We start from the raw sequence: 72,089 nt of genomic DNA, 5'->3' as shown, positions 1-72,089 counted from the left end.
CAACATGATATAGAAAGAAATAATTTGACAATTTTTTATTAAGTATTTACTTACCATGTGATTCAGTAACATCAATCCTAGGTATTTATGCAAGGAAAATAAAAATATGCTGACCTAAAACCTCTATAAGAGTGTTTATTGTGGCTTGACTCACCATCACCAATAACTTAGAAAACCCAAATGTCCATATATTTGGTGTATATTAAAAAAGAAAACTTTGGTACATCTATATAATGATTATTACTCACAATAAAAAATAACAAACCATTGAAATATGCAACAACATGGATGGATTTTTAATGCATTATATTCATCAGAATTTGGCAAATTATGATCCATAGGCTAGATCTATCCTGCTGGGACCTGAATCTGGCCACCCCATTCATTTGCCTATTGTCTAAGTCTGCTTCAAGCTAAACTGATAGATTTTAGTAGTTGTAACAGAGACCGACAGAGACCGTATTTCTCTTTCAGCTGAAAATATTTACTATTTGGCCCTTTACAGAAAATGTTTGCTGACCTCTGTACTAAATGAAAGAAGCCAGACTCAATAGGTTACATACCAGATGATTCCACTTTTATGACATTCCAAAAAAGGCAAATATATAATCAGAAATCACCTCAGTGGTTTCTAAGAGCTAGAGGTCATGGGATGGTTGAATTACAGAAAGACATGAGGGAATATTTCAGAGGTAATAAAATTGTTCAACATCTTGATTGTGGTGGCAGTTGCATGGCAGTATGCATTTACTAAAATTAGTAGAACTCTACAATAATTAAGGTGAATTTTATGCTATTTAAATTTTACTTTAAAAAATGGAAATAATAAAGAGATGGGGAGAATAATATCAAGCCAGTGTAATCCCCTATCCATCACACAAGGAAGAATTAAGGCAAAAAAATATTATAAAGAAAAGATGAACATTTCATAATGCTAAAGACTAAAATCACAATGATAATATAAGAATTTTTTTATATCTTTGCACCAAAAGCACCCTCAAAGAGCAGAGAATACAGGAAGTAGAAGGAGAAATAGACCAAGAAACAGTGATAGGACTAGAATGTTTTACACCACTTTCAGTCCAAAATTGATCAATTGGATAAAGAATAAGTAAAGATATTTAAGCACTAAACAGCATAATCAGTAAGTAGATCTTCTAAGCATATGTTAAAATTTAGAGAATATACAGTCTTTTCAAACATACCTGGAATATTCCTAAAAATTTTCATGTTTTCCTTTTAAAAAATTCCCAATAACTTTTGCAAAGTAGAATTAATGTAAACAACATTTATTTATTTATTATAATCAAAATAAAACTCAAAATTACTATCATATTAGAGGAATAGGAAAACCTTTCATAAAAAAACTTATCTGCAAGGGAAAATATAAAACTAAAACTACAGAATTTATTTAAAATATGGATTATGAAAATACAGTATCTTGTGGATATTATTAAAACAGTGAAAAGCAGAAAACTTATAGCCTCAAATATGTACCTACATAAAAATAAAGTTTCAGAAAAAATAAATCAAATGATGAACTGAAAAACTACAGAAGAAAATAAATAAATGACAAACCAAAAGAAAGACAAAGGAAAGAAGAAAGGCAGTAAAGATTAAACCAGAATTAGTAATAAAAGCAAAATAATAATAATTGCAACCTAATTAACATAATCCTAAAGAAAAAAGGGAAATAAAGTTGTACAAAAGAAGAAATAACAAGAAAAATGTGACAAATAGAGAAAATAAAGGACATTTTGAGAAAATAATGTCTAAGGGACATTTTGAACATTCATATTTGAAAACTAGATGAAATAGATAATTTCCTAGAACAAAATATTTACTAAAATTGGTTCCAGTAAAGAAAGAAAGCTTTAAACAAAGCAATCTCTATTGGAATGCAGAAAGAAACATCAAAAACTACCCACTAGTGTTTCCTTTTCTCTATGTAAGGAACTTGAAAGACTGAATAGTCACCAACTCTTCTTGCATCTGCTATGAGAGAACGCGGGGCAAATTGTTTGTGTATGGGCTACTGGAGCTCAGATTTACAAGCAGAAACTGTTAAGGGAATCAATGCTAGGGTAGGAAAACCTGAATTGTAATGGAGGAATTCCTGGAGGCTCAATGTGGACAACTCTGACTTAAACATTCTGGGGGAACCCAACCATAAAGGGGAGCCAAACAGCATTGTCAGTTTTACGTTCAGGAGCTTAACCAGGTTCCCATAGTAAATATCAGAGAAAAATCCCCTCCTGCTTATGGTAGGCAGAGGGAAAAAGGAATAATTTTGAAACACTTTAAAGTACAGTTGACCCTTCAACAACACAGGTTTGAACTGCACAGGTCCACTTATCTTGCACTTCCTTCAATAAATGCATACTACAGTACTACACAATCCATAGTTGGTAGAATTTGTGGTTGCAGAACCACAGATATGGAGGGCTGACTGTAAAGTTATATATGGATTTTCAGGATTTTAGAGTTGACACCCCTAACCCCATCATTGTTCAAGGGTCAACTGTACTATGTTCTTCTTAACAGGGACTGCCCCCAGGGGAAACTAGTTAGCAAGAGCCTAATACTCCTGCTGGGGTATGATAAGATCCTGACTGACCTGGGGAAAGGGAAATACCCAACTCCAGCCCATTCTAGACATACTGTCCCAACTAAGGGGGGAGAAAAAAATTGAGAAACTTTTGTGAGATTCACAGTCCAGAAGTGTAGGTTCACTAAAAGACTGAGACTAGTCATAGAACTATAGAAAGCTTCTCCTCCCTCCACATCTCACCACCACGTTACTAAGGCTGATTTATAGCAGTTCCTTTTACCTGATATATCATGCCGAGCTATCAAGAAAAAAAAAATCACAAGCCATACCAAAAGGAAAAAAACACAGTTTGAAGAGTCAGAACTAGACACGGCAAGGATGCTGTAATTAACAGACTGGGAATTTAAAACATCTGTGATTAGAATGAAAACACAGCATTTGTGGGATGCAGCAAAAGCAGTGTTTAGAGAGAAATTTATAGCATTGAATGTATATATCAGAAAAGTAGGTCTAAAATCAATAATCCAAGTGTCCACATTAGGAAACTAGAAGAAGCAGAGAAAATTAAATCCAAAGTAAGCAAAAGAAAAGAAATAGTAAGACTTAGAACAGAAATCAATAAAATTGAAAACAGGAAATCAATACGAAAAAAAATCAATGTAAACAAAACCTGTTATTTGAAAGATCAGTTTTTGGTTATTTTGCAAGATTATTTGAAAAGATTGATAAAATTGAAGACTTTAGTCAAGCAAACTAAAAAAACATGAGAGAAGACACAGAAAAGAAAAAGGGGCCTCACCACAGATCACGTGGACATTTATTCAAACTTGCTGAAACTCAGAAGCAAAAAAGATGTCCTTCAGTAAGTGAATGGGTAAATAAACTGTGGTCCATCCAGACAATGGAATACTCTTCAGTGGTAAAAAGAATTGAGCTATCAAACCATGAAAAGACATGGAGGAAACATAAATGCATGTTACTAAGTAAAAGAAGCCAACCTGAAAACATTACATACCTCATGATACCAACTGTATGACATTATGTGAAAGGCAAAACTGTGGACACAGTAAAAAGATCAGCGGTTGCCAGGGGTTGGGGTGAGGCTGGGGAAATTAGAAGGTAGAGCACAGAGAATTTTTTAGGGCCGTGTATGTGTTCTGTATGATACCATGAAGGTGTCTTGCTTTCACATGGTTTGCTTCCTCATTTTGGTAGAGCAAAACATCAAGTAGCTTCCTGAAAAAAAGTAACTTTATTGATACATTCTGAAAAAATATTATACTCTAACTTCACATTTGATTGGTACAAAATTCTAAATTGGAAATCATTATCCTTCAGACTTTTGAAGGTATTACTCCATTGATCTCCAAGTTCTGTAGTAATGTTGAGAAATACAAAATCATCCTTAGTCCTAAGCCTATGTATGTCACCTGCATATTCTTTTATTTCAGGAAGCTTGTTTTTCTGTTTATCCCCTGTGTTTTAAAATTTTACAGTGATATACTTTGGGGTAAGGTTATTCCATACAATGTGCTAGGCAATCACTGGCACCTTTCAAAATAAAAATCCACATTCTTTAGTTCTGGAAAGTTCTTAGGTTATTTCTTGTATTGCTTTGTCCCTTGCATTTGCTCTGTTACCTCTTTTTTTTTTTTTTTAACAGATAGTTTTGTTTTTTATAAATTTATTTTTAGCTGTGTTGGGTCTTTGTTGCTGCGTGCAGGCTTTCCCCAGTTGCAGCAAGCAGGGGCTACTCTTCGTTGTGGTGCGCAGGCTTCTCACTGCGGTGGCTTCTCCTGTTGCGGAGCATGGGCTCTATGTATGCGGCTTTCAGTAGTTGTGGCTCATTGGCTCCAGAGCGCAGACTCAGTAGTTGTGGCACACGGGCTTAGCTGCTCCGCGGCATGTGGGATCCTCCCGGACCAGGGCTCAAACCCATGTCCCCTGCATTGGCAGGCGGATTCTTAACCACTGGGCCACCAGGGAAGCCCTCTGTTACCTCTTTTAAAATTCCTATTATTTAGACATTGGATCTCCGGGCCTTATCTACTTATTGCCTTATCTCATTATTTGTAATCTTTCCCCAAATATATTCTTCTTTCCCTACTTTCTTTGACTTTGTTTGTCTCTAATGAGTTGCTTAATTCTGCTGTAGTATTTTTAATACTCCTTTTTCTTAAAAAAAATCATTTTTTATTTAATATGTTGTTATTTTTCTTTCAGAGGCTATTAATAATACTTTTCATTTTAGAAATATGCTTGTCTGTTTAATCTCTGTTTCCATCAAGTTGCCTTATGTTTATTCATGTTTTCAACTCTGTGTTTCTTGCTTGTATGCCCAAGAGTAAATGGTAAAAAATCTGTTTAAATTTACGAAAAGATATATGAGGCTTACCAACCCTGAACTTTCCTATGGTATAATTTACGGAGGCTGTTTCTTGGGGGAACTCTTTTTTTTCCCCCCCCAACCCCCCAGCGGTTTTCCCTCCTTGGTGTCCATACGTTTGTTCTCTACATCTCTGTCTCATCTTCTGCCCTGCAAACCGGTTCATCTGCACCATTTTTCTAGGTTCCACATACATGCATTAATATACGATATTTGCTTTTCTCTTTCTGACTTACTTCACTCTGTATGACAGTCTCTAGATCCATCCACGTCTCAACAAATGACCCAATTTTGTTCCTTTTTATGGCTGGGTAATATTCCATTGTATATATGTACCACATCTTCTTTATCCATTCATCTGTCGATGGGCATTTAGGTTGCTTCCATGACCTGGCTATTGTAAATAGTGCTGCAGTGAACATTGGGGTGCATGTGTCTTTTTGAATTATGGTTTTCTCTGGGTATATGCCCAGTAGTGGGATTGCTGGATGATATGGTAATTCAATTTTTAGTTTTTTAAGGAACCTCCATACTGTTCTCCATAGTGGCTGCATCAATTTACATTCCCACCAACAGTGCAAGAGGGTCCCTTTTCTCCACACCCTCTCCAGCATTTGTTGTTTGTTGATTTTCTGATGATGCCCATTCTAACTGGTGTGAGGTGATATCTCATTGTAGTTTTGATGTTCATTTCTCTAATAATTAGTGATGTTGAGCTGGTTTTCATGTGCTTCTTGGCCATCTGTATGTCTTCTTTGGAGAAATGTCTGTTTAGGTCTTCTGCCCATTTTTGGATTGGGTTGTTTGTTTCTTTAATATTGAGCTGCATGAGCTGTTTATATATTTTGGAGATGAATCCTTTGTCCGTTGATTCGTTTGCAAATATTTTCTCCCATTCTGAGGGTTGTCTTTTCGTCTTGTTTATGGTTTCCTTTGCTGTACAAAAGCTTTGAAGTTTCACTAGTTCCCATTTGTTTATTTTTGTTTTTATTTCCATTATTCTAGGAGGTGAATCAAAACAGATCTTGTTATGATTTACATCAAAGAGTGTTCTTCGTATGTTTTCCTCTACGAGTTTTATAGTGTCCAGTCTTACATTTAGGTCTCTAATCCATTTTGAGTTTATTTTTGTGTATGGTGTTAGGGAGTGTTCTAATTTCATTCTTTTACATGTAGCTGTCCAGTTTTCTGAGCACCACTTATTGAAGAAACTGTCTTTTCTCCATTGTATATCTTTGCCTCCTTTGTCATAGATTAGTTGACCATAGGTGCATGGGTTTATCATAGGTGCATGGGTTTATCTCTGGGCTTTCTATCTTGTTCCATTGATCTATGTTTCTGTTTTTGTGCCAGTACCATATTGTCTTGATTACTGTAGCTTTATAGTATAATCTGAGGTCAGGGACTCTGATTCCTCCAGCTCCGTTTTTTTCCCTCAAGACTCCTTTGGCTATTCCGGGTCTTTTGTGTCTCCAACAAATTTTAAGATTTTTTGTTCTAGTTCTGTAAAAAAATGCCATTGGTAATTTGATAGGGATTGCATTGCATCTGTAGATTGCTTTGGGTAGTATAGTCATTATCACAATGTTGATTCTTCCAGTCCAAGAACATGGTATATCTCTCCATCTGTTGGTATCATATTTAATTTCTTTTATCAGTGTCTTATATTTTTCTGCATACAGGTCTTTTGTCTCCCTAGGTAGGTTTATTCCTAGGTATTTTATTCTTTTTGTTGCAGTGGTAAATGGGAGTGTTTCCTTAATTTCCCTTTCAGATTTTTCATCATTAGTGTATAGGAATGCAAGAGATTTCTGTGCATTAATTTTGTATCCTGCAACTTTACTAAATTCATTTATTAGCTCTAGTAGTTTTCTGGTGGCATTTTTAGGATTCTCTATGTATAGTATCATGTCATCTGCAAACAGTGACAGTTTTACTTCTTCTTTTCCAATTTGTATTCCTTTTATTTCTTTTTCTTCCCTGATTGCTGTGGCTAAGACTTCCAAAACTATGTTGAATAATACTGGTGAGAGTGGACATCCTTTTCTTGTTACTGATCTTAGAGGAAATGCTTTCTGTGTTTCACCATTGAGAATGATGTTTGCTGTGGGTTTGTCGTATATGGCCTTTATTATGTTGAGGTAGGTTCCGTCTATGCCCACTTTCTGGAGAGTTTTTATCATAAATGGGTGTTGAATTTTGTCAAAAGCTTTTTCTGCATATATGGAGATGATCATATGGTTTTTCTTCTTCAATTTGTTAATATGGTGTATCACATTGATTGATTTGCATATATTGAAGAATCCTTGCCTCCCTGGGATAAATCCCACTTGATCATGGTGTATGAACCTTTTAATGTGTTGTTGGATTCCGTTTGCTAGTATTTAGTTGAGGATTTTTGCATCTATGTTTATCAGTGATATTGGCCTGTAATTTTCTTTTGTTTGTGGTATCTTTTTCTGGTTTTGGTATCAGAGCAATGTTGGCCTCAGAATGAGCTTGGGAGTTTTCCTTCCTCTGCAATTTTTTGGAAGAGCTTGAGAAGGGTAGATACTAACTCTTCTCTAAATGTTTGATAGGATTTGCCTGGGAAGCCATCTGGTCCTGGACTTTTGTTTGTTGGAGAGTTTTTCTTTTTTTTAAATTTATTTTATTTTTTAAATTTTTGGCTGAGTTGGGTCTTCATTGCTGTGTGTGGGCTTTCTCCAGTTGCGGCAAGCAGGTGCTGCTCTTCATTACAGTGTATGGGCTTCTCATAGCTGTGGCTTCTCTTGTTGTGGGGCACAGGCTCTATGCACATGGTCTTCATTAGTTGCAGCATGCAGGCTCAGTAGTTGCAGCATGTGGGCTCTAGAGTGCGTGGGCTTGAGTAGTTGCGGCGCATGGGCTCAGTAGTTGCGGCATGCAGGCTCTAGGGTGTGTGGGCTTCATGTGGGGCATGGGCTCAGTAGTTGTGGCTCACGGGCTATAGAGCTCAGGCTCAGTAGTTGTGGCACACGGGTTTAGTTGCTCTGCGGCATGTGGGGTCTTCACGGACCAAGGATTGAACCCATGTCCCCTGCATTGGCAAGTGGATTCTTAACCATTGCGCCACCAGGGAAGTCCTGTTGGAAGAGTTTTAATCACAGTTGCAATTTCAGTACTTGTGATTGGTCTGTTCATATTTTTCATTTCTTCCTCATTCAGTCTTTAAGGTTGTACCTTTCTAAGAATTTGTCCATTTCTTCTAGGTTGTTAATTTTATTGGTGTACATTTGCTTTTAGTAGTCTCTTATGATCCTTTGTATTTCTGTGGTGTCAATTGTAACTTCTTTTTCTTTTCTAATTTTATTGATTTGAGTCCTCTCCTTTTTTTTCTTGATGAGTCTGTCTAAAGGTTTATCAATTTTGTTTATCTTCTCAAAGAACCAACTTTTAGTTTTATTGATTTTTTCTACTGTTTTCTTCATCTCTATTTCATTTATTTCTGCTCTGATCTTTATGAATTCTTTCCTTCTACTAATTTTATGTTTTGTTTGTTCTTCTTTCTCTAGTTGCTTTAGGTGTAAGTTTAGGTTGTTTTTGAGATTTTTATTGTTTCTTGAGGGAAGATTGTATTGCTAGAAACTTCCCTCTTAAAACTGCTTTTGCTGCATCCCATAGGTTTTGGATCATCGTGTTTTCATTGTCATTTGTCTCTAGGTATTTTTTGGCTTCCTCTTTGATTTCATCAGTGCTCCACAGACACAGTGTGTCTGTGTTTTTTACAGTTTATTTTTGCCTGTAATTGATTTCTAATCTCATAGTGTTATGGTCTGGAAAGGTGCTTGATATGACTTCAATTTTCTTATATTTACTGAGGCTTGATTTGTGGCCCAAGATGTGATCTATCCTGGAAAATGTTGCATGTGCACTTGAGAAGAAAGTGTATTCTGCTGCTTTGGGATGGAATGTCCTATAGATATTGATTAAGTCTCTCTGGTCTAATGTGTCATTTAAGGCCTGGGTTTCCTTATTAATTTTCTGTCTGGATGATCTGTCCATTGGTGTAGGTGGGGTGTTAAAGTCCTCCAGTATTATTGTGTTACTGTTGATTTGCCCTTTCATGGCTGTTAGCATTTGCCTTGTATATTGAGGTGCTCGTATGTTGGGTACATATATATTTACAATTGTAATATCTTCTTCTTGGATTGATTCCCTGATCATTATGTAGTGTCCTTCCTTGTTTCTTGTAACATTCTTTATTTTAAAGTCTATTTTATCTGATATGAGTATTGCTACTCCAGCTTTCTTTTGATTTCCATTTGCATGGAATATCTTTTTCCACCCCCTCACTTTCGGTCTGTATGTGTCCCTAGGTCTGAAGTGGGTCTCTTGTAGACTGTATATATATGGGGTCTTGTTTTTGTATCCATTCAGCAAGCCTGTGTCTTTTGGTTGGAGCATTTAATCCATTCACATTTAAGGTAATTATTGATATGTATGTTCATATTACCATTTTCTTAATTCTTTTGGGTTTGTTTTTGTAAGTCTTTTTTCTTCCCTTCCTGTTTTATTCTTTTGCAGTTTGGTGACCCTCTTTAGTGTTGTGTTTGGGTTACTTATTCTTTTTAGTGTTGTGTTTGGGTTACTTTTTCTTTTTTGTGTGTGTATCTATTGTAGTTTTGGGGATTGCTGTTCCCATGTGGTTTTGATATAGCAGTCTATATATGTACAAGATTGTTTTCAGTTGCTGGTCTCTTTCCTGCCTAGAGAAATTCCTTTAGCATTTGTTGTAAAGCTGGTTTGGTGGTGCTAAATTCTGTTAGTTTTTGCTTGTCTGTAAACTTTTGATTTCTCTGTTGAAGCTGAATCAGAGCCTTGCTAGGTAGAGTATTCTTGGCTGTAGGTTTTTCCCTTTTGTCCCTGGAAATATATCATGCCACTGTCTTCTGGTCTGCAGAGTGTCTTCTGAAAAATCAGCTGATAACCTTATGGGGATTCCCTTGTATGTTGTTTGTTGCTTTTCCCTTGTTGCTTTTAATATTTTTTCTTTGTCTTTAATTTTTGTCAGTTTCATTAATATGTGTCTCAACATGTTCCTTCTTGGGTTCATCCTGTATGGGACTCTCTGTACTTCCTGGACTTAAGCAAGTGTTTCTCTTTCTCATGTTAAGGACGTTTTCAGCTATAATATCTTCAAATATTTTCTGAGGCCATTTCTTTTTCTATTCTCCTTCTGGGACCCCTTCTGGGAATGTTGGTGCATTTAATGTTGTCCCAGATGTCTCTGAGACTGTCCTCATTTGTTTTTATTCTTTTTTCTTTATTCTATTCTGTGGCAGTGATTTCTACCACTCTGTGTTCTAGCTCACTTATTCGTTCTTCTGGCTTAGTTATTCTGCTATTGATTCCTTCTAGTGTATTTTTCATTTTAGTTATTGTATTGTTCATTGCTGGTTTTTTGTTCTTTAAATCTTCTAGCTCCTTGTTAAATATTTCTTGCATCTTCTCAATCTGTGCCTCCATTCTTTTTCTGAGATTTTTGGATCATCTTTACTATCATTAGTCTGAATTCTTTTTCCGGTGGATTGCCTCTCTCCTCTTCATATAGTTGTTCTTGTGGGTTTTTATCTTTTTCCTTTATTTGCAACATATTTCTCTGTCATCTAATTTTGTCTAACTTTATGTGTTTGTGGTCTCCTTTCCACAGGCTGCAGGATCATAATCCCTCTTGCTTCTAGTGTCTGCTTTCTGGTGGGTGAGATTGGTCCAGGGACTTGTGTAGGCTTCCTGGTAGGAGGGTTGATGCCTTCCCTCTAGTGGGTGAAGCTGGGTCTTGTCCCTCTGATGGGCAGGGTCATGTCAATGTGTGTGTTTTGAGGGACTGTTTGCTCAGTATGACTTTATGCAGCTTGTCTTCTGATGGAGAGGCTATGTACCTTTCTTGTTTGTTGTTTGGCCTGAGGCTTTCCAGCACTGGGGCCTGCAGTTTGTTGGGTGGGACTGGGTCTTAGTGCTGAAATGTGGACCTCTGTGAGAGCTCACTTTGATCAATATTACCTGGGGCTTCTGCTACCAGTGTCCTTGACCACACAGTGAGCTATAGTCAAACTTTGCCTCTCCAGGAGACCCTTCAAGACCCCTATGTAGGTATAGTCCAAGTTCCTAAGGAGGTACTACTTTGTGCTTGGTCTCAGTGCACGTGAGACCTTGTGTGTTCCCTCTGAGAGTGGAATCTTTGTTTCCCACAGTCCTGTGGAGCTCCTGCACTCAAGCCCCAATGGCCTTCAAGGCTAAATGCTTTGGGTGTTCTTCCTTCCAATGCCAGACCCTCAGACAGTCTTGGAGGGCTATTTTTATGTGGGAATGTCCCTGTGTAGCCTGCGTGGGTTTAATATTTTTTGGTGCAAGGGCTATTTTTCGTACAGATGTCTGCCACCCTTTCCTCAGTGTATGCTGGCTGTTATCCCCTTGAAAGAAGGTATGACTGATGTTGTGGTGACCAGAGCATGACCTGGATATTGAGCAGGGCCTCCCTTTTGCTCTGTGGTTGTCACTGCCCTGTCAGAGTTGGAGTCTGCTCACTAGTTGTTAGAGTAGAGGCCCCTATATCCCCCATATCTTTTTATTAGCTGTGTTTCTGATCTGTGGTTGAGGTAGACAGGACTGGAGCGCTCCCACTGGGAGGGAAACCACTGAGTATTCCTCCTCTGGAGCTGTTCGCCTGTGGGTGTGTTCTGTTGTGTCACCTTTCACCTGTTGTGCGAGCTCTCAGATTACACTTTTGTTGGCACCTTAACCGTGGGTATGCCAGCAGTTGGCCCTGGTGTCTCAGACATTGTTTTCGCCAGGCCACCAGTGTAGATCCACTGAAATCAGGTCCCAGGAGTGCAGTAATCATGGATCTGGACCTGCTGTGGGCACTATGGGGGCAGCTCAGATTCTGGCCAGGCCCAACCCCCATGTGTATGAGCCCGCAAAATCTACAGCTTCTAAAGCTAGACCCATCTTGGCTGCAGGAGCACTTGTTGTCCATCAGATGTTCTGTATGTGCTGAGTTTACAAAGCCAGTCGCAGAGGTGTCAATTTGCAGTAGGTGCAGCTGCGAGGTGAGATTTTCTTCCTTAGTTGCACAGCCCCTGGGGCTCAGCTGTGGTTTCAGCCCCACCTCTGTGTTTGGGCCACCCACAGGTGTCTGCTTCCGAGGCTGCCCCAGAGCACATGAATCTGCCCCGGTGAGGAGGGGGCATGGAGGCAGTAGCAGCCAGGGTTGCAAGAGTGCCCGCTGCAGCGGGGACAGGGCATGGAGGAGGAGGTGGTGGCTGCCAGGGTCCTGGGAGTCCTGGTGGGGATGGATGCACAGGGGAGCCGGCAGCTGCAGGTGTGAGAGAGTCAGCCCCAGCGGGAGCCCTTCCTAGTGCCTGGGGAGGCAGGGGCTGGCGTGTGGGAAGAGAGGCCGAAATGGCGGCCCTGCCCCTGTGCATCACTCAGCAATGGTGCTTCGCTTCTATGGTGGTCCAGGTTTCCTCCACAAGCATGCTCAGTTGTGGATTTTCTTATTCCCATCCCCTTAGGCTGTCTCCTTGCAGCCAACAGCAGTCTTCTCCCCAGGTTTGCTCTCCAGAGCCCATGTTTCAGCACCCAGCCCCTGTCCACACCAGCAGACACACATCTCAGGCTGGGGCATGCAGGGCTGTGGCACGGACCATCTGTGTAGGTCTCACTCTGTCCTGCCTGCCACAGACCGGTTGCTGCACTCTCCTCTGATAGCCCCTGAAGCTCCCCTTCCGTCCCAACTGATGTCTCTGCCGGTGATGGGGCTTCCCCAGCTGCGGGAACCTCTCCTTCAGCTCTGCCCCCAGGAGCACAGGTCCTGCCCCGCTTCCTATCCTCTTCCTTTTCCCATCTTCTTTCTTTTATTCTACCCAGTTACATGGGGATTTTTCATGTCCTTTTAGGTGTCCGAGGTCCTGTGCTAGTGTTCAGTCAGTGCTCTGTGAGAATTGTTCCATTTGCACAGGTATTCGTGATGCATCTGTGGGGAAAGATGAACTCCACCTCCTCCTACTCCTCTGCCATCTTGACTCCTCCCCAATAATGTTATTTAAATAAAAAGCATATTGTTATATATAAAATATTTAGCACCTCTTCTACAAAAACCTTGTAGTAAAACCAAGTCAACTTTTTTCTTTTATAAAAAATTAAACTAAGTATAATAACAAAGTGATTTTTCAATGCAAGCAAAATTTTCATAGGTAAGTTTTCTCTTATTTAATAGAAAGCAGGGTTGAAAGTTATGTATGAATCCCAGGAAATATATAACTGCCATGAAAACTGAGACAAACATGAGAAAATAGCTGCATAAAATAAAATGTGTTCTTCTAACTATTGCTAGTCAATCATAAGCCTTTTTCTTGAAGATTTCTAAGTCCTATCTATGTAGCATCAACCACAAAGAGAATATTCTTTCTGCAGATCAGACCAGTCTCAAATTGCATCTCAACAGTCTCGGGAATCCCTTCTGTCTTCTTTCTTCTCTTTCAGTGAATTCTCATTCATCCCATTGGACACTGATAGACCTGTCTGATAAAATAATATTTGAATCCAAAATGTTAGAAGATAAAACCAAACTCAGAATTGGGGAAAGACAATCAGAATTTGACAATCTTCAAGTGAATTAAAATACTGAGAGATAACTGAAACTAGGAAACCCAAATGGTTTTCAAGTATATCTATGTTTCTAAACTCCCAAAACACATATGGAAATATTCTATTAAAGCTTTTTTCTAAACCATAGCCATAAACTGAATCCAATAGCACAACTCTGAGGAAATGAATTTAGGGAGTATCATAAGATAATTAAAGGATATAAATGCAACTTGAGTTTTCTATAAATAGAGTTCATGTAAAATCATTATTTCACTTTACAAACTACTCTCTTTCTTACGTTTCTCTGAGGCACAGATATCATTATACAAATTTTGATATATATTATAAGGGAGGTAGGTTGACAGTACCCATTCATGAGTCCTGTGGTTTAATAGAATAATAATTAAGCTAGGAATACTGACATCAGGATGTTTTTTAGTGCACACACACTTCTCTCTCTCTCTCTTTCTTTCTCCCTCCAGTGTCTTGAGAAGACATTTTACATTTTTAGATCGTAATTTCCTATCTGTGAGAAACTTAGACTACCTTATTTCTGTTGTTATTAAAACATTCTGATTCAATAATTCAACCCTCCCTTTTTTACTGGAGTAGTTTGAAGTGTATGAAAAATGAAATGGACACAAAAACTAGAACATTAAATTATCCTAACCAGTTTATTACTCCTTGGGGAATCGTTTGGTGCACTACAACCTTAACTTACTAATATGTTTTCTTGTTTCAAGAGAGTCATTACAGCTCCCCCCAAATGGAGGAATTCCTCCAAAATGGGGAATTGCCTTTCTTCTAAATATGCTGTGGTTCCTGGTGGGTATAGAACCAAAAAGAGCTCAGTACAGAGATTAAAAAGGCATAATTATGTAACTGTGGGTAATTATTTAAAAATCTACCTAAAAGAAACAAAAATTGACCTGACTGTTGAAGTCATTACAAGTCATAATTATCCAAGATCATTTATTTTTTTCTGATTCTTGTCTATTTCTCATGTAATTCATGAATTATTACCTTTAGTTTTAATCCCTGTATGGCAGACTTCATGCTTAAGCATATAGTAGAGTTATTAGAGCTAAGTGAACTTCTTTGGGTTTCCATGAAGAAGTCAATCTCCCTAAAAGAAAAAGAGAATCATCTTTTTGACTTTTTAAATATTTTAATCTAATTGATCACTTCTGGTACAGTGGAAAGAATTGTCTTCAAATAACTCTAAACTCTGTGCACTAAATCTAATTCTGATGCTTATGATCTGTGTGGCATAGGACCCAGTATTGAATCTGTCAGGGTGCAGTTTCCTCAACTGTAAATAAGTGATCAATCTAAAGGATCACTGTAATTTCTCAGTGACCCAAATTTCTGATTCTATGAAAACAATTAGTTATACCTTTAAAATAATCTATACAATCTTGGTTCAGTTGTATATTTCAGTTAGTTTTTTCAGAATTCTATTGAAATACAAATTATTTTTTCTTGAATGCTGCTGTTTGGTTATACTTTTTAAATATATTTTATTTAAACAGTAAAAGTAAAATTCCAATAGATTTTAAGCTAGATATGATTTCAAGATTTGTGTCACATTATTTGAGAAGTAAGTTTAGCTAGGTGGACATGATTAGAATTTTAGCTTAAAGACAAATATTTGTGGCTTAAACTTGCATATGTGAGCATCATTTAGCCTTGTAACTGAAAACCAAAATAACAGTAACTTAAATAAGATTAAGGTTTATTCTCTAGGTGAAGTTAAATCCAAAAGTAGGTAGTCCAAAAATGATACTGATGTTCATGACTTATCAGAAACCCATGCTCTTTTTAGCTCTTATGCATATAGAATATACTAGAAAGCCAACTATTATATCCAGGTCCAGGCTGTGGAAAGGATATAGAACTGAGGTCAAGTAAATATGTGTGTCAAAGAAGTCTGTCTTCCTTAGTACTATCAGGGAGTAATTCATAAAATCTTCTTTTGTAGCTTACTGGTCTGAATTCTGCCACATAGACACACTAATTATAATCTATGCTGAGAAAACATAATATTTTTTGTTTTATTTTTATTAATAAGAACGAAGAGGAGAGGAGATTTCCATAGGCAAACATTTGCTGCTCCATCTCTTTCATTTGCTTTAAATTTCCTGAAATAAAAATCCACCTCTGATGGTTTATGCCTTAATTTGGCTAGGATACAGACTCCAGTTATTCAATCAAGTGCTATCTAGGTGTTGTTGTAAAGATATTATGTAGATATGATTAAAGTCCATAATCAGTTGTCTTTAAGTAAGGGAAGATTATCCTTGGTGATCAGAGAGGACATCATCAGAGTCAGTTGAAAGGCCTTAGGAGCAGAGTTGAAGCTTTCCTAAGAAAGAATTCTGCCTGTGGATTGCAGCTTCAGCTTATGCCATAGGGTTGCAATGTACTCTTCCTGGGTTACAACCACTCCTCTGTTAGAGTTGAGGAGAGGAATTGCCTATAAATGTGAACACGAGGGAACTTTTGAGATGATGGAAATTTTCTAAATCCCAACTGTGGTGGTGGACACAGGAGTCTGTGAATTCCCCCAAACCCACAGCACTGTATGCCACAAAGATTGAAATGTAAATTTAAAAAGGAAATAACAAGGGTGAGGGGAGAATCAAGAATGGAATAGAAACTGTAAGAAAGAGATCTATTTCTAATGATTAATACAACCACATTGAAAATGTGAGGAAGAGAATAACTAACCTATGTGAATTTGGAAAACAATGTTTTGCCTACATATCGTAAGGCAAACAACAAAAAAACTATATATAATTACTGTACTCTAGTTAGCATTATTTTTTACCCATAGCTATATGAATTAGCAATCCTGAAACTACTTTAAGTAAATATTATGGTTGAAGAAATAAGTAAACATATTGTAAATAATGACAGCAATGGCGCTCAGTGTCAGAGAAGGAAATTACATATAAGGAGAGTGGAGAAGCTAGGATGAACCTTGTGGTGTTTGATTGAAATTGAGGTATTAGTATGAACACACATTTTGAAATATACATATATAGTTAGATACAGAAATCAACATAAATGTATGTGTATGCATGGATCAGTATACATACATATATTTTCTAGCTCCATCTTCTGAGAGGTCTAGAAGCAGGAACATCCCTTCCATACCACTCCAGTCATACATTCCATTTTTTAGTCACTTAAAATAGCCTCTCTTTCTTCCACCCAGGAGTCTTTGAACATTTTATTCTTTCTACCTGGAATGTTATTTGTCCCATCTTAACACTTACTAATTGTTCATTCTTCAAATTTAGTTCACTTACAAAGTGAAATCTTTCTTAACCTCCTTGATAAGACAATATCCCTGTATAATATGCTTTCTAAGCAATATAAACCTCTCTGTCAGTATAGTTAAAACAACTTTAAGTTTATAATCCTGTGATAATTTGAATAATGTTCACTTTCCTTAATAATCTGTGGGATCGGGGGCTTCCCTGGTGGTGCAGTGGTTGAGAATCTGCCTGCCAATGCAGTGGATACGGGTTCGAGCCCTGGTCTGCCGCGGAGCAACTAGGCCCGTGAGCCACAACTACTGAGCCTGCCCGTCTGGAGCCTGTGCTCCGCAACAAGAGAGGCCGTGACAGTGAGAGGCCCGCGCACCGCGATGAAGAGTGGCCCCCGCTCGCCACAACTAGAGAAAGCCCTCGCACAGAAACGAAGCCCCAACACAGCCAAAAATAAAAATAAATAAATAAATAAATATTTTAAAAGGCAGATGCTTGCTTTAAAAAAAAAAAACAAAACTAGATCTATCTTCAATATAAAAAATAAAAAATAAAAATAAAAAACTAATCTGTGGGATCTATGAGTATTAGGACCATGCCAGTTTTTGCTCAGCCACTGGTACAGTGCTTGGCACATCATAAGTCATCAGTTCATATGAGCTGAATGAATGGTTTCATTGAGGAGCAAGTACCCATGCCTCTTTGCCTGTCATCCTCTCAATGTACATTTCCTGTTCACACTGCATAAGAGAAAGCAGGGTTAGGTGAATTTGTCACCTGTTAACATGATTTCCCACTCTTGAGAACAGTAGTGAAGCAATCCATTTCATAGGCATAAAGTTACTTAGCTTACCAAATCTTGCCTCTGGCTAATAGGGAACTCTCCAGGACATTCTGTTGTAAACAGGATAGTAGATTTCACGTGTTAGACCACTCTACTTTATGCAGATCTTCTTCTTATAATCACTTCCCTCAGAGAGAGGTGGAAGCATGTCAGACAATTGGAGATTCATGGCCCATCCTTTATATATTTTTTTTTTTTTTTTAAAGGATTTTCTTATTTATTTATTTATTTATTTATTTTTGGCTGTGTTGGGTCTTCGGTTCGTGCGAGGGCTTTCTCCAGTTGCGGCAAGCGGGGGCCACTCTTCATCGCGGTGCGGGGACCGCTCTTCATCGCGGTGCGCGGGCCTTTCTCTATCGCGGCCCCTCCCGTCGCGGGGCACAGGCTCCAGACGCGCAGGCTCAGCAATTGTGGCTCACGGGCCCAGCTGCTCCGCGGCATGTGGGATCCTCCCAGACCAGGGCTCGAACCCGTGTCCCCTGCATTAGCAGGCAGACTCTCAACCACTGCGCCACCAGGGAAGCCCTATATATTTTTTAAATTAATTAATTTATTTATTTTTGGCTGCGTTGGGTCTCCGTTGGTGCGCGCTGGCTATCTCTAGTTGTGGCGAGTGGGGGCTACTCTTCACTGCAGTGCGCAGACGTCTCATTGCCGTGGCTTCTCTTGTTGCAGCCCGGGCTCTAGGTGCGTGGGCTTCAGTAGTTGTGGCACACAGGCTCAGTAGTTGTGGCTTGTGGGCTCTAGAGCGCAGGCTCGGTAGCTGTGGCGCAGGGGCTTAATTGCTCTGTGGTATGTGGGATCTTCCCGGACCAGGGCTCAAACCTGTGTCCCCTGCATTTGCAGGTGGATTCTTAACCACTATGCCACCAGGGAACTCCCCATCCTTTATATTTGAAACATGAGTTTTGGCCTTGACACCATAATTAGCCTACTCTAACACCTTAGCAGGTCATGCCACTTCTCTAGGGTTTCATAGTCTCATCTGTTAGAAGAGGTGGTTGATTCACACAGTTTGCATATCTTCACTACAATATTCTGTGCCAGATGCTGAGCTGTAAGGAATTATTAGTAAGTTATTTGCCCCTCAAAACATTGTAATTAGAGTGCTATATCGCTGGCTGTAAAACACTTGGGTTTATAAAGTATTCCAGTAATGCAAAGTAGTTCTGTGGTTGTAAAACTTTTATTATTGTTATAAAAATGAAAGTACTGGTTTATAGAGTATTGGTATATATTCTAATGTTAAAACAAAGATGAATTTTGAAATAAAATTATTTCACTGATATAAAAATTTACTACTTGTTTACTTAACGTGCTATCAAAATATCTCTCATTTGCCCATGGTTACATTTTTCTGTAACCACAAAGGCAGACCCTACTATATGCCAGGTACTATGACAGATACTGGGAATTCAAAAATAAATGAGATTTCCCCCTGCACTCAGAGCTAACTATAAGCTAATAAACATAAAATATATGATATATGCTGATTCAGGTAAGCATACAGTTTTATGAATGCATGGAAGAGCAGGAAATAGTACAACCACAGGAGAAATTAAGTTCAAGAAATGCTCTTTGCAAGAAATGATATCAAGTTGAATCCTAAATAATGAGCCAGATTCTGATCCACAGTTTTTCTGTTTCCCAGATCAACTTGTTTACCCTGATCCACTTTGGGAGAAACTACATATATAGTAGAGCATTTCCCATTCATTTGACATTAATTATTATAAAAATAACTCCAGAGTGTAGTCTATATTCTCACTGAAGTCTAAACATTTGGGAGGGAGAGACAGAATGTAAAACAGAAGAAAGTAGAACATGTCAGTGATGAAAGATAACCGGTACAATAATTCCCTGTGCATATAGAAAGTTGTGGTTACTAGAAGATGTCTATGATTCTTGGGGATGTCTAAGCCATGTTGAGTAAAATGAGAAATGATTCTCAATGGAAGTAAATTAGTGGATAATAGAGAGAAAAGGGAATGTATGTGTAAATGCCCCTCCCATAGTGAGATGGAATCATATTACACAGTGTAAGTTCTCAAGAGTTAATGACCCAGATTTTTTATACACAAAAGTGTGAAATGTCTCAATAATTTATTAGCCTGTTGGGATAAAAGAAACTATGAAATAAGCACAGAAGATGGTATCATTCTCTGTGGCTTCTCAAAAGGCATGGTATTGTCATCCTCATGGATAGAAGGGAAGAACTGGTATCAGTATTTAAATCATACCTCCATGGCTTCTTATATTCTTGGCATTTGATTCTGGCTTTAATGAATGCATACTTTTAAAAAGTAATTACTCAGAAAAAAAAAGAATAGTATTTACTCAGATTTAACCATTGATGATTTGCTTGGAAATAACTTCCTTATATTTGTTTTTTTTAAATTATTTCATTCATTCAGTTAATAATTATAACTCCCCTGTATAAAAACTGGTGTGAAAAATATGAAAATAACTCAGAAGCTAAAAAAGAAATGGTCATAATAATAATGAAATTGTGTCTATGTGTTTCATACTTTACTTCACCCCCACCTCCTGGGTTTAAGGAAGGGATTGGTAACTAATCATGGCACTACTTACTGAACCCTGATAAAGTCTCTAAATACTCTTCAACATAACAGTTTACCAAGAGTTGATAAAATTGTTACAAAAGATCAAACTGATTTGCTATTCTTGATCAATTTGGAGCTAAATGGTATATACTAGAGAGGAAAATTTCCCCTTGCATAGAAATTTTCCCCAATGACTCCAATTAATTACCATAAAATCAATACTTCAAGGTGTCTTGTAATAATTCTGATACTAGGCTTAGCCCTAGGGTTTATAGAACACCCACAACATATACATCTAGTTAGAAAAGGAGATAATTCTCATGGAGTAATTAGAAAGAACCAAGTGGTACAATGTGAAATACAGATTACTAAATGTATATTTAGGAGCAGTGATCAGTTGAGATAAATTGATCCAGAAATGCATCAAGGAAACAGAGGTATGTTTGGGAAGGCATTTAAATCTGAAAAACTTGTGAACATGTTAAAACAAAGCTATATTTCCAAAATGAAGGGCAACCCTGAGAAATGCTTTCACTAAAGAGTTGCCAAAAACTGGTCTTCAGAAGCTTTCCAAGATTGCTACTCAAGATTAAAATTTTAGTCACATTTGCAGAACCATAATGGAATGACTCATAACTCAATCCAAAGATTGAGTTAGAATTGTAAATCAAATAGAAGATTCATATCTTTTAAAAAGTGCCTTCCATCATGGCTGTACTGAATGTTTTCAAAAAATGTAAATTTTCTGTTTTTGTGAAAAGAACACTAGCATTCCACATTTTCTAAAAAGTATTTTTGGAAGAATCTCAAGATCAAATTTATCAGATTACTTACTGTTAAGAGAATTTATACAATGACCTCATACTAGAGAATATGATAAATGTTAGATTTTGTCTTTGTTTAGAGGGAAAAAAAAAAGAAAAAAGAAACAGCTCAAATAACAAACAATACATAGAACTTATTATTCAGAACCCTTAAAAGGCAGGTGGAGAATAAAAAGAAAGGGAAAAGACCTACTATGTGCCTGGCATCTTGTCTGATATTTTAAATGTATAATCTTGTTTAATTCTAAGTTATAGATATATTTTATAGTAAGTGAGATTGAAATTCCACAATGTTCTTAATTATGTAAAATCCACTCAATTTTTTTAGACCCTAGATGAGGTATTTACAATTTTAAATTTATAGTCTCACTGAATTTTAAACAAGATGTGACTCATGGGCAAAGCACCACCTCAGCCACTAATAAAGAATAATTACTATCTTGGTGGCCAATGCCAGCATATAGATAATACTTGACAGAGAGAAGCTGCAAAGAGAAGTCAGAAGAGAGGTCATAAACAGCCAGCAGCTTAGGAAAGTGGTAAAGTTGGATGACCAGGGATCAGTTGGAAGGTTATATAATATCTCTGAAAAGTAGTAGTCTTTGGCACTAGCTTTGCCATATACTAGTTGTTTTCATTGGATGAGTTAATTAACCACTCCGAATCTTAGTGCCCTTATTCATAAAGTTCATAAAATAACAATAATTATCAACAACCTCAGAGAGTTAGGGTAAGAATTAAAGGATATAATTCTTATATAGCTACTGCTAGAGTGTTTGACATGTAAATAACTCTCACATTAGGTATCCCGCCTTGTCTTTACATAATTTAATGGAAGTTAAAGTAGTATAACAGAAATATCATTACTTTTTAAGGTTGGATACCTAAATTCTTGTCTATGATCAATCACTGATTTTCTGTGTATCCAGTTTCATGCATAAAGTAGGAAGACTAGCACTCCCCTTCTGTATCTCAAGGGGTCATTATTGGGATTAAAAAATTTAAACATCTAGTAATGGTAACCAAATGATAACCAAAATACCAAAGACATTTTTTACAGAACTAGAGCAAATAATTCTAAAATTTATAAGGAAACACAAATGACCCCAAATAGTCGAAACAATCATGAGAAAGAAGAACAAAGCTGGAGGTATCATGCTCCCAAATTTCAAACTATACAACAAAGCTACAGTCATCAAAACAGTATGGTACTGGTTCAAAAACAGACACATAGATCAATGGAACAAAATAGAGAGCCCAGAAATGGATCCACACTTATATGGGCAGTTAATCTATGACAAAGGAAGCAAGAATATACAATGGGAAAAGACAACCTCTTCAATAAATGGTGTTGGGGAAACTGGACAGCTGCATGCAAAAGAATCAAACTGGACTACTCTCTCACACCATGCACAAAAGTAAATTGAAAATGGATTAAAGACTTAAGTGTAAGATCTGAAACCATAAAACTTCTAGAAGAAAACATAGGTGGTATGATCTTTGTCACTGGTCATATTTTTTGGATCTGTCTTTTCAGGCAAGGGCAACAAAAGCAAAAGTAAACAAGTGGGACTACATCAAACTAAAAAACTTTTGCACAGCTAAGGAAATTATCAACAAAATGAAAAGGCAACCTACTGAATGGGAGAAGATATTTGCAAAAGATATATCTGATAAGGGGTTAATATCCAAAATATACAGAGAACTCCTACACCTCAATATCAAAAAAACAAACAACCCAATTAAAAACAGGCAGAGGATCTGAATAGACATTTCACACACAAAAGAACACTAATTAGAAAATATATATGTACCCATATGTTCATTGCAGCATTACTTACAATAGCCAAGATGTGGAAGCAACCCAAGTGCCCATAAATAGATGGATGGATAAAGAAGATTATACACACACACACACACACACACGCAATGGAATGTTACTCAACCATATAAAAAAGAATGAAATCTTGCCTTTTGCGACAACATGGATGGACCTAGGGTATTATGCTAAGTGAAGTAAGTCAGACAGAGAATGACAAATACTGCATGATTTCACTTATATGTGGAATCTAAAAAACAAAGCAAATGAAAAAACATAACAAAACAGAAACAGAGAACAAACAGGTGGTTGCAGTGGGTGGGGTGGGGGGGGGGAGGAAAGAAACAAGTGAGGGAAGATTAAGATGTACAAACTTCCAGTTGCAAAATAAATGAGACAGGGAAATGAAATGTAGAGTTTGGGGAATATGGTCAGTAACTATGTAATGTCTTTGTATGGTGACATATTATAACTAGACTTACAGTGGTGATCATTTTGAAATGTATAGAAATACCAAATCTCTATGTAGTATAACAGGAAGTAACATTGTGTTGTAGGTCAATTATATTTCAAAAACAAACAAACAAATAAACTCACTGAAAAATAGATCAGATTTGTGGTTACCAGAGATGGAGGATGGGGGGAGAGGGAATTGGATGAAGGAAGTCAAAAGGTAAAAACTTCCAGTTATAAGATAAATAAGCCCTAGGGATATGTAATGTATAACATGACAAATATAATTAACACTCAATAAAACTGGAAGAAAAAATTTAAACATATAATAGATAAGTGCTTTGAAAGTATATAGACCTACACTGATATACTGAGTTATAACAAAGTGATATTTGATTTTATATTTTTACTTTATGATTCTGCCAGATTTATTTAATTGAATACAAAGCAAGTTGACCTCCATGCACTCCTTTTATTTCTTAATTCCCATGAGCACTTCCACAATTATTTAGTTCATTAAATTCTGTGACCAGGGCAAAACTTTCAAATAAAAAATGCAAAAACAAAAAAAGGAAATAATTTGTTTCAAAACCATTGGAATTTCTCAATAATTTGTTAGCAATAAAGACCAAAGACCATGTCCCCCAAACAGATCACCAAGCTATAATTCTGTCTGGTATTCAAATATAATCCAGCAAAGCCAGTAGTAATTTGTCACATTAACTACCTCCTGCTTTCACCCATGGTGGACATAAGTTGTTGATCCTAGTACTCTTGCAGAGTGTGAATGCAGTCTCAGAAAACTTCTTATGATGCACTATAGTTACCAAAACAAACTTTGGTCCGCTCACCCAATAAGCAGCAAAGCCAATCTACTGACACCGGGTTGGGATGAAAGAAAGTACAGCGTTTATTGCAAGGCACCCAACATGGGGCCAAGCATGGAGAACAGGCCATTCATGCTCAAAAAACCTGGAATTTCCCATTTGCTTTCCAGAAATGTTTTTAAAGGCAGGGCAAGGGAGAGGTTTGCAGGGTGTGTGATCAGCTTGGGCACAATTCTCTGACTGGTTGATGGTGAGGTAACAGGGTGATGTTTTGGGAATTTCAATCATTAACCTTCTGGTTCCAGCCAGCCTGGGATCTAAGTGTTGGTGGTCAGCATGCAGTTAACTTCTTCCACCTGGTGGCTGTTTTAGTATCTGCAAAACAACTCAAGGATATGTCTCAGGATATTATCTGTAGACTCTGAGTAGGAACTAAAGGTACTTGACTTTGTTTTATGACTAAACTACTATTATTTTGTCTTGCTTGACTGTTTTCCTTTGTTTCTGCATTTTCTCACTTCTCTGATTGGATTTGCTCTTTGGAACTCGGGGAAGGCCTAGGACACTAAAGCTTTCTCACAAACAAGAGGTGGGGAACACCTGGGGTCTGTCCCCGGGATGGTCCCACAGGGTCCTGCTCGGTTTCACTATTGGCAGCAACTCTCCGACAATTGAAATTTGCACAGAAATTTAACTTTATTTTCTAGACCATTGCTGGAGTCATTGGAGGGCTTCATAGAATCTTAAGCAAGATGTTTTAGGAGAGAGGATATCAAAGGAAAAGTATAAAAGACTCAATCAACATTTTGCCCCACCTCCTTCCCAAATCAATATTACTGAGCCAACTACATATTCTCTATCACCACCCTTGAGAATAGTGTTCAGGAGAAATATCTGATTACCAGTGTGAGAGAAATTTTGCTTAAATGATGTTGCTCCTAGAGAGGGGACAAATAAATTATACTTGGTGTCATTACAAATGAAACTGACAGTGAAATATTGTAAAGGTCTTACATCATCAGTCTTCCCATCTTTCAAACAAGGTATCTCAGAAACATTCCTGTCATTGCAGTTCAGCTTGAAAATGCTTTTACAGGATGCTTTTTCTGCACTTTACCCTTCCAGCTGTTAGTGGTGACCAGGGAGTACAGAAAACTGAATGTACCTTGAATAGACTTTTGCACAGCCAACATTTTGTTGAAAAGGGATAACATTGGGCACACAAGCCATAGGTCTCTACTAAATGCAAATACCTCCAAGAAAAATGATATCAAATACAATCAGCCTTATCCAAATACGAATAAGAGACATAAGCAGGCTTTGCCAGGGTAAATGGGGAAGCAGGAGAGCTAGGTCCAGGCAGAGAGAAGCAGTGAAACTTAGGGATTAGAACATGGAAAGGACATAGAGTGTGACGTAAGTGATGAATTGGTAAAAGAAATGTATCACCCAGTTTGATATTCTGTCCATGGTTAGGATTGCCTGAACTTATAGTAGTATCTCTGAAGGACTTTCTGTCAAACATATATGATAATTAGAAAAAAATTAATAATCACATCACAAATTTTAATCAGGGCCAAAGAAATTATACAAGGATCATTTGCATTTGCTACAGATTAGTTTTTATATAACATTTAGGAAAAAATGATGTCATGTATCGTCTAGTTTTATTCTTCTTTCTATAATTAACCAATGCTAAGTTAAATAAACACATGCTGCTGGTATGAATCTGTTATTAAAATAAAAGTAGTCAGTAAGCAATAATAATATCATAGATTTCATTTGCTGCAAAGCTAATTAAGTTTGTAAATATTGAATTTAGAAACACTTCCCTGATAATCAAAGTGCCTGGGAAATAAGTCAGAGAGTCCATTTGTGTGTATGTGGGTAACATATATATTTTGCCATGTAAGCAGTTAAAGGATTACTACATTCTGATACATCTTTTATCTCCAGGAGTTACAGAGCAAGGGAAAGATCTGGTTTGTATTCATAAATGCAAGAACATAACCAGACACAGGAATAGTCAAAGGGAAAACAACTCAGTAAATGTTCTAAGAAATGATTAGACATAAGAAATGCCATATAGCTTATCAGAAGAAATAAAGAAACCTCAACAGCAAGACCATTTACAGTCTCAGGTTTGGAATGCAAAAAGTATGCAGCAAAATTATTAATAGGGCACAGTAAATTTAGGTCGTTTTATTTTTTCTAATACTTTATTAATAGGGAACAAGATGAGCTGAAGATATATAACTTTAAGGTGCTTTAATATACATCCCCCTTTAAGACAAACTATATCATTGACTTTCTCTGCATAGCTGATGTGTGTTACAGTTAGTTCTAGTGCACTGATTGATAGAATTGCAGTTTTAAACTTTACCCCATAAGTCCATCATTTCATGCACTGATTTGGAAACTAAATATTGAGAAGACAGTGAATACATTTTCATTTTTTTTACAGTAACATACTGCCCCATATTCTACCTGTCAGCATTGAAAAACTGAGGGAAAAAAGAGAAAATATCATTATACCTTAATATGATAGTATCAGCTTGAAGCCATATCATTCTTGGTAAAAAGAATGTATTTTGCTACAGAATTTGTATAGCCAAGCTATATCTGCCATACCTCCTAGCATCCGCTCCCCTATAGGAAAATTTAGAAGTGCAAGGGTGGTTTAACATTAGAAAACATAATAATATAATTCAGTATACTGGTAGATTAATGTAAAGATTTATGTGATTATCAAAATAAATGCAGGAAAGAAGTGTATAAAATTCAACATCCAGTTCAACATTTACTATATGCCAGTCACTCTTGCAAGCATTGGATATGTACCAATGAACAAAGCAGATAAATGAAAATTCCTACCATCTGGGAGCTTACATTCTTGACAAAAATAAAAATAAAAATAAAAAATAAACATAAATAAAACTTTTAGCAACCTATAAAAAGGAGAAAATTCTCTAAACTACCTAAGGGCTATTTATGAAAAAACTGCTAAAATTACAAGAACAAAGTGTGAATGCTGGAAGTATTTTCTTCAAACTCAAGAAAAAGGTGATGATGCCCACTAATACCATTCTACTCTATACCATACAGAATGTCCAAGACAGTCTAATAAAAAGAAAATAAGAAACAAAGCTATTAAAAAATAGCAAAGAATTTTAAAAACTGTCATTATCATAGATGTAGCATAAATTATATGTGTGTAGAAAATCCAGAAGAAACTATAGGTAAACAGTTAAAACTAGCAGTTTAATAGGTATGAAAGCAATATATAAAACTCAGTTACAATGCTATACATCAACAACAAACATTTAGAAGATGAAACTTCAAAGATATGATTTAAATTGCAGCAAAAATACAAAGTAACCAGAAATAAATCTAAATATGTTCAAGTTCTTACAGAGACTATTGCAATTTTTATTAAAATATGCAAGAGAAAAATCTTTGTTGATGAAGATACATATTATGTTCAAGTAATCAAAGGAGCATATTCTAAATGCTTCTGTTCTTCCTAAATTAACCTATAGATTCAATGCTCTTCGAATAGAAATCTTAATATGCTTTTCGGTGGATAGGTGAGGAGACTTGACAAGATGATTCTAAAATCTGTATGGAAAAGAAAGCCAAAACAGACAAAGCATCCTGAAGAAGCAGGACCAGATGGAAATATTTGCCTTACTTAATGCTAATTATTATTATAAGCTATGGTTATTAATTTTGTTAATGGAATAGGAAAGGACAAATAGATCAATGTAACCAAAGGGAGCCCACTAAAAGACTCACATGTATAGGGGCAGTTGTACTTGATAGACTTACTATTCTTTCCATGGGAAAATAATAGACACAAGCAGTAGGTTATATGCAGGAATATATATTATATATACATAAATATATATTTTTATGAAAACTAAAATTAATGTAAAATTTGGAAATTATATTTATTTTCATGCCATAATAGGACTTCTTAATAAGACATTGATTATTAAGCACACAGTAAAATATAGATACAATGGTCAAATTTGACTACTGTAAAATAAGAAACTTAAGATCTTGAAAGATACTGAATGAAGTGAAAGAAAAGAAAATGAGGATGAAAAGAAAATGAGGATGAAAAGGCAAGCCATGAACTGAGGACTATAATTGCAAATATATTATTGACCATTAATTAGTACCAAGAAAATGTGAAGAATTCTGATGAACCTATAAGAAAAAATCATAGAATATGGGCAAAAGAAATGAGCAAGAATACCATGTTTTGGCAAAAATTCTAGGCACCTGAAATCTCCACCCATTGTAGGTGTTCAAATAATGAACATTAATAAAAAGTAAAAATATTTTCAAAATTCAACCCTTTGGGAAAACAGTTACTGCAGTATCTAGTAATGTTCATTGCATGTCTAAATGGTTTTAACACACCCTCTCCTATTAAAATGCTGTAGAGAAACTCTTGAATACATGTACTAGGAGACTTGTAAAAGACTGTTTATGGTAATATTTTCATATAAACAAAAAACTGAAAATAAGCCAAATGGATAAATGCAAGGAATGGATAAGTTCTGACACACTCAAAGAATGGAATATTATACAGCAATGATAATGAATAGGGTATAGCTTCATATATTGACATGGGTAAGTCTCAAATTTAAAGTGGATTTAAAACAGCATAACAAAAAAAGTACTGAATGTTCCATTAATTTGAATTTCAAAAGAAAGAAACTATGTATTGTTTAGAGATCCATCAGTTAGGTTTAGAAAGTAGAAATAAAGCGGGACAACTGTTGAGAAAAATTTAACTTAGTGGTGTCAGAAGACAGTCTCTATAGGTCTCACTTGTTTTTGTATGTCTTCTGAGCAGAAGCATTGACGGTTTTTATTCTGGAATGTTTTCAAGGAGGTTTGCATAGTAGTCAGCCTTGAAAGATAGAGATAGTAGCTGCCTCTGGGGCAGAGGACAGATTTGTTTGCTACCAAGAGTAATAAAGATAATGTTTCCCACTAAAGCAAAAGTTGGGCAGGTTTCCCAGCAATCCCCTCAAAGTACTGTAGTTTCCTGAGCTCAGAATTATTCGGTTGAAAGGCAAACCCACTGCACATGCAACTTCTTTCCAGCATCCACGTCACTTCTATGGGACTCGGAAAGAAAGGTGAGATAATGGGAACATGAAGCTCATGTTGCCTACTCTGTCATAGTAAGACAGTACCTTTTTCTTTCCTAATAATCTTTTGTCTTCTTCAAGAATCCACAAAACTGTAGCAGGATAACTTGTTAGTTTGCAAGTAGGGGAACATCATTTTCCAAGATATCTTGAAAAGTGGTGATATCTGATAGGGAAAAGAAGAATGCAGTTGTGAACCTCACATATGGGGCTTCTGGTTTGGGGGAATATTCCATCTTTAAATATACTGTTTTGTATTATAGTTCTTAACAATTGTACATTGCTATATCACAAGGGTTTACCATAATTTATGTATTTAACTAATTTCCTATTTTGGACACATCCTATTTTTGCTTTCAGCTTACATCTAGAGCTTCCAATTCATCCACTGAAGTCTGGGCTAATCTAGCCTACTCCATGAGCAGCTATAGAAGCTCATGCCAGTTCCTGGGCTGTATTAACACATAACAAATATAGCTCAGTGGTGACTCATATTTCAGTAATAAAGGTCAGAGAAGGTTGGATACCAGAAAGGTTAAAATTAACTGCTACAACACCAGTCCTCATTGCAAACACAGTTTATTTGGAAAGAAATTACTGATATAATGAATATATATTGTTTTACTCCTGAGAAGATGATGATAAATGCTTATGACAAATATGATGTCTATACACATCATTCATAGTTTTATCTATCACTTCTTTGGCACATGGGGTATCCACGTGCCCAATAAAGCAAGAGCAAGACAAATCATCAGGGGGAGATGGAATGTAGTTTCAACTTTTTTTCAGTAAGCAGCACCCTTTGGACTTTATCTTGACACGTGAGAGAAAGAAGAGTGACATTTTTGTTTTATGGAAAGATTAACAAGCTTCTTGGAGAAGTGTTAGATGATATTGACTATGGAAAGGCAACTTTACACTATTTGTGATCAGGAAATTATATGAATATAGACAATTTTGGGCCATTTTAACAAAATTACACAAGTAGAATTGAGTCTTCTGTTGTTCAAAACAGATGAACTTTGAGGGCATGAAACATAGGACATACAAGTAAACAGAGAAGTTAGCCCTTGAAATTCTTCTCATTTTAATGACACTGGCTATTTATTTCACTTAATCTTCTAAAGTTTAGTTATCATAGTATGATCCTTGATAGAGGTCCCTAATGCTTTATCTAATATACTTAGGGCCAGGTATGTTACAGGGATTCAGAATTCTTCAGATTTTAGAAAGGTGATACAGTGCATATAACTATGTATTATGTAATATCCCCATAGCATCTATTACATAATCAAACCCCATAATGTCGCTGCAGTGAAATATATGAAGAGCTACACCAAGTAGGAAAAATAAGGACCAAGAACCTCACATCTTTCAAGTTTGCCATCAAATGAATCTGTTGAATAATTATGTAGAAATTTTTGGTTTCTGGACCTTTTTGAATTTTGGAATTGTAAGTAAAGCAGTGTAGATCAGTGTGCTATGACATACAACATAATGCAGCACAGCGTAGCAGAGTGTAAGATAAATTATATGTCCTGAACAATAAATGTTAAAACAATAGTTGTAAACATCTCATATATGACCAGTCTGTCAAAAATTTTTAGGTACCTTTTGGAACTTTTCATTATTCTACACATTATAGAGGACACATTACAAACTGTCAGATATATGTATCTCCCTGATATTAAATTGAAAGTGTCTGCCTTTAATTTAATGATAACGTATTTGAATACATCATTAACCATACAAAGAATATTTTTATTCCTGACTTTACAAAAGTAAAGAAAACATGGCAAGTTGTGATGTGTATTTTCCCTTGTTTTCCATGCTCAACTTCTGGTAAGTCAGAGAATATTCATGGATACAAAACAACACAGTAGGGAACAAATAGACTGAAAAGTATGTTCTGAATTATTGAGAGCAACATCCAGGTGGAGGTCTAGAGTGGTTAGTGTACTGCATCCTACCCGAGGTTCTGTCTCTCTCTACTGGACTAGACACTAAAACTGTTACACACAAGACCCAGATAATTGACAAAGCTGAGCTTTCCTAGGAGGCCCATTTGATATCAAAAAACACAGAAGCATTATTTTCAGCCTCAAAATCATTGTCTTATCATAGAGGATTTCTTGGAATAATGCAACTGCGACAATAATAACAATAATAATACTAGTTGCCAAAAAATATTCAGCATCTCCTATGCATTAAGCATTATTCTTAATTCTTAGGATATTTGATTTAATGTTTCCACCATCTATATGTAGAAAATTATTAATATCTGAATATTGCATACAAAGAGCCCTGCCTAGAAAAGTAAAGACCTTTACCCAGGTCGTACAGATAAAAAGGGACACGTTCAGTTTGGAAAGACATTCTGTATGATCACAGAACCTATCTGTGGTTTCAAACACTAGATTATTTTGTCTCTTTACTGTGGAGCTACTTAACCTTGGATGTTCTTTAGTCAACAACAGACTATCAACAAAACACACACATGATTGCTCTAATTGCTCATTTTACTTTAATTAGTAGCTTAGCCAGGCATTTCACATGTGTTCATAACAGGGCTAAGGAAAAAGTCAAATGTTTCCTGTAATTTCTTTTTGAGTCCTATTTTAACCAACAAAAGGAATAAAGTTAAAAAGAGGTAACTATCAGAGGTATTCCGAATTAATATTAAAGCATGTTAATAAATTTCCATTTCTAAAGTAATAAAACAGCAGGAGGATGAGGGTGTTGGCTATTCATCGAGTAAGTTGGACCTTCTAAAGTATTAAAGCAATAAATAAAAGACTCTGAAATAAGCAGTCTTGGCAGATAAGAAATAAAGCTTATTCAAGATAGAAATTATCTAAAACAAGAGATCAAGAAGAAAGAATAGAAACTGTGGGACTCCAAAATGTATGCTCTTCCTCTGTTAACTAATCCACATAATACTTTAGCAAGTAGGTAAACATTAATCTCCCCAATTTGTAGTTAAGGAAACTGTGAGATTCTGTGAAATCAAGTCATTTGTTCAACCTTCCAGCTTAAGTTTGTTGAAAGGCCAGAATCTCTAGGCAAATAACACAAGCTCATGCAATGACTAAATTGATCTTTTGTGTGACCAGATATTATGGAATAGATTTTCTCAGGGACTGAAATAAGTAACACAATTTTGCACACACTCCAAACCTAATTCCAGAGTATCTCAAAGAGCACTACTGATAGAACTGAATACATTTTTTTTTTTTTTAAACTGACTTTGCTTTATGCTCCATTTAAATCAGGTTCCCATTTTTCTGACCCTGTGCTAACTGTTCCTTCCTAAGCTTGGGGTTTTTTATTTTATTTTATTTTATTTTATTTATTTATTTATTTATTTATTTATTTATGGCTGTGTTGGGTCTTCATTTCTGTGCGAGGGCTTTCTCTAGTTGTGGCAAGTGGGGGCCACTCTTCATCGCGGTGCGCGGGCCTCTCATCATCACAGCCTCTGTTGTTGCGGAGCACAGGCTCCAGACGCGCAGGCTCAGTAATTTTGGCTCACGGGCCTAGTTGCTCCCAGGCATGTGGGATCTTCCCAGACCAGGGCTCGAACCCGTGTCCCCTGCATTGACAAGCAGATTCTCAACCACTGCACCACCAGGGAAGCCCCCCTGAATACATTTTTAAGAGAATTTGTGTCATTGACCTCTCACTGTTAAAAAAAAATGATATTCAGGTGGAAAAGAATAAAATGACTTAAATAGCAAACTACTAATTAGCGGTAGAACTGAGAACACAGGTCTTCTTGCTCCCTGTCCAGAGCTCCTTTCATTTCTTTGCATTTGGAGTGTGTCCCCTAATTCTTGTCAGTTCAGTCTCCATATCTTCATCTTGCACATACTTTTCACAGATACAAGTAAATCTATTATTAGGGAAAATGCGGAGTAGTGTAACATTTTGCTTTTGCACAAATATTCCAATTTAACAGTAAAGTATTTCTCCCAAATTTAAGTACAGCTCTCAATGGCTTAATATGTTTTGTTAACTTAGCAGAAAATTTTCATTTTTTTCTTGGTTGCCATTAGAATAAAAAATCAAATACAATAACCATTTTAATGTTTCTTAGTGGAAGGAAAACTTATCAGTATAGATTTTGCTGATGATTTGAATGTCTCTTAATAATGTGAGCACTCTAGGATGAGAATAAAATGATTTAGATTCATAATAAGTATAAAGTGTGTTGATAAATAAATAATGTATAATAACGTAGAAAACAAACTGTCAATAGTTTAAAAAATATTTCATTGATTAATATGATTTATGTTTACTGTGACTCCCCCATGTCTAAACATGGCACTAGATAGAGAGATGAAGCTATCATCTCCCACCCCTGCTCCAAAGGCACACCCAATCCTGTAGAAATCTTTGTCAAATACCTACTACGTGTTGGTGTCCGTGATACTTTATACTCAAAAAAAGGTAAAAGTAGAAATAGCCATCACCAAATTTGTCAAAATCTGCAATTAAAGGAGTAGAAATAAATGGTAGTTTTCAGAATAAATCAACAAACAATGGTTAACAAGCTAGTAGAGTTACTGGTTTAATTAAATAGTGACTTAGAATTATTCCCTTAGGGAACTGTCTACAACATAACTCATGACCCTGTTTATATGTTTATATGAGATAAATCCAAGATATCAGTTTATTTTAAAAGTTACATTGCATAATGAAAATGGCAGTGGCCTTGAAAGCTGATGTACTTGATTTGCATTCCTAATCTCTCACTACCTATTGCCTTTTAATTAATTTCTTAGATCTTCAGTTTCTTCATTTGTAAAATGACAATTAAAATAATCCCTACTTCATAGAATTGTTGTAAGGATTATGCTGAATTAAATATATTACTCTTTTAAAAAACACTTAGAATAGGGGCACATAGCAAGTGTTATGTATGTGATTGGCAAGTAAATTATTCCTAACACTATGCTTATAATTTTTACTCAATAGAAGATCAAAAATAGGGAGGAGAGTGAGAAAGAACCAGAGAGAACACACACACACACACAGAAAGAGAGAGAGAGAAAAGTGGAGAGACAACTAAGCCCAAAGCCAAGAGAATCACAATTCAGGAAATAGGGTGTTAAGTGTCCATCAGTGCAATCAATAACTTAGGAATCTCATTCTGGCTATTTAGGATAGTAAAGATGACAAATAGGGATTACACTATTAAAATTATCTAGCTTACAGGTAATGCTATTTCCTTCAATTTTGCTAGGTAGACAAAATTTGGCTATAACAATTCACTTTATTAGACTCAGCCAGGTAGTATGAACACAATACACAAGATCATCTTGTATAGGGCCACAGAAATCACCAGATCTTCTTCTGCAAGATCACTCAGAATTTAAACACTAGAAGAATAACAAAAATTGTAATTGGAAAAATAACTACTTCCCATATAATTATGTATCTGAATTGCATGGGTAAAAATATGATTTGGGGGCTGTGCCTACCTTTAATTTTAGAGAAGTTTGTGATTTTCTTCAAGTAATTTGAAAGTTCAGGTAATAAACATTGAAAAAGTTAACAATTTTTTCCTCCCCTCTTACCTTCATGACTTAATTTAAATTCAAAAGTTATTGAGGCATGCAAGAGGAGCCATTATTTTGCATATGGGACTAGAAAATGGAATAGCACTACCCGTGTTGTATGAGAAAATGAGATAAATCCAAGTTGCTTTGCATTTATAAAGTATCAATGAGCTAAAAATCTCACAGTCAGATTCACAAAGAGAACTTTCTGCAAAAAAATTTTAAACCTCACTCTTCAGTAAGGAGTCATTTTGGGGAATAATTTTATCTTTCCCAACTCTCTTTCTCAACAAAGTCTCTTTTTCTCTTTCTGTTTCTCTTTCTCTCTGTCTCAGTTTTGAAATTCATATGACAATTTCTAACATGACCTATTAACTTTAAATCTTCCCTGATAGCAGGAGTTCGCGTAAGTTCATCATCTTAGATGTAAACCTCATGATCTTTTGCACATTTAAAAAAAGAATATATCAGTGGTTATTTGAGAGAAAGAATGTAATTATTGCATTGGAATTTAGCAGGTATTTTCTATTCAAAAACCTTTCAACAATGAGCAAAATGTGGAATTTTAAATATTTATTTATTTATTTTATTTTTGGCTGTATTGGGTCTTCTGTGTGAGTTGGGTTTCTGTGCGAGGGCTTTCTCTAGTTGCGGCGAGTGGGGGCCACTCTTCATCACGGTGCATGGGCCTCTCACTGTCGCGGCCTCTCTTGTTGCGGAGCACAAGCTCCAGACGCGCAGGCTCAGCAGCTGTGGCTCACGGGCCTAGTTGCTCCGCAGCATGTGGGATCCTCCCAGGCCAGGGCTCGAACCCGTGTCCCCTACATTGGCAGGCAGATTCTCAACCACTGCGCCACCAGGGAAGCCCACAAAATGTGGAATTTTAAAGCCCAATAACTATATCCAAATCTACCCTAGGTTTATGAGAGAAAACGAAAATAGTTTACCAATCTGCTCTTTTAATCTGCATTTCCAGCAAACTGTAAAAAGAAAAGCAAAACAAGTTGACACAGCAACAACCTGTGTTTACTGGATGTGGAGCCATGAGGGTATGTGCACACTCACAGGATGTTGCATTCATCAGCTTTGCAACCCTACAGAAGGCTTGGGAGGCATCAGAGCATGCACTTGGCATATCTCTCTTCCCTGGGACCTTGCTACACCTCTGCTCACACTTATCACTACCCTTGAGTGATTTAAGCATTCCCCAGGAGTAGTGATATCCATAAATTAATGTGATCACTTTTCTATATAAATATGCCACTATTAAACCAACATAACATGTTGTGTCACTTTTCATAGTTGGATTTAGTTGTGCTGGACAAGTCTAATTCTCTTATCCAGATTTATTTATGATTAAAAGCATACATATTTGAGGTAATATATTACACCAAATGATCTCATGGTCCTTAGCTATGAAACAGATGGAACTCATGGAGAAATCACACCCTGATATTAATTTCATTTACATAATATTGAAAGTAGGAGAGGTAAGAAAATGCATCCAAAGTTACAGTACACTATGGTAATATATATTCTAATACTGCTTTTTACTCTATATGAAGAGTTCCCAAATTTTGCTGACATAGCTGTAGGAAAGGTAAATTTTTGCCTTTATCCTCTCAAGGTGTTTTGGTTGTACCTGAGAATTAAACTTACATAAGACTAATTAATAGGAGAAAAGCATACAAATTTATGTGTTTTACGTGATATGGGAACCCTCATATGGGGTGCAGCCCCAGAGAAATGGCAAAACCTACATGCTATTATACTGGGTTGAACAAAGAGACACAATTGTGGAAAATTAACTAAACTATATGCAGAGGCAAAAGAAAGATAAGAATTATTTCAACAAGCTCTGTTTGTACAGAGAACTCTTGGCTTTGACTCTCCATCGAAGAATGTTTCTTTTCTCCTGGTACAGGGAAGGCACCTTTCACATGGAAGTTTTAATCTCCCATTTTCAGGAAGAAAAAAGGAAGTTAAAATGCCCTTCTTGCATGTGCTGTTTTTTTAGTCTCTTTAGCTCAAAATAATCCTGAGGCCAAAGTGATGTATTTTGGGGTGGTGTATTCTGATACTCTTCATATCTTAGAGGATTCCATAAAGATATGGAAGACAAGGACATATTCATAACAAATCTCTCCCAAAATCCTAATGAAAAAATGTATTATTTTTCTGACAAGACACACTCAAAATTACATCATGTAAGTAGAGATTTTCTTACTGATTCATATGTATATTAAAATTTTTCATCAGTACCTTATATTAGGAGCACATCACCATTCACAAATTTTTAGTATTTATAGATAACCCTATGAGGTACCATGCATCTAATTACTCAATAAACCATATATATATGTATATATCCATCCATCCATCCACACAGAGGTACAATACACACACACACACACACACACACACACAAATGCTCTTTGCTTCCTCTGTATTCCCACTGCTAATTCATTGGTTTGGGCTTTCAGCATCTTTCTTTCTTCTGGCCAATAAGCTCGTAGATGATAGCTGACCTCAAGACATTCTCCGACTAGTCCATCCTCTATACCTCTACTAACGTTAGCTTTCTAGAAAACAGTATTTATAAGGGCATGTTTAATGATTCTTCTTTTGCTATAAGATAAATTCTCAGCGCCCTAACAAATAAGGCACACAAGATTCTCTGTAACTGTTCAAAATTCTGTAACAAAATTCTCTGTTCAGCATCTCCTGCTTCCCCTTCTCCATCCATATGCAGTTTTCTCCAACTGCAGCAAAGTACTTATTATTTCCCCATATATGCCCAGTTCTTTTGAACCTGTAAGTTTCAGCAGAGATTATGCATTCCCTCTAGAAGTATTTATCCATGAAAACTCTTATTAGATGTTACTTTCCCAGCTTACATATCACCTCCTGTAACTTACATATATGAATGTATATGAAATTTTAATATATAGATTATTTAATATATATAATATATTATAAATTTCAATATATATATGAAATATTCTGTGGTTTCCTTCTGAGACCCCACGTAGATTAAGTTACCTGTGTAAGAAGTCGTATATTTATTTTCAGTTTTTAGCACATTTCATAATATATTGTGACCAAGTGCATACTTGAGACTTCTGTCAGAAAGGTGGGTTTGTGTGAGAGAGAGTTAATTGTCCTAAACCATAGCTGCATTTACCTTTTGTTTCTGGTCTGGGTGCACAATATCTATTGTAAATGAAATAAAGCATACCTTTCTTTAAATTTGCATTTACTTATTCTAACACTTAGAAGAGCAATTTTATCTTCTCTTGCAAAATTTCAATCTTCAGTGACTTCACTAGCAGGCATTTGGTAAAAGATCAAATTGAAAATGAGGTTTCACAAAGAACTCAGAAAAATTTGAAAAACTTTCTTAATTCCTAATAAGACCTTAAGGATGTTCAAAATGACCTTCGGGTCATATAAAAATATTATCAGGTTTTACAACTGGATATCTTGGGTGAGGGCTGGTTGGCTAGATCTTGAAGGAGAAATAAGTGGTTCTGTTAAATTCTCTTTTACATAGTACCTGGTGCTGCAATAGAACCCTGTGGGTACCTCACAAGCATTATTTCAAGAGAATGAATATATAAGGAAGCACTATAGCAGGCAAGATTTATAATCTTAATATGTTTTCATCCTAAGTCACAGTTAGAGCTTTCTGCACAGCACACTGAAATTTCTGCTTGATAGCGATACTAGTGAAAATGTATTGATGCATGTTTTAGGTGTCAGTTTTCAAAGTATAAAATCAAATTCAATTGACTTTCTCTTTGGCTCATTTTTTAAAATTTCAGTTGCTGTAATGATCATTGTTTAATGACTATGGCGGTGTTTAGGACATTGCTGTCAACGTTTAGCTCATGGTTTGGCAACTTTACCATCAACACCTGACAGTTCATTAGAAATGCAGAGTTTCAGGTCCTACCTCAGATCTACTGCAAATAAGAGTCTGCATTGTAGGACAGAAATAAAGACGCAGACGTAGAGAATGGACTTGAGGACATGGAGAGGGGGAAGGGTAAGCTGGGACAAAGTGAGAGAGTGGCATGGACATATATACACTATCAAATATAAAATAGATAGCTAGTGGGAAGCAGCCACATAGCACAGGGAGATCAGCTCAACGCTTTGTGACCACCTAGAGGGGTGGGATAAGGAGGGTGGGAGGGAGATGCGAGAGGTAGGGGATATGAAAATATATGTATACGTATAGCTGATTCACCTTGTTATACAGCAGAAACTAACATAACATTGTAAAGCCATTATACTCCAATAAAGATGTAAAAAAAAAAAAAAAGAATCTGCATTGTAACAGGATCTTCAGTTGATTCAAATGCACATTAATTTCTTTTAATTTTTATTTTATATTGGACTATAGTTGATTTACAATGTTGTGTTAGTTAAGTATAGTACTGTGTATATGTCATTAAATTTTGAGAGGCACTGATATAAGCTGTCACCAAGTATAATTTTCTGGATTCTATTAGGTTGAAAGTACCTAAGACTATGAGGTTTAAAATATAAAACTGAATATTCAATTATTCAATCATAACACACTAAGAGAAAGTATTTGCTGCTGAATTCTGCAGTGTTTTTGACCACCAAATCGTAATTACCTTAATACAGTCAAGTAATTTTATCTGTAGCTCTCTTTGGACTACATTTCCCACTTTGCATTTTATCTATGTACAAGCCTCATTTGCTGAACAGTGTTTTGAAATACTTGAATATAGGAACTTATTTAATACTTCATTGGAACTGGAAAACAGTAGGCTCTCCAACATTCAGAACTTATAATTAATGTTGTAGATCCGTGATTCATTGGAAAGATAAATCTTAGTTTATTTGTTATCTTGAGATGTTTATGTTAGACTTTATATAGCAAGTTTTAATATCTTTTATAATTTATACATAGTATATTAAGTACTCATAAATACTTGCTAAATATATATTATTAATATCATTTACAGTTTTAGTAATTCCATTCATGCATATATTCAAAAATATTTATTAATTATCTACTCTATGCCAAGTTCTATGTGCTTGGGGAACAGCAGTGAACAAGATAGCCAAAACCTCTTTTTTAAAATGGAACTTACATTTTAGTGGGGAAAACAGAAAAACAAATAGAAAACTACATAGTAAATTGCTCTGGAGAAAAATAAAGCAGCCAGAGTGATAAGGGGATGCAGAGAAAACAGGACAAGGTAGGGGGTAAATGTTGCCCCCATTGAGCTTAATAAGCACTAGAATCTAAGAATTAGATTAATCTTAAATGTGTAAGATTTTTTAAGGTGATCGATCTACATGAGGATAAAGGACGTAAAATTATTAATCCTGATGATACAGATAATGGTGGCAAACCTATGAGTACTGGAGGGTTGGGAAAGAGAGTAGTTTCTTTCTATGATGACATAGGGTTCTGGCAACCTGTTTTCACTCTTGGCAATGGTGACAGGGAGGCTGAGAATAGGTTGGTTGATTTGGAGCACACAGATTTGTTGGGTCCCAACTTGAATCATATTCCTGAAAGCGTTTCCTTTTCTCTATATTATGTGAACCTCACTTTAAAACATGATTCAGATATTATCTGTAATTCATATCGAGGAAGCTAATGACAATTCACTTATCTTTAGCTGGTGACTGATGTTTACTAACATAGAGGCAAGCTTCAGACTCCAGTGTCTGCACTGAAATAAATCTGTCACCTACCTAGAATGTGGCCCCAAACTTCCATTAATTCATACCAGTAAGGCATACACAATGTAGGAAACAGAGGCATCCTTTCTGCTGCCATAGTCCTTGAACCAAAATTTTTCCAGAACTGCCCTCAAAATTTTGCAAGTCCATTGGTTAGAAAACCATAGTGATTCATTCATTTCTACTCTTGGAAGACTTTCTGGGTTTATGGAACGTAAATCCATTTTATTAGGCAGAAATATAAGGCAAAGGGGCAATGATGAATTACAACAGAAATCCATTGCCAGGAGGGAAGTTACCTAGAGTATCCAAAACAGCACACCTCATATGCATCTACACCCTCACATTATAAGCAAGTCGTGGCTTCCTCCCAGTTGTTTAACTTCAAGGCAGTTGGGCCAAGTGAGATGCTACGCAGAAGGGACAAGAAGGCCAACAGTGTCACCAAGGAGGCACCTGGCCTCAACATTTCTAAACAGAGCACTCATCTCTGAGAATACTAGCTTTTCTACTTCAAGTAGAAGAAATATCTGCCTCCGTGTACCTCTGCTCACATATCAAACATTTAAAATAGCCTCTAGCGATGAGAGCCCTTGAAAATTCTTGAAACTGAGCATATACTAGATGGCGAATCTTGGCTTTACATATGCTCCAGGTAAAGTGTTCTGCCTCTGCTCTCTTTAGTACTGCACTATGGGGGCTATTTAGGTCTCCTGGCTATCTATCTATCTATCTATCTATCTGTCTATCTCTGTCATCAATCTCTACACTTATCATCATCATCTAGTTATATAATGAGATTGATAAAGAAAAGAAGTAAAATTAATAAGGAAATATTAAGTGCCTGAAATAATATATTACGTATTTATTCAGCAATTCTGTATAGTGGGATTACCCCAGTTTCATAGAGGAAGGTGTTTTAGATTAGTTGTCTGACAAAACACCAGAATTGTTATTTGAATTCAGGACTTTCCAATTCATATGTTTGTGTCCTTTCCTCCAAATGATGCTGCCTCAGGGCCAGACATTTGAGAGAAATCTAGGCTTAGGTAGGAAAGTAGTTTTAACTTTTAGTTGACAGTCCCTTCAAGCAGAGGTTATCACTCATTATTTTAATATCAGACTTTATGAGGACTAATAGGTCATAACAGAATACGACAAAAGATTGCTGACTGTGGTTAAGATGGCAATTGAACCAATGTGCTCATTATTGGTCCCCCTTGTCTTTCCCCTTGGTTTCTGAGGCCAACTTGTTTTCTATGATCTTTCAGAGTATAAGACAGTCTATACTGTTGTGTGCTCTCCCTTCCTCTAGATAATTATATAATAGATATAAGGATTAATTTATTTTGCTTCAGTTATTTCAGAGATGGATTTCACTTTTGTGATTTACAAGCTGATGAGATCATAAACCTGAAATTAAAAGTGTCTTCAGATCTTGGATTTTCTTTTTTGTTTTTTCTACTTTATTGCAGTATGACTGACAAAAATTGTATAAATTTAGGTTGTACAACATGACTTTTTTAATGGTGTAGAATGTGATTATTTAATATGTATGTTTATAGTGTGAAATGATTACCACAATCAAGTTAATTAACATATCCTTCACCTCACATAATTACCATTTTTCCTTGTGTGTGGTGAGAACACTTACCATTTACTCTTTTAGCAAATTTCAAATGTACAGTACAGTACAGGCATACCTCAGAGATATCGTGGGTTTGGATCCAGACCACTGCAATAAAACTAGTCACACAAATTTTTTGGTTTCCCAGTGCATAGGAAAGTTATGTTTCCACTATACTATAGTCTGTTAAGTGTGTAATAGCATTTTGTCTAAAAAAACAAAGTATATACCTTAATTAAAAGTAGTTTATTACTGAAAATCTAATCATCACCTGAGCCTTCAGCAAGTCATAATCTTTTTGTTGGTGGAGGGTCTTGCCTCACTGCTAATGGCTGCAGACTGATCAGGGTGCTGGCTGCTGAAGGCTGGGGTTGCTTGGCACCTTCTTAAAATAAGACAACAATGAAGTTTGCCACATCAATTGCCTCTTCCTTTCACTTGAACACTTAGAAGCCATTGTAGGATTATTAATTGGCCTAACTTCAATATTACTGTGTCTGAGAGGATAGGGAGGCCTGAGGAGAGGAAGAGAGACTGGGGAAAGTCCAGTCAGTGGAGCAATCAGAACATAAACAATATTTATCAATTGTTTGTTGTTTGATTTGGGCACAGTTTGTGGCACCCCAAAACAATTACAGTAGATCATCACTTCATAGATCCCTGATCACAGATCACCATAACAAATATAATTATAATGAAAACGTTTGAAATGTCACAAAAACTATCAAAATATGACACAGAGACACAAAGTGAGCAAATGCTGTTGGAAAAATGATACCACTAGACTTGCATGTTACAGGGTTACCACATACCTTCAATTTGTAAAAAACACAATATCTGCAAAGCACAATAAATAAAATGAGTTATGCCTGTATTGTTAACTATAATCACCATGCTGTATGTTAGATCCCCAGAACTTATTCATCTTATAAATGAAAAATTTGTACCCTTTGACCAATATCTCCCCTGTTTCACCCAGTCCCTAGCCCCTGACAATCACCATTCTTTCAATTCTTCTTATTCATCTCTAGTATCACAATCAATTCCACAACATTTTCTTTTCAGAGTTAAGAATTTGATGATCAGTGCTGGTTTATTCCACAAAGATAAAAATTAAATAAATGAACAAATTGTGCTTGTTCATTATATTCACTACAAATAAAATGTTGCTAAAATTAGAGTTTGAGAGATTTTCTTTCCTTTAAGATTAGAATCATTGACAAAAATGGTAGCGCAATTTATCCATGAATACATTTTATTAAAAAGGTGAGTAATACATTCACAAATTAAACAGTGTTATAAGATTTAGAAAATGAAAGAGACATTAGATATTATATAATCCATTATTTACTTAAAAGGAAGATGAGACCAAGCCCACTTAGGTGATGAACCCAAAATCACGTAGACAATTTATACAAGAGGTAACTTCTAGCCCAAAATTTCTGAATTTCTCTCCAACATCTCTCAAAACACTGCTTTTCTTCCCTTCCCTTCACCCTATTTTCTTGATTCACAGATATAACAAAATAGCAAATTTTAATTTTGCTTCTATTTCCTACCATCATAAATCTAAAAATAGATTGAGGTGACATATATAGTAGATTTGCTCAACTTGGATATGCACCTTGATTTTCAATGAATTATGAAGACATCCTGTAGTCAGACACCTGCAGGTGAACCACATGCCTTCCCTGCTACACTTCAGGGTTGCGGTTTCTGGCATGAACGTCAGAGTAGCAGTCCTCCATTGTGGCGGGCAGTAGAGAAGAGGACTTCAGCAAGAAGAGTGACTGACTCAAGAAGGGTTGGGCCACCCTTGGCTCTCAACTCTGCCCTGTCCATAATAAGATGTTTGCATCAGGACAAATGAGCTGATGCTCACTTATCCTCCTGATCTTTGCCAGCTACTCATGGCCACTACTGAGCTGGGACAAGAAAGTTAAACTCCAAATTCTTTTAATCCAGCCTTGACACAAAGCCCACTTTGTCTAGTAGTAAACCATTGCCTGATGTAACCTTTGTATTAGAGGAAGCTTTTTGAAAATGTATTTACCTTTTGAATCCATTAGGTTATTTTCTATAAATTTGTTGCCTCAGATAGAAAAAGAAGATATGATTCTAAAACTTTAGCTAGCTATACTAAATGCAGTGATTCTGAAACACAGTGACTCTTTTTTTCTCCTATTATGTCAGATTTTTCCTGGCTATTTTTATCATACAATACTGACTTACCAGGTTTTAAAGGGTAGTACAATTTAAACGACATAATAACTTTCCCATGATCAGACCTAGTATTATTTTTCATTTTCCCTTTTCAACATAAAAATATTGTTTAAAAACAATACATGTTCAATTCAGGAAATAAACATTAAAAAGGCACAAAAGGAAGAAATTCTCCAGACATAAAACTCACATTATGGCTTTGAAAGTATTTGTACACATTTGTGTATGTATGCCTCTGTGTGTCTTTCTTTTAAAAAAAATCAAAGCATCATGTACAAAATCTGCTCTTCTTCATTCAGTACTTTATAGTGATTATTTTCCCACTTCTAAAACTATACCTTTATACCATTTTAAAGTGTATTTTATAAAGTGTTCCATTAAAGTAATTTATTTTAGCAATTCCCTGTTGTTGGACATTTATATTGTTTCTGATTTGCACTATTATAGATAATGATTGTTAAAATTGCATTTATATTTGTACAGCTCAGAGTAAATTACTATGAATGCGTGGTGTGTCATAGGGTATACGCACTTTTATCTTCAATGATTTTATACCATCTTATGCTTCTACTGCTCAAGGACTCTTGTTTATTTGCTCATTTAAATAATGTTTAATGGATGTCAATCTTGTGCCAAGGCACGTGCTGAGCACTAGAGAAAATGGGTTTAATTTAAAATAAGAAAATAGACAAAAGTCTCAGCCGTGTGGATGGAAACACAGTCTTAACAGGGGATAGGTGATTAATCAACTGATTACACTTTAATATGTACTATGAAAACAGAGTAAGACTGTATAAGAACATTTAACAGAGAGACTTTACCTAGTTAAAGGACAAGATATGTTTCCCTGAAAAACTGACAGTCAAGCCAACATCTGCAGGATGAATAGAAGGATGGATTAATCAGTTTAAGTGAGAAAAGGCTACAGAAGAAAGAATTCCAGGAAGAAGAAGCAGTCATACTTTTGCTAAGACTTAAGACAGTTTACAACAGAAAAAAAAAGTGACAATATTATTAATTGTAAAGTTAACATTTTCCCACCACTCAGAGAATTGGAGAATTGTGAAAAAACTAAATCAGTTATAAGGAAGAAGGAAGCTGTCTTTTCTTTGTATTATGTGTGTATATTTAACCCTACTACAATGCACACAAATTTTTCTTTTATGTATGTTTCTTTGATTACTGGTGCAATTTAGTCATTTAAGTTATCTGGAAATGTCCTACGCCAGTATAAATTTTTAAAAGTCCTATATCAGTATAAATTTTAAAATAATTTTCATATTGATATGTGAGTTACTTATACAAATATATTGACCTTTTGTCATATTTTATAAGTATTTTCCCTCTAGATCACAAGGCAAGATCATGTTGTTTTTGATATACAGCATTTTACTTCATGCAGTCAAGTCTATCATACTTTTCCTTTATGCTTTATGACTTAGATGTCATACTTAACCTTTCCCTACTACTACTACACAAACAATCTTAGCCTTTCTTGAATTTACTGCTAGAGGTAACTTTGTTTAACCTGCTAAAAGGAATTTATACTTCTCCGAAGGAAATTTAATCTTTAGTTACATACTTAGGCATTATTAACCACATGATCTTATATTATATATGGCTATCCCTTTATAATCCGTGAAAATTATCAAGCAACTTATAATCATACATGTGGCAAATGGTTTTAAAACTAACACCACTCAGTAAGTCTGTACACATAACCCAGGTTTACTCTTCACACCATGTGTTGGCACGTACTTCCGTTGATCCATCCACACTCAGTCTTGGTGGAAGATTTGCATGAACATCCTATCATGTAGTGATGGAAAGAAACTAAGCTCCCTGCCAAGGATCTTGGGTGCTATCTTAAGTCTATCATCAATATTGTAAAATTTAGGTGAGTTTGACATTTGAGCTGCTAATTAAAGGCAAATTAAAACCATGTCTCACCTATTGCAAGAATTATACTACATGAACTAATTAACTCAACAGGCATTCAGTGATTTCTATTTTACATCTACAATGCTTGTCTCATGAGAATGTGCATATATTAAGACAAAATCATATACTTGAGAAACATGGTGAAGGCTTTTAAAATAATCATTTGCATCAAAATTTGATGAGAGCTATATAAGAGATGTACTCTGGAAGCTGAGGGAGCACAGATGAGGAGTACCTGGATCAGTCAGTGAGAACTAAGAAAACCTTTACAGAAGAGCTGATGCCTTGGCTGAGGGCTCCAAAAAAAGCTAGAGACAGACTCTTGAAGAATAATGGGATATGGTGTGTTTTGCCAATATCGTGTTATAAGAGAGAACGTACTGTTTCAGAATCGCAAATAAATCCCTATAGGTAGAGGGGGGATGGTATGTACAGAGGCTAGAGAGCTTTGGAGGTCTTTGTATGACAGGTTAGGTAGTTTGGACTCCAAATACTGTGGAGAGTCACTGAAGATTTTTAGCTGCCAAGTCACATGTTCAGAAGGACAGAGACAAAGTTACTTTCAAAAGTAAAAAAGGTCTGTGTCTTTATTCCCGTCTTGCCCCTAGGTTCTTCATGACCATTTTTTTTTTTTTTTAAGATTCCATATATATGTGTTAGCATATGGCATTTGTTTTTCTCTTTCTGACTTACTTCACTCTGTCTGACAGATTCTAGGTCCATCCACCTCACTACAAATAACTCAATTTCGTTTCTTTTTATGGCTGAGTAATATTCCATTGTATATATGTGCCACATCTTCTTTATCCATTCATCTGTTGATGGACACTTAGACCTACTAGAGAATGGACTTGAGGATACGGGGAGGGGGAAGGGTAAGCTGGGACAAAGTGAGAGAGTGGCATGGACATATATTCACTACCAAACGTAAAATAGATAGCTAATGGGAAGCAGCCGCATAGCACAGGGAGATCAGCTCGGTGCTTTGTGACCACCTAGAGGGGTGGGATAAGGAGGGTGGGAGGGAGGGAGACTCCAGAGGGAAGAGATACGGGGACATATGTATATGTATAACTGATTCACTTTGTTATAAAGCAGAAACTAACACACCATTGTAAAGCAATTATACTCCAATAAAGATGTTAAAAAAAATAAAAATAAAAAGTTAAAAAGAGCACACAGCTAGATGTTAATGTCTTAGTCACCAAATCTGGAAATTTTGAAGAGCGTCCAGGAAAATAAAAGCCTGACTCTTGAAGAATAAGAAAATCCACAATATAAATAGCAATGATTTAATAATTAGATTTAAACAGAAGGCTGGCTTCTAAAATTGTTACACAATTTCTAAAGTACTTATGGAAAAAATAAACAAGCAAGAATATTCAGGAAGACGCTGAAAACTAAATCACAATAATTAAAACAGTGTGGTAAAGATGAATAAATACATATATAGACCAAAAGAACAGAGGAGAAAGACTGGGAATAGCCCAGATGAATATGAAATTTTTTATTTAAGAAAGGCAATATTTTACATTAGTAACGTTAATATGGATTTGTGAATAAATGATCCGAGGTCAACTGGGTTAAAAATTTAGATCCATATCTCAAGAAATAGATAAACTGCAAATTAATAAAAGATTTAAGTGTAAAAAAATAACACAATGCATGTGCTTGAGGAAAATATGAGTGAATCATTTTATAACCTTGCAGTAGGGAAGGATCATGACCCAAAACCTAGAAACCACAAAATTACAATCTAACAAATAAACCATAAGTACATTAAAAAAACAAAAACAAAAACTTCTGCATAGCAAAAACTATCACTGCAAAATCAAAATAAGAATATGACTGAAAACTTTTTATATCACAGAAAAAAAGATTACTATTCATATATATGGATATATATATATTCCCACGAAATCAATAAGAAAAAGACCAATAGCTCATTATATAAAAGAACAAAGTATATACATAGTCCACAAGAAAAAAATATATATATATAAATTGTTCTTCAGCAGATGAAAAGGTGTTTAACTTCTCTCCAAATAAGAGAAATGCAAAAATCCAAAAGGTTGACCACACAATCTGTTGATAGGACAATGGAGAAAACATACTCTCATAACCTGTTGACAAGAATGTGAAGATGAAACAACTCCTCTGCAGGAAAATTTGGCAACATCTCTTGAAATTACAACTGCATCATCCTTTGATTTTGCAATCCCGCTTTGGGGAATCTATTCTGTAGATATACCTGAACATGTGCAAAATAACAAATGTATAAGTTTAATCATCTGGCATCTTTTTCAGTGTAGCAACCTTGCATTTTCTAGAGTTTGAAAGCAAGCTAAAATTTAGGGTACAACTACACATCAAAATTATGCAGCATTTAAAAAAATGAGGAAACCCTCTCCATCTTGATAGTGAATTATCTCTAGAATGTATTCTTAAATTTTAAAAAAAGTTTTAGGACAGTATATAAGAAAAGGGGGAAGAGAATATATAGTATTTCTTAGAATTTACATAAAGAAACACTGAGAAAATACACAAGAAACTAAAAATGGTTATGTAGGGAGTGAGTGTGATAGAATAAGACAGATTAGAACAAGGCTTCTCCTTGTGTACCATTTTATATTGCTTTGATTTTTACGTGAACTATCAAAATATAAAATTTCTCTATAGTAAAATGTGGCCTAAATAAAACTACTATTACATATACACATATAAAGTGTACAGAATCTATAGACAACTGAAGTAAATAAACAGTATATAAAACAGAAAGAAGATCCGTAACTTATTTTTTTTTAAGTATTTACCTTTGTAAGTGCTTCATGATGGAATAACTTCAGATTTTCACTACAATCATAAAATAATAAATATAGCTGCCTTCTATATCACTTTAGCCACTAGTCTCTCAGGTATGGGTGGATGGTAAAACGTAATAATATATATCATAACAATGGTAACATAGCTTTGAGGTTGCATGGGATTGAAAATACCTGTTCACCTTCTGCATATCACTAATTTGAGGTTCCAGAAAGTTTCCATTTGTATATTATTAATATAGTACAGATGGAAAGTGTCAGTAGCTGTGTGGTTTTATTAAAAACACAGTTTAATTTTTATTGTTGCTCTGGGAAGCTTATTTTGGTTTATTTTTATATACTTTATGAGAATTGTAAAGCTCCGAATAGAAAACCAACCAAGGCTAAAATCAGTCACTTGCTACTTGTCAGGCCCTGTGTGTTCTGCTGTAGCATTCAAAGTTGTGCCTGTGAGAAATGGGACTTTAACCTTGGAAGTTAGAGCAAATGATTACTCAAATGAATTTGACTACTTTTGAAGTCTTTCAAAAGCCTTCAAGATTCTTCTGGTAACAAAACTATTTACTTATACAAGCTTTAACTCTGAAATGAATGGAAATGACAGACTTGGATAGAAACCATCAAAAGTGCCAACCCATGAATCACAGACAACTACAAAGGAACAGGCAAGAAAACAACCATGTCTGTGGTTTTTACGAGGAAGGGGTGCTGGATGATTAAGAACCCCATTCTGCCTAATATTACCGCAGATTTTGGATGGAGAAAGGAATGAATGCTCAAAACAAGAAAATAGAAGAGATTAAATTCTTCAAATTATCAATATGACAGAGGAAGGAAGGAGGAGGTGGGAACAGTAATTCTTCAGTACATATTCAAATGATTCATTGAGCTTTCTAGGACAAATAGAGCTAATTGTAGGAAAAGATCAAAGTTATACTCCAGTAGCCTGTTGCTTTTCATTTGGCCTTCACTTCTTTGTTCTTTTTAAAATAAGTCTTTTAAAAAGCATGGGGCAGCACTATTAAAGACCTTAGCAAAGAAAATCAGTAATTTAGGGCTTGATGTACCAGCAAGTAATGGACCAGCTGAAGGATTCTAAAACAGCTGCAACTTGCCATCTTTTACAGGGTAGGGGGTTCTGATCAGCAATTAGATTTGTCATATCAATTCCTTAGACCTAGGTTTTGTTGTTGTTTTCTTGCTTGCTTGCCAGTAAAGAATCAAAGAACAAAATTTCTTGGAAAAACAAATAAATTAGTAGTTTTAAATCACTACTTCTATCTTTTGCTTTCAATTTTTAAGTGTTATTAGCCAAAAGAAGATTTTTGCATCTAGTCACTATATGAGGATTTAAAATGAAATCAATGATACTCTGTAGTGACAGATGGAACTTCAGTGGTTTACAGTGAGAGAAAGTTGAGGGTTTTTAGTGCACTGAATTTTAATTTAGTAGTTATAAAAAAATAAGAATTTGAAAAATTGGGTTGAAAAGTACTCATTTTTTTAATGAATGATTGCAAAACTATATGGCTTGGGCAATTTTTAACAATTTAAGGCATTTCTAATTCATACTGAATATAGAGAGAATAAATAAATTGAGCTCAGTTCAGAATAATTTTATGTAAAACCTTCTCTACATAGATAACAATGCACCTCACCATAGTTGTCATTCTCTTTGCCGTTGAGCTCTGATTTTTGAGCTCGTGTCATGTGCTACAATTAGTCTTTGTAGATTTATTTGTGTGTTTACCTGTTTATTGTCTCTTTCTCCCTGTAGACTGAGAGCTGCATGATGGCAGGGATCACATGTTTTCTTTATGACTGAGGATTTGGCATAGGGTAAGTGCTCAGTAAACATTTTTTGAGTGTACCAATCAAGCAAGTAATACAACAATCAGAAACAAAGTTTTTATCTTCTATTTGGAATCAAGGTGTGAGATCACATGACTGATGCTTTGGAGGTAAGCTTCCCAAGAAGTTTTGGTCACCAGAATTTTTATTTCTCTGTTGCTTGACAGTTTAAAGCCCATTTTTTGCTCTTACGGATTCTCAGGGTATGTACATACTTGCCTGGCACATGGAAGAGGATATAGTACACCAAACCTAAGGAGTCCATTTAGGGTCTTCAATACCTTTTCCAAGCGTATTATTTCTCAATTTCTAAGCTTATTATAGAATAATAACCACTAGAATATACGGTGACTCTCCTAAGAAAGACCATCATCTGCCAACCCTACTTTTTTTTTAATTTTGAGATACCACTTGCCTAGGAGAAGCTACAAATATATTTTCCTACTGAAAAAAGGTACTCCTTTTTTACGTCTGATTGCATTTTATATATAACCACTATTTTAAAACCCTGTGAAGATACCTTTCTAAAAACTCTGTTACCATAGCTCTATTGGCTTATTTTCAGCATTACACAAATGAGTAAATGAAGGCTCTGAGAGGTTAAATACCTTGCCTGAAATTTTTCAGCTGGTAGTTGATGGAGCTAACATTCAAAACCAGATCATCAAACTGTGAACAAGGCTTATGCTCTTAACCACTACCTTACTGCTATTTAGAGCTCCAACAAATATCTCAGTTTTGTTTCTGCAGTAGGTAAAGGTAATGGGTTTAGGAGTTATACTATAACCCAGGGTTTAATAGGTAAGAGGGGTGATCTGACCTCATTTCGTGAGGAATGTAGAGTGAAAAGGCCACAAATGGGTATTTAAGGAAAGAAAGAGTTGAGGAGAAACAAAAAAAGACTCTCTCCTTGCCTTTTATGTCCATTCCCATTATGTTTCTGACCTTAATGAAATTTCTACCTAGAAAAGAGTAATCTTGATTCAAATCGAGCAGAACTACAACAGCCTTGGTGTCCTTTCACCAATAATATGACACTGTGGACACAGGGAAGTAATAGCCTCATTAAGGCTAATTACAATGAAATTCACAGGTACATACTCTCTAACAAGGACCCGCCATCCTTTCAATTAGTTCTTAAGGCGCTTAATGTTGGTTAACCACTACCTAGTGAAAGGATGTTTTAGACAGGAAATTGCTGCTGAATTATTCAGCCTAAGTGTAGGCGACTCCATTTTGGTCACATGACTCTCTGCTGGCATGTTTCATTTGGAATTCATATAATCAGCCATTACTGAGCACCCACTACAAACAAAGAATTGAGTTACACAGTTCAAAAATACAAAGATGAATAAAGCTATTCTTAAGTTGTTTTTAACTGTTGTTTGCTAGGAAACATAATTCATTTTCAGGGTAGTAATTTGAACACTACAGAGGGAATCCCCTCTCTCCCACACAAAATTTCTCTATCTCACCACCCTTGCCACAGTGTCATTCTCTGAAGTACAGTTAACAATTACTTCTCAATTCCCCTCCCCCAAAATGCTTTTGCATGTAAGTGCTGTGTATATACATATGTATGTTCATAACATACTTATTTTGTGTACATTAGACCACACTTTAATAATGTTCTGCATCTTTACTCACTTAATGTAATAACAATAAATCTTGAAATACTTCAAAAAGGTACAGAGAGATTAAAATAAAAGAGGATAATCCAATGCATGGGTGTAGCAAAATCACTTAATGAGTTTCTGTTGAAGGATATTTGTCTTTTACTGCAACACTGCAGTGAATATTCATACTTATATCTTTGTGCTTTCATGAAAAACTATCTGTATGCTGAATTTCTATTAATGGAATGGCTGGGTCAGAGAGTATCTGTGTTTTAATTCAAACAATTTCGTTATTGCTAAGTTGCCTACCAAATAGATTTTACCATTTATGCTATTTATGTGCAAGAATGGTTGGCAAGCAACTATATAAATAGCTTTTTAATAATCAAAATAAAACATGTGCATCATTAAAAATATTTAATAATACAGAAGGGCTCACAATGAAAACAAACCTTTTTTTGTTTTGGTTTGTTTTGTTTTTGCATTCCCTGTTCTGTTCCAAAATGGGATCAAATTTTAATCTTTTATCTCTGTTAAATTCTTCTAGCTTTGATACTGTGGTTTACAATAAGAAATATATGTTTGGTCTGTCTTCTTTCTGGCACAGAGCTATTAAAACTAGGTGAAGAGAGAAATAAAGGTGTCTTTTTTTATGTTAATGAGGTGACTTTTGGAAAGCACCTAAGGATGGGGGCTGGTTACCAGTGATTAGACGGTTTAGTTGCAGCTTTCAGTCCCACCCCACTGACCTCTGGGGAGGGGAGAGGGAGCTAGAGGTTGAATCAATCACCAATGGCCAATGAGTTAATCAATCATACCTATGTAATGAAACCTCCTTAAAAACCTCTAAAAGGAAGGGATTCAGAGAGCTTATGGATTGCTGAACACAGGGAGGTACTGGGAGAGTGGCTTGCCTAGAGATGGGGTGGAAGCTCTATGCCCTTTCCCCATACTTTGCCCCATGTATCTCTCGTATCTGGTTGTCCCTGAGTTAAATCCTTTGTAATAAACCAATAATCTAGTAATTAAAATGTTTCTCTGAGTTCTCTGAGCCGCTCTAGCAAATTAATCAAACCCAAGGGAGAAGTCATGGGGACCTCTGACCTATAGCCAATTGGTCAGAAGTACAGGTAATAACCTGGGCTTGCAATTGCATCCCAAGTTACAGGGGGTCATTGGAACCTTCAATCTGTAGCCAATTGGTCAGAAGCACAGGTGACAACTTAGGCTTGTGACTGGTGTCTGAAGTTGGGGCGGGGGTGGAGCTGGGATGGAGGGCAATAGTGCAGGATCAAACTCTTAACCTGTGGAATCTGTTGCTATTTTTGGGTAGGTAGTGTCAGAATTGAGTTGAATTCTTGAACACCGTGCTCGTGCTGGTGTCTGACAATTGCTTGTTGGTAATGGGAGCCCCCCCCCCACTCCCCATGAATTGAAATAGGGACCTCCACATCTCTAAATGATGTTTTACTAAGATCATTGATTAACATATTTTAGATATTATATAATCCACTCCTATTATGACAAATGGGGATTTGTCATATATTCTTACATTCTTAGTCACCTATATGATTGCCAGCTTCATTCTCTTCAACATGATAGTTCACTACAATTAAATATTATAATACCATGTACTTTAATAACTCTATGCAGTGTATAAACCTTATTTCTAGTTTCATTAAATATAGATATTTTCTTTTGGATTCCCCTTTATTAAGTTGTAGACACTTTTCTCTTCTTGAGGAATGTATCTGTTCCCTTGTTGAACATTTTAAGTTCTTTCTAGTCTTTGCTTATTATGAATAAAGTGTAGGGGAGCAGAAATTGCCACCCCAAAATGATGCCAAAACCTGGCCTCTGTGCACCAATGCTGAATTGCATCTTGGAGACAGAGTTTTGGGTGAAGTAGAACAGAATAGCTTTATTGCAGGGCCCCAAACAAGGAGTCCAGGGCAGCTAGTGCTTAAAAGACCCAAACTCTCTGAAGCTTTCAGGGAAAGATTTATCAAGACGGGGTGAGGGAAGTGGTTTGTGGGGTGTGATCAGCTTGTGGACATTCTTCTGATTGGTTGGTGTTGAGGTAATTGAGAGTCAGTATCATCAACCTTCTGGTTCCAACCAGTCTGGGGTCTACATGCTTGTGGGAAGCATACAGTTAACTTCTTCCACCTGGTGGGTGTTTCAGTATCTGCAAAACAGCTCAAAGGACACGGCTCAGAATATTATCTATGGTCCTTGAGGAAGAACTAAAGGTCCTTGACTTTGTTTAATGGCTAAAGTATTATTATTTTGTCTTGCTTGACTTTTTCCTTTATGTATTTTCTCACTGCTCTGATTAAATTTATTCTTTGACCAAAGTTCTTCTATAGACAAAAGGCAGGCAGAAGACATGGGTGGGGATCTATTCTGGGAAGACTTCATAGGGTTCTGCTCAGTTACAAAAGTACATCTCTTTGGCATATTAATTATCTTAAGCTGGTTATTTTCTAAGAAATAGCAGGCATGGAAAAACTCTGAAAACCAAGTAGAGGTTATGCTTTGGTAAGAAACATTTACATTTATAAGGGAAATCTCCATTTGTAAGGGTGTCTCCCTCCCTGTACCAAGAAGAGGACAATGGCCAAATCTCTAGAAACTCTTATCAATGGAGAAGACATTAAATCTGCCTAACAACCTTACCCTCCTTTACTCTTTTTCCTGTGACCTCCCATAACTGCATCTCCCCCCTCTCAACATCCTCTCTTTGTCTTTAGCTGAAGATGGTATTTAAGGTGAGGGCTTTGCCCATTTTGGTGAGTTACTCAGTTCTCCTGGGTCTCTCCCATGTATACATGTTATTAAACTTTTGTTTGATTTTCTCCTGTTAATCTATCTCATGTCAATTTAATTCTTAGACCAGCCGGAAGAATCTAGAAGGATAGATTCTTCTTCCCCAACAGTTGTTATGAACATTCTTGTATGTGTTCTTTGGTGGCAGAGACATATACCTATGAATAGAATTGGTAGGTAAGAAATTACTTGTATGTTGAGCTTACTTTAATAGATATTGCCAAACTATTACACAAAGTGTTGCATCATTTTATAATTCCACTTGCAGTATGTGAGAGTCCCAGTTGTTCCACATACTGGGCAATATTTAGTATTGGCAGACTTTAATTTTAGCCATTCTAGAGAATGTGAAGGGCTGTAACAGTGTTTTTAATTTCAACTTTCCTGATAGCTAAATATGCTGAGTATCATTTCACATACCTGTTGGTTACTTGAATATTTTCTTGTATGAGGTGTCTAAGCATTTTAACCATTTTAAATGAGATTGTTAGTCTTTCACTTTTTGACTTGTAAGAATTATTTTCATGTTTTGGATACAAGTCTCTTGTCAACTATATGTAGCATAAATATTGCATAGTGTATTAGTCTACTCAGACTGTCATAACAGAAAACTACAGACTGAGTGGCTTAAGCAACAGAAATTTATTTTCTCACAGTTCTGGAGGCTGGAAGTCCAAGATCAAGGTGCTGATAATGTTGGTTTCTGGTGAGGCCTTTCTTCCTAGGTTGCAGACAGCCACCTTCTCACTGTTCCCTTACATGGGCTTTCCTCAGTACACACACACTCTTGGTGTCTCTTCTTCTTCTTATAAGAATAAGAGTCCTGTTGGATTAGGGCCTCATTTATGAAACAGGGGCATATTTAAAAACATAAGAGTGGGTGTATTTATATCTACAATGTTAAGAGAAAACAGGATTGCAGTGGGGTTAAAGTGTATCCAAAATCAGCCATCAAACACATAAAAAATAAAAATATACATGATTATGATGCACTTTAAATTGAGGAGTGTGATTAATATCAAGTAAAAATCATGCTGAAGAAATATAAACAGAAATAATTTTTTTAATTTGTTTGAGATATTCAGAGTTGTTGCACATTTTAAAGTATATTTATTATATCTTAATATTTGAGTGAAATTTTTACTTAGGTATAGATATTAATGTTGAATGTTTCCAATAGTACTTTGAAGGAATTAATCTATTGGCTTTTAGTATCAGGTGTTGCTGGTGATACGTTTGGTGCTGGATTGATTCTTTTCCTTTTGTAGATTGTATTTTGGTTTATTTATTTCATTTGTCATGTTTGATTGTTGATACACATTTTTTTTAACTTTATACTCTAGAAGTTTTGGTTTTGAAAATGAGATATCTAGGTATGGCCTTTTTCATTACTGTCTGGTTATATGTTGGGAATGTCAATTGTTCTTTAACTTTGGATCATTAATTTGTATTATATATTTGATATTTTTTTTTCTATTCTATTTCTCCCTTATTTGGGAACTCACTCTCTCTTTTTCTCAACGTGCAACTCTATTTATCTTTTACTTTTCCTGAGAGTGACTCATACAAGAACAGCACTAAGATCTTGTCTTCTTCCATTTTGTTCTGCTATATGCCCTGATGATATGATCACATTCACAATATAAACATAATTATTAAGAGAGAGAATATATGTGATTCAAATGGTATAGGTTAGGCACCCAATAAATATTAGTTGAATTTGTGAACAAAGATACACATTTCATATTTTAAAACCCTCCATATTTTGCATGTGCATGAAATCCTGTTTATCTCTAAAGTACTTACAAGATAACATTTAAGTACATTCATCAAATGCCATGCATACTATATATGAGAAACAGAGACAGAGAAAGAGAATATGTATGATTAAATGTATATACACATACATGCCACTAAAGGACAATACCAATATGTATAATTTCCCTGTGCTTTGATTTACATTCTTACATTCCTAGTAAGCAACAGCTGGCCCTATAGACTGTACTGTAGCTCTTAGCCAATAAGAATCAGTATCCCATATTGAATTGTTCTCTACCAACAAGTGCTCTACCATGATGTCTTATTTGAGTCCATAGCTAATATATATGTAATTTATTCCAGTGTATTCAGTGAATTCAGTATTAAGTGTCTTAGCAAGACTTTGGACCCATCAAGACTGATAAAACACATAAAAAGAAACACAGGGAGAATACTATTCTGTATTCTCAAGTGCAAATTTTATAGCATCTTCATGTGGTGAAAGAAGTTACAGATTAGGAGCTAAGTAGGGATTGTAGGAAGACATTTGACTTTATAAAGGCAGCTATAAACTTCTCTGGAACCTGAAAGGAATGCCCAACACTTGTGTGAATCACAACTGGAATTCACTTTGGCTGGTTCCCAAAAAGAATTTTTTAAATGGAAGAGTAATTACCAATATATGAGGTCAGAAACACAGCTCCATAAGAAACTTGCATATCTCTGGTTCTGTTAGTTCTTTCACTACTAGTAGCTGTTCTCCTTTTGCTAAACAGGATATATGTGAAAGAGTCTGAATACAAAGCTGAAACACAATTAATATGTAGGAGCCATTATTCAAGAAGTATAAACTTAGGCATCTGAATCTTGGACTTACGATGGGCAACATAAAGCTCTTTCATGATTTATATCACCCTGTGTTAATTACATATGTGTGTGTGTGTCTGTGTGTGTGTGTACTATATACCACATTTGTCTTTTTTTCTACTATGGATAGTATTCCATCAAGCAATTTAATAGAGAACTTAAATATAAAATTTATGAACTGGAGTATCCATATCCTAGTGATCAGAGTGGCAGACTCTGATGTGCTTAAATAGTAAGACCACATAGAGACAGGGAATAAATGGGGTAGAATCTGGGATAAGGGCAAAGAGGCACTTACAATGATAGAATTCAGTGTGATATCAGAAAACATAGATTCCAGTAGCAAGGGGGAAAAAAGTAGAGAAATGAACAGTTACTCTGAAGAGATGAGAAAATTAGCTAATTTTTTTTAAAGCCCATGATTCACAGGAAACAAGAAGAGACTAAAAACTGGAGATAGTATAACAAACAAAGAAAACAACGCTGATAAAGAAAATGAAGTTTACAGAATTGGAAAGAAGTGAAAAAATGACTGCTGACTAAAACTCACCAGGGAATACTTTTTAAAAAATGCGAACATACATAAACCAGCAGGAGCAAATAAAATGGATCCCTGGGTGTTGAAGGAATTGACTAATAAACTACCCAGCACAGTCACAATTGTTGCTGGAAAGTCATGGAGCACTACAGAGAGCTAGAAAATTGGAAAACAACAAGAAATGTGGCATCATTTACTGAAAAGGGGGAAGCATTGTTCTATCATGTACCTTCCAATAAGCTGAATGACAACACTTTAAAAAACAAAATAGACTATTAGAGCTGTCCTACTTGAATTCCTCCAAGACAAGCACTTTAGTGTGCATGGTATATGGCTCAATTTGCAGGGCAGTGGGAAATTCCATAAATAATATTGCTGAAAAGTGTAAATCCACATAACCCATTTGGCAAATTCAGTTGTTTCTCCCACAAAATCATATATAGCCTAGGTAACAGAAATTACAAGTTCCATAGTTAAACATTCTTGATATTCACAACATAGAATAATTCACCAAGATTAAGATTAATTTGCAATGGGAAAGAAGCAATGAGTTTTAATTTTATTTCATCATAGAGCTCCCATGGGCTTACATGTTAGGCAGGGCTGGATTTGAGTCCCTGCTCCCCCAATTTATTTTTTAACCAGAGAAATTTATCAAATCTTTCTGAGGCATAGATTGTTCATCTACAAAACTGTCTAACAGTAAGGCTTATTTGTGTATTTATGTGTGATGTTTTTCATAAAGAAAATATGGCAGCTACTGTGAAAATTAAATAGATAACATGAGAAAACAAGCTGATTACATAGAACAGCACCTAGAAAAATAACAGGGGTTCAGTAAATCTAGTTCCATTCTCTTTTCCAACACAATAACATTCTTCAACTCTCTTTAGCACAGCAGTTAAGTTTTGATGATAATTAGATGGGAAATACCTAGTTTTCTATATTCATATTAATTGGATTGAAATAAGTGATCTCTAAAGGACAATAAAAGTTTGACCTCTTGCTAAAATATTGCACAAACTTTGAATAAGTTATTTGTTCATCACACAGTGAACTAAATTTCTAGTTGTGGTTTTTGGATGCTGTGTACAACTGGTCTTAGGTATTAATAGGAGAATATGGCATATTGTAATGGAAGCCAAAAAGTATGATGGTGGGCAGTTCATTATTGCAAAAATAGTTAAGATAAATATTTGTTTAGCTTTTTCTTCATTCTCTGCAAAAAGGCAGCTACTTAATTTTTTTCTTTCTTTAAATTAATTTAAAATTATTGCAGTTAACCCACAACAGGATTAACTATAAAGAGATCATTGAAGCATGACTATTTACTGCAGTCCCACACAGATTTGTTTACTAGCTCCCTTTTTGTATGACAAACTTGCAATTTCTTTTCCTTTTTTACTTTTATCATTTAGTATATTAGACAGTGGAGATAGAAAAGGCTGCATTTCTAATTATTTTAAAGATATATTTTGTTTTGTTTTTAATACTTGAAAATAAAAATGTTTCTATTCTCCTACAGAAATGCTGATTATTATTTAGCCTTAATAGAAATGAACTTCCAAAATTGATTTAAAAATCCTCCTAACCAATGAGAAGTTCGACTATCCTACAATTAGACTGTCCCACACTCTGAAGGTCAACCAATTGGTGGCAGCCACAATCCTGTAACTGAGGCCAAAGGTCATCCTATTTCTAAACACTCTTGCTTCTCATTAGCCCACCAATTTCTCATATATGCGTTTCCTAAAACCCATGTCTAAGATCAGCAGTGTACTTTGTTCAGAGATACTGTCTTTTTTTTTAAAGATTTATTTATTTTATTTTATTATTTTTGGCTGCATCAGGTCTTAGTTGTGGCACATGGGATCTTTGTTTAGGCATGCAGGGTCTTTCGTTGCTATGCAAGGGCTCTTCCCTGTGGCACGCAGGCTTTTTTCTAGTTGTGGCACTTAGGCTCCAGGGCGCATGGACTCTGTAGTCTGTGACACATAGCATAGGCTCTCTAGTTGAGGCGTGCGAGCTCAGTAGCTGTGGCACGCGGGCTCAGCTGCCCTGCCGTATGTGGGATCCTAGCTCCCCGACCAGGGATTGAACCCACGCCCCCTGCATTGTAAGGTGGATTCTTTACCACTGGACCAACAGGGGAGTCCCAGAGATACTGTGTCGTATAAGCACAACTCTCCATTTCTGAGTAAGAAATACACAGTTTTATTTCAAATATTGAGTGGCAATTTCTTCCCTTCCCTTACTTAATGGACAGCAACCAGAAAAGTTGAAATTATATTTCAAGTTATTTGTAAACAATTTCATATCTTTTGAGTTGTATTTTGCTATATTCTATTCACATTAATAATTTCAGAGACTGAATCAAAGACTAACTCTCCTGAGATATATAGGCAATTGTATAATTTATCTTTTGCTTAAACCCCAAGTAAATAATATATTATGGACTATCTGTGAATCAGCATTTACTTAAATTCAAAGAAGATCTGTAATCCAAGAATTACATTTTTTATTATGTTAAAAGCTTTATGAGATGAAATCTTCAGGAAAAGTAACAGGAAATAGATTTGTTCAATAAGGAGTTATATGTGCTGCTGGTGCCTTCTGGGTTTCATCTCCTAACTTTACCTAGTATAAAGGCAAATACTAGGAACTAATCTCAACTTTGTAAGCTTTTATGTACTCAGTAAGGTCTTCATTTCTCCCAGGATAATTATGAAATCATTAGTCATCATTCAAGGTACTGGGAATAGCCACTTTGCAAGATTGATTGTTTACTCAACTAATTTATATGGAAGCTTTTATACTGATGGTCACTCCACAGGACAGAAAAGCAAACACAAACCTCCAAAACAATCCCTTTAGGATATAATTACAATGGTATTCGATTAAATTGTTTTAGTGGCACTCTAAGTCCTGGAGAACAGCTTTCCAATCATTTCAATCTTCTAAATCTCAACCTATTCAACTTTTGTTCTTCACATTCCAAAATTCTGCATGTCCTCTTAAGTTAACTGTGGTGGGGAAAATTAACACATCCTGGTCTTCTGTCAAAGGACAGTTTCTAGAATTCAAGAGAGATCATTTGAAGCTAGAAACACCCATTCCAGATAAGTCAAGCAGAACCAATATTTCTTCAATTTTTTTTTTCTCTCTTTTGTTCTTCTCCTTTGGAGACTTCTATTAAATATGTGTTAATTTTTTCACCATGTCACACCATATAGGCCTTACTGGCTTTTCCATTCTTTATTTATTCCTTCTTTGCGTTTCAATTGGAATATTTCCTACTGGCTTAGTTTCAAGTTTCCTAATTATATGCTTTTTAGTAATTGTTATTAACCCCATAAATTGAATTATTAATTTTGTGTTCTTATATTTTTAATAAAATTAGTTCTAATTATTATATTTTTCAGTTGTAGAATATTCATTTGATTTCTTATAGATCCTGACACTTTCTTAACATTGTCAATGTTTCCTTTATTTTTTTTGTACATAATAATCATAAAATTCTAATCTGCCAATGCCAAATCATCTGTATCACCATTAGTTAGTTTATGCTTCTATTTTTCTTTTGGCTTTGGGGCATTTGGTCCTGTTTCTCCTAATGCCTAGTGTGTTAGTTATCAGTATATTGCTTCTCAGCTCCAAATATACCCTTCATTGTTCTGCTTGTGATACTGAAAAATTTCTTCTTTGCCAGAGGCATAATTTTAAGCTTTGTAGGTAGAGGACACTGGAGGGATACTCGGAAGGGAAGGGATACTTCTTGCTGGTTCTTCTGTGTACTCTTTTGATAGGTTCCTGCAGCGAGTAGCAGCCATCAGTGTATGTCACCTCCCCGTGGGCAGCATCCCCCCAAATCCCAGAGAGAATCTTCCCAAGGTATTAGTAATAATGGACGATTCAGTGACTTTCATGCTTGCCACTTCCCCATAGATAACTCCTTTCAGCTCCTCAATAGTTACCAGTAGATTCCAGGTACAGCATCTCCCTGCTGGAGGCTTTGTCTGGCACCACAGAGGGTAGATTCCCACCCGCTTCCAACAGCACAGAACCGTTATGTGGTTGGTTTCCCCAAACACCCAGAGGATGGGTTCCTAGAGATTTCCACCTGTGCTGCAACTCAATGTCTTTACCATCTAGTACATCATAATTGTACCCTTTCTCAGGAGGCCTGGAGGTGGGGAGTACTCTTTCAGATGTCCTTAAATGTGTGCTCTGCTCCAACCCTAAGGGTAATGACTTCTCTTTATATATGATATCCCTGTTTCCTTTAGAATTCTCTTTAACCCTTGGTAGCTAATATTCCATTACTACAATCCCTGTTATTATTAATAATTCTTTATAATAATATTTCCCTGTTCAAATTGTTCTCTAGATTCTGTCTCCCAGTTGGCCCCTAATATAGAATTGGTACTAGGAATGGGATTTGAGGATTGGTTTGATCATGACTTTGGCTTGAGCATAGTTCTGAAATTCTTGCCAATTGGAAATGTGTTGCTAGTCACAAATGACATAAAGTGACACTACAAATGATCAAGCTGTTAACTATGGTTAATTGTACTGAAATGCCCACTGAAGCAAGTTTCTTGGGAACCCAATCGGATGCCACACTTGACCTTTAGGGCAGTAGTGCTGACTACAAGGACTATGTGTGGGAGGCATCAACCCAGTGCACAGGATGACTTACAGAAAGAAGATAAGAAGATTGGGTCCTTTAATTCTAAGTTTCAAAAATTGTCAAGTGGAGATTAACCCTAAATTAATATTTTATTTCTTCTGCCCGCCAGGCTAATACTGTTGAAAAATCAAACATAAAATTTAATTGTACAGGTTGTTGAATTACATAGTCAGTTGAATTCAGAGTTTCTTGTGTGAAGGTTAGGACATTGATTCAGAAATAGAGGGATCCTGAAACCCTGAAACAACCTTCAACCCTCAGATCACTTTGATCCTCTCTTACCAGTGAAAGTACTTTGTTTTCTGAGGAAAGTAGCTTTCTTTTGTTCAGAACTCTGTGGTAACATAACCTGGAGGAGATGCCTATCCTATCCCCCGTTTAACTTACCAGTTTGGCCTTTACAGGTGTTGGATAGATCTTAGAGAATAACTGTGGATTATTACAGACTTAATCAGATAGTGACTCCAATTGTAGCTACTCTTTAAGATGTACTACCTTTACTGAATAAATCATCTCTTTTCCCCCCATACTATTTTGTAAGGACCGCCAAAAACAGTTTGCTATCACCTGACCTGAACAAGATGAGGCCTTCAGTCTTGCCACAGACTGTCAATTCCTCTGTTCTATACCATACTATAGTCTGCAGAGGTCTTAATGATTTTGACATCCCATAAAACATGACACTGGTCTTCTACATTGAGAATATTATATTGATTGGATCTGATGAGCAGGAAGTAGCGAGCGTTTTAAATACCTTACTAAGACATGTACAGATTAGAAGGTGAGTGAGAAACCTTACAAAAAGTTAGAGGACCCTCATCTCAGTGAAATTTTCCACAATCTCACATCACTGTCTCCCATCTGAAGGTTTAGTAGTCTAGAGCATGTAAAGATATCCCTTACATGATAAAAGACAAATAGCTGCTGCTCCTTATACCTCTTACCACAATAACTGGCAAAAAACTTGATAGTTTTATTTTGGGGGGATTTTGGAGACAACATGTACCACATTTGAGTATGCTACTTAGATCCACAAAGTGTCAAATGGTTGCCAGTTTCAAGTGAGGACCGGAGCAAGAGGAGACTCTGCAACAAGTTCAGGCTGTACTTCAAACCACTCTGCTGCTTGGGACTTATGATCCAGCTGATTCAATGATACTTAAAGTGTCCTTGGTGAATAAGAATGTTATATTGTGCTTGCACAATAAGAGAATAATAGCACAGTTCTCTATGAGTAAGAACAGACTGGGCAGGTCCAGATGGTATAACCGATATGCATAGAAGGTAGCTCAGACACTTTTTGATATCAACTCTTTTGGTATTGTCTCATATCCTTCAATCTATGTCCATGGATTTTGGGAACATAGGGTATTACTTAAGACTAGTTGACTGAGGAAAAACAAAAACAAAAAAAACTCAAGCCTGGTTAAGAGATGGCTTTAATATGACATACAAATATTACCAAAATGTGGTAATAAGACACCACAGCCCCACTCAGAGATAATCCTTACTTAAGAAATGTGGTAAAAAAAACTTCTCCTAATGGGAAAAACTTCAAACAGTACATTTACATTTGATTGTCCACGTTGTCTGAGTAAGAGATAGCTGGAGGCATGAATCTACACTAATTCATGGGGAGTCACTAACTGGTTCGCTGGATGGTCAAAGTCTGGAAAAAAACAGGATTGAAAAATTAGTGATGAAGAAATACTGGGAAGAGGTATGAATGGACCTCTCAGAATGGGCACAGACTATGAAGGAACTTGTGTCTCATGTTAATGTTCAGCAAAAAGCGTCCCCTTTAGGATGGGCTCCTCATAATCAGTTGGACAAAGTGGCACACTCTGTTGGATGTCAGCCAGACTATTTCCCCTGCCATCCCAGTGTTTGCTCAGTAATCCTCTGAACAAAGATCTACACTGGCAGGACTAGAGGCTGTTTATGGGCAAACAATAATGTATTTTCTTTTCCAAGAATAGCCTGGATAATGATACTGCTGAGTGCCTAATTTTCCAAGAGTTGAGATGAACACTGAGCCCTAAATATGTCATCATTGCCTGGATGTAAAAGCCAGTCACCTTGTGGCAATTTGACAACATTTCATCATGGATTGGGAAGATAATTTTTCATACTAGAATAGGTACATTTTCTGGATATGGATTTTCATTACCTTACTGTAAATGTTCTGGCAACACTGCTTTCCAGAATCTCAGAGAATGCCTTGTAAACCATCATGGCATTCCACATAGCATTGCTTCTGATCAAGGAACTTATTTTATCAAATAAGATATAACAATGGGCTAATGTCAGTAGAACTAACCTTAAAACATGTCACATTGCTTGAAAGCAGTTGGACTCATTGAAAAGTGAAAAGGCTTACTGATGTCTCCTTTGTAGCACCAATTGGGAGACAGCACCCTGAAAGGATAGAGTTCTGTCTTATAGGATCCAGCATATGCTTTGAATCAAAGACCATTATGCCATGCTGTCTCCCCATAGCCAGAGTACATGGTTCTGGGAATCATGAAGTGGGAGTGGCTCTTCTCGCTGTTATACTCAATAACATAATGTCAGAATGTTTATTTCCTGTAATAAGAATCTTAAATTTTGCTGGTTTGGACGTCTCAGTGCCAAAGGAGGGAATAATTTGACTATTGAAAATAAGGGATGTCTTCATGGTATTGGGAAATCTGACTGATATCTAACCATTTTGGATCCTTGTGCCACTGAAGCAACAGGCAGGACAGAGGGTTTCTCTGCTGGTTGAAGAGGTTGTTCCCAATTACAAAGGGAAAATCAGATTGCTGCTATGTAAAGGTGACAAGGAAAACAATGTCCACAATCCAAATAATTCACTAGGGTCCTTCTTAGTATTTATATGCTCAATAGTACAGGTTAAGAGAAAACTACAACTGAAAAAAGAAGGCATAACAGTTTAAGAATGCAGAAACTTTGGGAATAAAGTTTTGAGTCATTTGTCAACTGAAAAAAATGCACAACCTGAGAGTTGTGAGTTAAGTTTTCTTTGGGGCACAAGGAGGACTATAGCCTGGGAGACAGCCTCTCAGATAGCTCTGAGGACCTGCTCTGAAGAGGTAACGGGGAAGGTCAGTATTATATATGATTTTAGTGAAGGGGGGGTGGTACATGCAGTCAAGCACACATGTTGGCAGAGGCTTGCTGCAAGTCGTGAGGAGCAGATGTATCCTTTAACAATTTCAGTGCTTTTCTAAATATGAGAAGATGCAAGAATTTGGGCTCATAGAATCTTCTCCTGAAAATATCTAACTATCCTGAAGGCCTGTTCTGCCAGTTTTTCCCAGAGCACAGAGTGCCTCATTCTGGATCTCCACCCCAACTCCTTTCAGGGTATGTTGAAGGTTAGTGACTGCAGTGGCTAATGACTTTATTTTTATAGAACCAGATGGCAAGTGATAATTTTTCGTTGGCACGTTCAACCAGGTAAAGAACCTCAACTGAGATCCTGCATAAGGTTGGGGAAAATAGGGAATAGGTAGTAGAGGAAGGAATCTCTAAATTATCAACTATTCTCTTTTGACCAATTAAAGAAATGAGGACTGCAATAGCTTTGTCTTTTTTCTCTTTGCTTATAGTATATATGTGCTTCTTTGTATATGCTATTTTTGTCTTATTTCCATTGTAATTCTAAATAAAGCTGTTGACCATTAGCTTTACAATTTAACATACAGGTAACAGAATATTTAGTAGTACTATAACTAAAGGTGTGGGTACAGTAACTTTGGGATTATGCATTTGGGGGAAAGTTTAAGAACTTCTTCACTTGTGCAAAAGGTAGCTGTATCTTCTTATTGGAAAACCGAGTGGTTTTCTTGTTATACAGAAATTCAAATGTAGTAGAAGGGTGCATATGAAAGTAAGTAGCCAAAGGGATGGACTGTAACATTTAACAAATATATAGCCTTTAGGTACCAAATTCACTCTTAATTGTTGTGCTTGTAATACTGGAATTTTCTCCCATCAGCTGGAGTAAAGTTAGCCTTTGTTTCAGCTCTTGAAAACAAAGACCTTTCAATGGACCTGGAAGAGAAAGGCTGTCTTCTTCTTGCTTCCTGTGTGTGCTCTCTCTTAACTTACTATGTGTGGCAAGTCAGCAGTGCGAAGCAGCTCCCCATGACAACTTCTGCCAGCATTCTAAATGATAGCATCTTAATGTACCACCCCGATGAGTTTTAAGTTCTCTTTGTACCACTTCCTTGTTGAAAGCTTTCCCTTGCAGCCCAGAGGGTGACTTCCACAGCACAACAGCTCCCCATGTGCGGCATCCCTCACTGTCCCAGAAGGTGGATTCCATCCCAGAAAGTTCCACAAGCACAGATCCTTCACAGAATTTCCTGCCATTCTATTGGCTATAACCTTCCTTTCTTCAATGAGATCTAGATGCCGACCCTCAGAGGCAGGACCCCTTTTCCAGATTTGCTATTTTGTTTGGTGTTCTGTCTTAGTCCTAGGGTTAGTGGCTGCTCCCAATAACTGCTCTTCTTGTGTTTTTTAGTGTTCTCTTTGTAATTTGGTAGATAATCTCCTATTATGCTAATCCCCTGTTATAGTTCTCAATTCTTTAATTATTAAACATTCAAATTTATTGTGTAGTTTATGTCTCCTGACTATATTCTGAGAAACTTACCTGGTAATTTCTTATTGATTGCCAGACATTGCATGCCAAAATTTTAGAGATTTTGAATGATATTATCGTCCTTCAGAGTGTTATTAATGTGTTCTCCTGGAAGGCTTATAGTATAGGAAAGTGTGGTACAATAAACATACAAAAATATATAACAAAATGTCAGGTAGTGCTAAGGAGTATGAAGGAAAATTAAGTAGGGCAAGGGGATATACAGGAACAGAGTTGGACTCTTTCGATAGGCTAGTCAAGGAATTCTCCTCCCAAGGAGTGTCAAAGAGCAGATACTTGAATGATGGAGTCATAATGTTCCTGAAAAAAAGAACAGCAAGTGAAAAGCCCCAGAGAAGAAGGTGTACAGATAATATAGGATACAGTAAACAAGGGAGATAGATATAAACAATAAGATCAGAAAAGCAGGCCACACAGAGCATATGAGGCCATATTGAAACCTCTTTAACATCTTAGGGTCCCTGCCAGTCTCTCTGTAACCACCCTGCTGTTTTGTTTTGCTTTTTGTAATGTAAAATTAGTGTGTAATCAGACATAGAATTTTATAGTTGATTAGTGCTAAACTTTCAAGTATTAAAAACATACAGTGAAACATACAATACCAAAAAACAGACAGTGAAACTGCTATCACAGTGTCTTAGTTTGGGTTCCCCTCAAATCAGAATCTGAAACAAAGACTTGGGAGCAGGTAGTTTATTGAAGCAGGTGATACCTGGCAGCAGGAGTAAGAGAATTGGAGAGTAAAGCAAGGAAGAAATAAGAGAAAATAAAATATCGTTAAAGAGCTAGTTACTTATTTGGACAACTGGGATTCAATCCCACTGGAGAACCACTATGAATGTCTCAAAATGCTGAGACATTTATACACCAATTTTACCCTGGAATGCCTCACAATTTCCTAATCCCTTCCACCTACCCACACCCCCATTGTATTAAATCTCCTGTCTAGATTGCCCTGCATGAATTTGAGCAAGATCTCATGGTTTTGGAAAAACTTTGAGGCAAAAAAAAATTGGAGAGACTTGGCAAGCTTTTAAGGTGGAATATTTTCTCCAGGGTGGAAATTATTCAACACAGTTGCAGGTAAAATGAGAGTTGACCTGAGGGACTACGGCATGGGGCAAAAATACATCAAATGACAATTAGGGCGCACAAAGTGCAAAACTTAAACATGGGGTCACATTATTGCAAGGTTAGAGAAAGGTACTAGTGAAACTTGTGCAAGTAGCTGACTGGGAGTTCTAGGCATTTGGCTGAGCTACTTAAATTGCAGTACTGCCTGCAGTTTGGAGTTTCCTGGTAGCGGTTTTCTGTTTTGAATTAAATGTCAATGGGATGATTCTGAGTTTTTGGCTGGCTGAGACTTAAAGGAGAGTAGTGTCAATCCTTTTGAAATCTTCTTGAAACTTGTTGATTTCCAATCCAAATACTGGCCTCATGTAGAGATATAAAACCTAGAGAATAGTGGAGGCAAGGAAATCCAGTTCCCCGCTCTATTTACTGAGGCTGTATTGCATGCTGTTTATCCTCCTGGTCTCACCTCCCCTCCCTCTCCACATTGTACCCACCAACCCTCAACCCAACACCCTCAACCCAAGATATTTAGACGAGGGCTGCGTGGAGAATTCCAGCCAAACCAATTATATCCAAATGTGTACTGTTATAATGTTATTCTGGTGTTCTACTATAGTTTGCATTGAAATCCCTCTAAAAATTACTTTCAAAATCGAGAACAGTAAATATATTTTTGAATTTACTTGGTAATCTGAGATCATCGCTATTAAATTCATATGCTATTTTTAATGCTCTTTGGTGTTTGTATTATATAGTATCTGGCCTCAGATTTTTTAGTTTAAAAAAATTACATTTTATTTTCAAATTTATAATTTTTGTCTTCTCCTTTTCCATCAATTTCTAGTTTTTCTTTTTGTTGCTCAAGCTACCTTCATCATTGGAAGACTCTTCTGTTTAGTTTGTACTTGCTAAGTTTTTTAAGGTTGAGAAGCTGATGAACAATAAATAGTACATTTTCTATGGATATAAATAAAAGCATTTTGACAGATATCTTAGGTACTCAGTAGCCTATTTCTCTTTTGTTGATTTATTGGTACTGTTCCCCCCGTCCAAGTCACTTTGTTTGTTAACCAGGAATCCTGAGAAAAATAAAACCTAGATAAATTTCTGTGGTTCAAACATTAATTCTGTTAGTTTGTTGTTTGGCTTGGTTTTATCTTACTTTGTCTTTTAGTGTTTTCTCTTCCTAACACTGTCTCCCTCCAAGAGCACATATACTCATGTACCGTTGACTCCTGTAATAATTGTGTTTATGGATATACGTAGTATTTCAGGTGAGACAAGTATTATCAAAATTATTTACCAAAAAATATGCGCATCCATTGTTTCACGTTAAAATTATTCTTCCTAGGGAAATAATAATATCCTATTATCTATCAGATAAACAAAAATAAAATTTTCCACAATTTATGTGCCAGTAGGCTAACACCAGCACCTCACATTTATAAAATATACGACTGCCCTTATTACTGCCTTTATACTGTGTATAAATATATTATATATTATAATATAAATATAATATATAATATATTTATTACTGCCTTTATTTTTCACCAACCTGAGAAATGGAGGATTAGAGAAGTTAAGTAATTTACCCATGTTCACATACTTATTTAGTGACTGGCATAGCTAAGGATTGAGTGCATTTCAGGCCAAATTTACATTTCTAAATTTGCTTAATAGAACTGTGTCTTTGCACAGTCTTTTTTTTTTTTTTTTTTAAAACAGTTGCAACCTCTTTCATTTGACTCCCCAAAGTAAAGTATCATGGAAGTGTGAAGCATTGCCTTTTTACAACAATGTATAAAATGTGAATGCTTTCACTTACAGGGATTTTTTTTTTCTTTTTGCACACTTCCATGAGTTCTATCATCTAATTACATCTGATATACAATATCCTATTTCTTACTTCAGTAAATTCTGTTTCCAACAAGTGCCAAGATATTTCATGAAACAAATTCTAAAAATAATGGCTGTGGGGTTAGCTTTCTAACAAGGAAAAAGCTACATCCATTTCTTTACACTCATGATGACAAAAATTAAAAACATACTTTTTTTTCCTAATGTAAAACAAAACAAAACCAAAGTCTTTGGAATAACTTTAATTCTTTTGAAATTCCTCTGAAAAGGCATAAAAGCAAACACCAGGCAACCACAGGGTTAACTGACTCCAAAAAACACATCTCAGCATCTATTTAAGGTTATGATTTTCTAAAACAAATGTATGCAAATTTCAAAATGTTTTAGAAGATACATAATTTTAAAATATTCTTTTGAAGGGTATATGATCAAAAACTTTAAAGGGAACTGCCCTCCTGTACCATGCGTTGATTTTTCCTGCCCAGTAAAAGCAGACAGAATTAAAGGTCTGTGACTATTTTCTATTCTCCATTAGCAAAATCCCTTATTTTAAATAAGGGACCAAAATAAATTAAAAATACAAATATTCCCTTCTTAAATCATTATTTGAATAAAAATAATTTGTGCTTGATTTTTATGTTTCAATAAAATAAAAAGGTTGTTATTGGAAATACCCATACCTGTATAATTTCTGCCTTTAATAAACAACTCAAAAATTAGTCGTTAGGGAAAATTAGCCTAGGCTGAAATAGAGAATTGACTACAAGGGACTAGGACTTCTTCTGTGGATCCCCTCTCATGTCACAGGGCAAGACTTACTGGTAAAGTCCTTATATTTGCATTTGCTAGGAAACACTGGTTCAGAGATAACTTTTTACTTGTCAACAGTCCTTGGTGTTCTGGAGTTTCCTTCCATGTTTGTTTGATTTATTATGAAATACTTGAAATACACAAGTATTCTTTGTATACAAAGAATAACATACAAAGAATAACATAATAAATTCCTATGTGTCTGTCAACCAGATTTTAAACAAGTTGACATTGTACTGTATTTGTATTTTATTCTTATAGAAATGAAAGATTTACCAGTACAATTTATACTT

The sequence above is a fragment of the Balaenoptera acutorostrata genome, chromosome 12 (genome assembly GCF_949987535.1).
Source record: "Balaenoptera acutorostrata chromosome 12, mBalAcu1.1, whole genome shotgun sequence".
NCBI classification, from domain to species: Eukaryota; Metazoa; Chordata; class Mammalia; order Artiodactyla; family Balaenopteridae; genus Balaenoptera; species Balaenoptera acutorostrata.
This window is presented reverse-complemented; position numbering follows the sequence as displayed.